Source organism: Notamacropus eugenii, chromosome 2, assembly GCF_028372415.1.
Source record: "Notamacropus eugenii isolate mMacEug1 chromosome 2, mMacEug1.pri_v2, whole genome shotgun sequence".
Taxonomy (NCBI): domain Eukaryota; kingdom Metazoa; phylum Chordata; class Mammalia; order Diprotodontia; family Macropodidae; genus Notamacropus; species Notamacropus eugenii.
In genome coordinates, this window is record NC_092873.1 from 58,400,258 (window position 1) to 58,471,650 (window position 71,393).

Sequence of the window (71,393 nt, forward strand, 5' to 3'; positions counted from 1 at the left end):
TGTTTCCCACCATCAGTGACTTGGAAGAAGATGGCTTGTCAAATTTATGAATGAGAGCAAGGGGGAAGAATGCCCAATATACCAAATGACAGAAGGGAGATCCAGAAAAATTTCATCAGGAGGAATGAGGGGTTGATGCTCTCCAGATGAAACATAAACAAGAGTATAGGATTGGAGATGGACAGTTGGCAGGGATCTCAGTAGTCATGGAATCCAATTCTCCCATTTTTCAGATGAACAAATGAAGGCCCAGAGAGGTCAAGGCCTTGTCCCATGGTCACACAGCCAGATGCAATGAAAATCTCCTTGAAGGAGAGCTATGCTTGGGCTTTGGGGGTAGGGAAGGTAAAATCATGGAAGTCTTCATGGATGAGGTGGCATTTTATCTGGGCTCCAGAGGATGAGTACAATTTCAAGTAGAAAGGGGTGAGAGGTGGCACTCTAGGCACAAGCATGTGAATGGGAGAGCATAGGCTCTGTTCAGGCCAGAATTTGACCAAAGCATAGAGTCTATGAAGGGACAGACTGTGAGATAAGGTTAAAAGAAGTCAAAACCCGCTTGTAAAGGGCCTTGAATGCCAGCCTATTGGGATCTGGACCTTCCTTAGGCAATAGACGTTCTAAGAAGTTGGTCTGAAGCCACCACAATTTCTGAATTGTACTAGACTTCAGCTTGATGAAATTTGTGCTGTGAAGGAAATGGTGTTCGATGTACCAGCACAATATAAGAAAGAAACAAGAAATGAATATTAATGTAGCACTCCCTCCAGGAATTATGTTCCTAACTCAGCACTCACAGGTTTGCCTTTGCATTGGATCCCCAGGGAAGTAACTAAAACTCGTGGTCCTAGGGTACTTTGTGGATCCAGCTTCCTAAAACTATAGTCTGTGAGCCCCTACCAGTGAGCTTACCTTTAATAGTCAGCCAGTAGACACAACTAACTCAAAGCAAAGGCATTTACTGAAATGGCCCAGTAAAAGAAGCACCTCCAAACATTCCCTTCCCCATAAACCTTAGGTGTGCTTACTATAAATATACCTAGAGTCAATGGACAGAGCAGACACAAACTTAGAGTCCACTGATAACGAGGAAATAATAAATAAGGAACTTATGTAGCCAAGCCAGCTCCTTACTTCCAGTACTGTAGGGCTCCAATGTTCTTTCTTTTTATTTCTTAAAATGACTTCCTACCACACATAGAGTCTCTGCTGGGTGAGTTGGCCAACTGGGATCTTTGGGTCTTTTCCTTTCTGCACCTTGACTTTCAATTGCTTTGACTAGTCTCTTGGATCCACCACTGACTTTCTTCTCTGTTACCATAGGTCACACTCTTAGGAGCTGCTTCCTGTCCCAAATGCTGTTCCTCTATCTACCTGGGTCTGCTCCCTGCTGATTACCCCTCAGCTGTGTGGCCATTGAAGAAGGGGTACAGAGAAGACAAGGTCTTATGGTACTTGTTTGTAGACTGTGAAAAGCATTTTATTCAATAGAGAGGCTAGCGTAAGGGCTTGTCTCCAATGAGGTGTTTCCCAGGAATCTGTTAAAACACTGAGAGTTGTAACCATAGGGATAACTTTGCTTAATGATTCTTTGATATGAATGTCAAGTGAGGCATAAAACATAGACAGATGCTCACCAAAGGTGTGGGCCATTGTCATGGTAGATGCCAGTGCTTAGTCCAAACAGAAGAAGAGAGCTCCTATTTGTGGATGATGCTGTGCTGACTATACCAAGTTGAACTTGGAATCAGGAAGACTCATCTTTGTGAGTTCCAATCCAGTCTCAGACACTAACTATGTGACCCTGGGTAAGTCACTTCACCCTGTTTGCCTCAGTTTCCTTATCTGTAAATGAGCTGGAGAAGAAAAGGCAAACCACTCTAGTCTCTTTGCCTTTGGGGTGGTAAAGAGTCAGATACAACTGAAAAATGACTAGACAACAATATACACACAGGAAAAAAACCAAGTGGATGAAAAATACCTATTGGTCAGACTGTGTTGGACAACTCATACAACTATTGCACTGGTCTTGAGCAGACATTTCTGATGAAGAGTTGGGTGCAGAATTGAGCAGGATGGGCTGAATTGCCTTTGGGAAATTGTCTAGTGTGCTCAAAGGCGACAACTTTCTTCCTGCAACAAAGGCCATGCTTTTAACATCAGTATTTTTGTAGTAATGCAATATGCCTACAAATGATGGGGTGCCCCAAACTCCAAGAAATGAAAGCTATATGAAGATCCACAAAAGGCAAGAGAGAAATGTATAGTGCAAGTAAATAGGCTTCCACTTACTGATCAAGGTTGGGACCAGAGAGGCTATCACCAGAGTGATGTCACAGAAAAGGACCTGGGTCAGTTATGTAGTGAGTCTGAGGAATAACTTAGAGTCTCCATTGGGAGCCAGTGTCAAGGCGTCTAGCACAAAGGTTCCTAAGCTTTTTAACGTCCAGGACCCTTTGGTTGTCTGGGGCAGCCTATGGAGCTCTTCTCAGAATAATTATTTTAATCCACAAAATAAAGTAAATAGGGCTACAAAGGAATTTTGTATTATATTGTATATAATATATATTATATGTTATATTGTACATAATTCCATGGAAATCCAGCTACCCAAATATTTAAAAATAATAATAAGATTACAGACCCCACATTAACAACCCCTCTGGCCTAGACATAGGCTCCAGCATGTTGGCATGATGATACATTTAAATGCACTTAGGACAGGTTGAACGATGACCCAAAGAGTATTCTTTAATGGGATATCACTAGTGGAGTGACTCAGGGATCTCTTGATGGCCGTGTTGTTAACCAATGTCATCACAGACCTGTGAAATTTGCAAATGACACTAAGCCAGTCAGTCCATTGGTCAACACTCATAACTATGTGCCAGACATTGTGCTAAGCCCTGAAGAGCTCTTTAGCAGGGTCAAAGCCCCTGCCTCCAAGAAGATAGAGTCTAATGAGGGAGACCCCGTTGGACATGACTACCTACAAACCAGATACATGAAGGACAACTTGGAGACATTCAATAGAGGAAAGGCATGAGGATTGAGAGAAGTTCAGAAAGCCCAAGAGGAATTGTTAGCATGTTGGACAACAGAACCCAGAAGGTTCTCCTTCCACAAGCTAGAAAGATTGGCTAAGTCTAATGAGAGGGAATTTAAGAGGCAAATGGCAAGTCTTATACCCAGGACTAAAGAAATCAATGTCATAAGGCCAAGATGGCACAGTGATGGCTGGACTGTAGTTCATGTGAAAATGATCCAGGATTCTGAGTGGCCTGTGAGCTATACTGAGGTCATACTTGGGCCAAAGTTAATGTGACCCCAGACTGCTAGAAATGAGGCCTAGTGTCCAGGACTAGGGAGGTGACAGTTGCCTTGCTGTCTTCTGCCCTGGTCAGGCCATTCAACAGTGGAGGCCACTACATGTCCATTGGTGGACATGCTACTGGGAATCCAGAAGAGCTCCAGGATGAGGGTCCTGGAGATGAGGTAAAATGAAGTAGGGATGGTTGGTCTGTCAAAGAAGGATGTAGGGGATCCTAAGGGTCTTAAGGCATTTGTGGGGTTGCTGGGGGCGTGGCTCTGGGCGGTACCACTAGGAATAATCAGAGAGCTAGATTTAGGCTAAATGTCAGGATGGACATCCCACCATTGGAGCCATCTAAGAGTAGAATGGGATGGTGATGACTTCCCTGTAACTAGAGGACTTTAAGAAGAGGCTGGCAGGCCACATGCTATAGGGCAGTTCCTACTCAGATAGAGTCTGGGGTCTCTCCAGACTTTGAGATCCTCCCCGGAGATCCTCTGACCCCTTCCCACCCTGACCCGGTGAATGGCCTCATGGTCTCCATGGCAGCAAATGAACCAAAGGCCTGGAAAGCAGCTAATAAAAGCTTCCAGTCCCTGCTGTGGCCCCCACCCCCCCAACCCCCAAAGCACTTCATCCTCTCCCTCCTGGCTCCTGCCCCTACCTCCTCCCCCCACCAGCCTGGAGTCCTCTCTGAACAGCTGTGGAAGGCAGGGGCCTGTGAACAGCCCTTGTAACAGACGGTGGAGGAGACCAATGGGCCAGACCTGGCCCTGGCCTTGGTTATGGCTCCTGCCAAGGACCACGCCACTGGGCCGGCCCACAGGTAGCTGTCTGCCCTGGCTTCCTCAAGCCAGGCTGGGTGGGCAAGGGGCAAACTGATTCCTTTCCATTACATACCATTCATTTACGGGCCAGCTAGGGATGGGGACTAGACCCCTGATTTCATTAGTGTTCTAAACTCCCCCCTTCAGTGCAGGTTCAGGGGCCTATCCAGGGTCACATAATATGTGTGGATCAGACCTCTGGCAGCAAGGTCAGCTCTCTATCCACTGTAAACTCCAACAGTCCTTCTCCCGGGATTTGTTATTCAGTTCTTGCGTTGTATCCAACTCCTCACAACCTCATGGACCATACTGTTCAATGGAGTTTTCTTGGCAAAGACATTGGAGTGGTTTGCCCCTCTGGTGCATATGGAAAAGGAAATGGGACCTTGAGTCATGAGAAACCTGGATTCGAGTGCTGCTGGAAATATGCGGCATTAGTTGGTAGTTGCATGGAGAATGAATGAACATGACTATTAGAGAGGTCCAGGGGAGACAGGAATGGAGAGAAGGGGGCAGAAATGGGAAACATTTTGGAAGTTGGATGGGTGAACCTTGGAGATAGAAGATCTAGGTGAGGGAGAGGAAAGGTCTGGCTGACCTCGAGGGTCCCAATGGCCTACAGAGGAAGAAGGAAGTTTGGGAAAGGGATGGGAGAGGGGAGGGAAGCTAATGGGTTCCATTTTGGACATGATGAGATTGAGATGCCTACAAGTTATCCAGGTAGAAATGGCCACTGGACAATGGGTGGAGCCCAGGAGAAATGCTAAGCTGGATGGAGACAGTGATGCCATGGGGAGAGAAGAAAATGGGGCCCAGGAGAGAGTCTGGAGGGAGACACCTCCATTGTGAGGGTGGGTAATGAGTCTGCAAAGGACTGAGGAGGAACAGTCAGAGGGAGGGGAAGAGGACCAGAAGGCAGGAGAGTTGGGCCTGGAGCAGGGCTGGTAGCCAGTGTCAAAACCTACCTCTGAGTTAAAGTAGAATGAGAATCTAGAAAACACATGTGGGTAGAGGCTGAAGACATCCTTCTTCTCTTGAACAGAGCAGTTCAGTCAAGTACTGGGGGCAGAGTCAGACCGCAAGAGTTGAGAAGTGAGTGGAAGGTAGGGATTGGGAGCAAAAACTCGGGATTTTGTCCATGGAGAAAAAGGAGACAGAAGACAAAAGCCCACCAGGTGGAACAAGGTCAAAGAAAGGGTTTTTGGCCAGGGTGATAGTGTGTTTACCAGTAGCCAAGAAGGAGGATATGAAGAGGAGGTTGGGGGTGGATGGATCGGGGAAGAGACAGGAAGGAAGGGGATCCAAGGCACCAGTAGAGGGAATACCTTTGGCCAGAAAAAAGGACGTCCTTTTCTCAGAAACGAAAGCAAAGGAGGAGGAAATAGGGGCTGATGTCAACAAGCTTGGAGATTTCCAGAAAGCAAGAAGTGAGAGTTCATGCTGACAGCTCCTGTTTTCTCAGCAAAGTATCAGATATGGTTTTCCTCTGAGAAGGGAAGGGAGCAAGAAGGGGAATGAAGGCTTGAGGAAAGAAAAAAACAATTGAAATAGCTACGGTGAGGATTTGGTCCAGGCAGATCAAAGGCTTGCTGGGTGGCAGTGAGAGTCCAACTGAGGTGATCTCACACAGCTCTGTAGTACAGGATTCAGCCTCTATGAGAAGGAGCAGGGAAGCTAATTCAGGGCTGGGGTTTGGTAAGGTATGAATGGTTATAGCACACAAAGGTCAAGAATTCAGGGGTAGAAGATGTCATATAGAACTCCAAAGAGAGGATCCGAGAAGATCCATGAGGGCTAGGGGGAAGGGAGGCATATGGGGTGCTAGAGCTATGATGTGAGTGACCAACTAGATCTTGAAAGGTGTGTGGCTCTGGCTAAGGTGGCTTTCCTTAACTTCCTGGGCCTTCGGTTTTCTCGCCAGTAAAATGAGAGGCCTCTGAGGTCCCTTCCAGCTGTCAAGCTATGAGCTTCTCATTTTAAGTTAGGCCTCAGTTTCCTTGTCTGTTAAAAAAAGGGGTTAAACTGACTGGCTGTTGAGGTCCCTTCCAAGTCTGTCTCATCCCTGTTGGAATCAGAAATCAGGCTCAGATCCTGAAGGTACAGAATAGGGCAGGACCCGGATTCCAGGGGGAATATTCCAGCAACTTGTCTCCACTAAGACCTAGTAAGTAGATCCCAAGGGCTTTGGGACCAGGTGGCTGGAGAGAGAGGTCAGAGTAGTGATCCCTGTGATGTGGATGTTTGTGCTCCTGGGAGGTCTCAGAATGGAACAAAGACAAGACCAGATGAAGACCGAGGCAGAGAGAAAACAGCACACAAAGAGAGACAGAGAAAGGAGAAAGAGAAACGGAGAAGGGAGGGAGGGAGAGGGGAAGAGAGGAAGAGAAGAAAAAAGAGAGACAGATTGAAGAACCAGCGAGGTGACTGAAAACAGATGGAGGAGGACAGATGGATGATGGATGGATGATGGATGGGTGATGGATAGATGGATGGGTGATGGATGGATGGACAGACAGATAAATACAGCAAGGTGAGATGGATGGATGGATGGATGGAGAGTGGGCTAGACAGCAGGCAGATAACTAGGCTGATGGGGGATAGGCGCATGATTGTGTCTGTCTGCCTCCCCCACCCAGCTCCAGGGTGTTGGGTGCTGGGATTCCAGCCCTGCCCGCGGCCTCTGGCAATGCCATGTGAAATAAATCATGGGCCAAAGCTAAGGGCTGCACACGGCCTTGCAGCCTAATTCCCCTGATGGTGGCTGCTAATTCACTCAGAGCAGAGCAGAGCAGAGCGGAGCAGAGCAGAGGGGAGGAGGCCAGCAGTCCTAATAGCTGTTTCTGATAAGAGCAGGCAGACGCAGATGAACTAGTGGCTGCCCCAGCCATGGTCCGGACTCTTGGGTAGGGGGGAAGCTACCATCCCTGTGGGAGAGGGGTGTACATCCTCCTGGGGATGGGGGAAGCAGAAGTGGGAGAACAAAGAGAAACATGAAACGAGAGGAGAATCAGTCAATCAATAAACATTTGCTAAGCACCTACTGTGTGCTGGGGATTAAAGATAAAAAGAGAATTAGTCCCTGCCTTCCCCAGACCTACATTCTTCCAGAGAAGGAGTGTGTGAATTTGCGCAGAGCTTTAAAAAGGTGATGTCATTGGAGGCTCCTGTAACTCCATGCTCCTCTTTTTCAGGTGAGGAAACAGAGTCACAGGGAGCCGAGGTGACTTGTCTTCTATCACATGGCTAGTAAGTGTCAGAGGCAGGATTGGAACCCAGGTCTTCCTAATCCAAATCTAGCATCTTTGCCACTCTGTACCTGGACACCTCCAGAAGGAAGAGGAAGAGGAGGAATAGAGAGGCCCTGCCTTTAGGTTCCATATGCAGGAGAGGAGATTCTGGAGCTGCCCAGGCAGTTCTCCTGGAGGGAGACCCCCTCTAGCAGAGCAGAGAGAAGAGGGAGGGGCTAGAGAGGGGTCACACAATCCGGAGGAGATGAGGCAGGTAGACAGGACCTGAGGCCAGCTGGGGAGGGAGCAGGGCAGGACAGCAGGAAGTGAGTGGTCACCCCCCACCCTGCAACACACCCTCAGTCTTATGAGGAACAGAAAGAAATTACAGCCCTGAGAAACCAGCTCCAAACCCACTTTCAGTTTTGCACCATGAACAGAAACACAAAACTATCACGGAAGAACACATTGTCTGCTGATGAGACAGTCCTGGTTCTAAAACCAGCGCATGGGACACTGAGACACGGGTCCAGGCTCTCCTGAGCCCTGGGTCCTTTCGTGCCTCCAGAGGGCACTGTCTGGGGGAAAGGCTCAATGAATACTGGCTGATTGATTGGCTGAGTGGGAAAAACATCCTGAACAGGCAGCATCCCTCCCCTCCCCTCTCAGTGCTCACCTGGAGCCTGCTGGGAATGAAGGGGCTGGGAGCCAGGGCAAGTCCTCCAGAGGAAAGGGCAGATGTGGACTGACCAATGCTGAAGGAATTAGAACCAAAACTGAGGACCATGTGGGTCACTTGTTCAAGGTCACGTGGGTGGGATGGGGCAGAGGGATGATTTGGACTCAAGCTCTCTGGCTCTCTCCTTCCCCCTTGGCTGGACAGTCCAGATATGGGGAATCATGAGATGGTAGGTGATCATCTACTGTGCCTCCTTGGAAGCTTCAACCTGTTGGCTCTGCCTGTGGGAGTGTGACACGGGGTGGGGCTGTGTATGTGCGGTCATGGTCATTACATGTTAGAACATGAGCATGGGAGGGTGTGGACATCACAGCTCTAGAAAGATAAGGGACTTGCCCAAGGTATCCCAGGTTACAGATGGCAGTCAGGATGCTACCAAGCTGGCCTGCCCCTAGAAACAGTCTCTTGATCCGGTGAGTTGAGGACAGGCCATTCTTGGAGAGTTCCTTCTCCTTTGACTTCTGTTCTCAGGTCAGTGGTGCGGGAAGAGGCCTGGGAAGGGTTGGGTGATCCTTGATCCCACATCTGCATGGGGATCCCTGTGAGGGTCAGCCAGAAGATATTTGATATTCAAGCACAATGATTCCTGGGAGAGGGTCTCTTGGAATCAGATGCCCTGAATCCTAGCCCTAGACTTCCCCCTGCCCACCTGCCAGTGCCCTGAACATCCCCCTGGCCAGTCACAGTGTGCCCATTGGGCTGCCTGGAAGGTAGGAGAAGGAGTTGGCAGAGTTCTCTGGGGGATGTGGGCAACAGCCAGCAGGAGTCAGACCTTCCTTATTGCTGATTCAGAAAAGAGCCCGCAATGATCAATCTCCATCCACTTGTTATGGAAACCAAAGAGACAAGATCCATGGGCTGACCAGAGTCCTCTACCAGCCCTGTTGGGGTCAGGGGCTCTTCACATACCCCGTGGGAAGGAGTATACCTCCCCTGCCATAGTCCTGGGGATGCACAGGCAATGAGATGGAAGAGACTGAGCCAGAAATAATGAGATGTAAGAGATCATACTAGTTTTGGTGGCCAGTGGAGACCACCATTTAGCCAGAGAGTCTCTCCTTCACCCTCATTGCCAGCTTTCACTGTTAGGGCCATCAGGATGGGCATGCCCATCCCCCTCACCCTCAAGATGGAGAAACTGAGGTCCAGAGAGAAAAACTGACATACAGATCAGATCATCGATTTCAAACTGAGAAGAACCCTTGGAGGTCACCTAGGACAACCCCTAGTTTTACAGATGAGGAAACTGAGGCCCAGACAGGTGGAGGGATTGGCCCAAGGTCTCCTAAGGAGCAAATGGTCAAGATGGCATTTGAACCTGAGTGCCCTCTCTCTGAGTTTGAGGCTTTACCAACTTCTGCTTCCCAGCCCCCTTAATTTAACAAAGGAGGAAACCAAAACTCAAAGGGATGGGACTTGTCGGGCTATACAGAAAGGTCATGAGAGTGTCAGCATTTGAATCCAGGCCTCCCAACCCCAGAACACACACACGCACACACACACACACACCTTCTGCTGCTTCCTATTTTGTGCCTGCACAGTCTTGTTCTGGATCTTGGAGAGACCCCTGACTCTTAGGATCGTTGACTGGCAGGTAGGAAGGCAGGCAGGGCTCTCTGAGTGATTTATCTAGTGCCTTTCCCTGAGAATAATAAATTTGGAAGGCAGGCAAAACCCTCTCCAGCAATCCTCTTGTGTTATGGGTAACATATGTTGGGGCTTCCTGGTATGGAAAGTCCCTGTACCAATCCTGAGTGTGCAGTCCTGGGACATGATCTTAGAGACTTCTGTGAGAACCATGAGATGAAGAAACGTCACATGTCTAGAATCTGTTAGCAGTGGGACTGGAATCCACGTCCTTCTGACCCAGGAGTTCTGTGCCAGGCTTCCTCTGTTGGTACAAGTATTATCACCTCCATTTTACAGAAGGGGAAGGGGAGACTCAGAGGGATTCTGTGAGAAATGTGTGTACACATGTGCACACGTGTACATAGACACATGTAGGCGTGTCTACAGACACAACACATACAGCAGACAGACGAGGTTCAGAGGTCACCAGCCTCTCCCAGCACAGCGGCTCCTATCCCTACTTTGTGAAAGCTTGGGGAAGTTCATGGACTTGTCCACAGGTGGCCTCTTGTAGTATGGATATTGTTAGGCCCATTTGACAGGGGGAGGAAATCAAGGCTCTAGGAGCCAGTGTTGCTTGGAAAAAGGACACAAGGGTATTTTCATGGGGAGACCCTTCAGTGAGCTTGTCCTCGCTGCCCTAATTGTAGGATATTTGTGGACATGCTGTGTGGACATGCCACACATTTGTGGCATGTGTGACCCAAGGGCGTGTGCTAAGGGAGAAAGGGCAGGTGCCTTCCTGTCTTTCTCCCTTGCTCCTCCCTGATACAGTCATCCTTATACTGTTGGCTACTAGAAAAGGGATGAGAAAATCCACCTCCCTCCTTTCTTTGCAGAGGCAGGGGACTATGGGTATAGAACACTGCATGTGCTCTTAGACTCGATTGATGGGTTATTTTGCTGAAACTATCTTCTCTCTGTCTGTCTGTCTCTCTGTGTCTCTTTCTTTTTAGTCTATGTTACTAGGGATGGCTCTCTGGGTGGAGGAAAGGCAGGGGATGTGTTCAGGGATCTTTGGCCTAAAGAAAACACTGTAGAGAGGAAGAATTTGAAAATGATCTTCATGTCCCAGGAAGGCTGCCCTGTGGAAGAGCACACACTCTCTAGTCCAGCCAAACTGACCTTCTCACACATAACACCCCATCTCCCACCTTTATGCCTTTGCCTTGGCTGTGCCCCATGCCTGAAATGCTCTCCCTTCTCACCTCTCATTAAAATCCTTCATTTCCTTCAAGATTCAGCTCAGGCTTCTATTGAGGCCTTTCCTGACCGCTCTCCCTGCCAGCTGCCATTGCCGTCCCTTTCCCTCTCCAATAACCTTTATTGTGTATACACCATGCATGTGCTTGTCTATGTATACATATGTACAGTTATGTATGCAGACACATAAAAGTGTAGAAGAGAGATGTAGTAGGAGTTTCTGGTATCATAGATCAATATGCCTTCATGCTGTCTCCCCTGATGGGCAGGAGGGCTTTTATTTTTGGCATTGTAATCCCTGTGCCCAGGTTCATAATTGGTGCTTAATAAATGCTTATAGATTGATTGAAGAGGCAGTGGGAAGGATGCTGGGCTCTCTCTGCTGAGATAATATTGTTAAAAGCACTTAGCCCAGGACCTGGCACATAGTAGGCCCTCTATACATGCTTATTCCCTGCCCCTTTCCTTCCCTCCTACCACCCATGTGACTTTGTCATCCTGGGCCTCACCTTCCTCAGTTGTAAAAGGAGAGGGTTGGACCAGACAGCACCTGAGTGTCCCCCACCTCCAGCTCTAAAGGTAGGATCCCACAACCCAAAGACCTAAGTTCAAATCCTGGCTATTCAACTTATTGTCTGACTCTAGGTAAGTGACTTCTTCTCTCTGAGCCCCAGTTTGCTCATCTGTGAAAATGAAAGTTTGGTTCCTTCCAGCTCAGATTCTATGATTCTGTTAAAGAGCTGTCAACCAGCACTTATCAATCACCCACTGTGTACCAGGCACTAATCAGAGTGTTGAGGATGAAGGCAAAAGCCACTGACCTCAGAGACCTCCCAGTCTAATAGGGGAGACAATGGGCACAGAGCTGGACACCAGCTCCAGGCAGGATGAGTTGGACAGAACACAGAAGGAAGGCAGTGACAGGAAGGAGCAGAAAGCACTTTTGGAAGAAGACAGGATTTTGGAGGAGATGTGAAGGAAGCCAGACAGGTAGGGGAAGACCTTTCGCTTGTGTCAGCATGCTCCACTCCTTATATGAATGCTCCAGGAGGGTCTCGAGCCAAAAGCAGCATCCTCTTGTATCTTGGTGGTAGATCTTGGTAGATCTATGGTGGCCCTGTACTTCCCCCACCTGGGGGGTGTTGGGTGGCAGACCCAGAACTCAGCCACTCTTCTGGTCACCATGGCTCAGAGCAGGAGAAGTCTGCCACCACCTTGGCTAACAGTATGGGAGCTCCCACTCTTGGGCCATCCTCCCAGGACATCCTGTACCTTCTCCCCAGCCCTCCCCACAAAAACCCTGCCCCCAGGACCACTCAGATGTTAACAGGGGTCTGCTTCTGACTGGGTTTTTAGCCTGCTAATTAATTCACAAGTATTCATTAATTGACTACTACACTGGCATACGGAGATCAGAGGGAGATAGCCCTTGTCCTCAAGGAGTCCAGGACAGACAACTTGGGCCCAAAGAGGTACATAAAAATAGATAATAATAATGATGCAATGCTTTAGAATATATACCATTTTAAAGTTTGCAAAGTACTTTATATGTAATCTAATTTCATTCTCACAGCAACCCTCTGTATTATTATCCTTATTTTAAAGATGAGAAAACTGAGGTAGACAGCGGGAAGTGACTTACCCAGGGTCACACAACTAGCATCTAAGACAGGGTTGGAAATTGGATCTTCCTGACTCCAAGTCTAATCCCTTCTATTCACTATGTCACTTAGTTGACAAAAATACATATAAAACAGATACAATGGATATATATAAATATATAAATAGATATAGATATAAAATGGATACAAGGTGAGGGAGAAGGCTCTGGAATCTGGGGAGATCTGGATGTAGGAACTGAGCTGAGACTAATTGGACTGTAGGGGTGGGGGTGGGGTGGGGGGATATACAAGTCACCTTGGCTATAACAAGAATAAGGAGGACCCATGATGCCAGATTAGGCCAATCAGCTCAGAGGTATCCCCGTGGTTTCTTACAGGTTTACAAACTCTGTTTCTTGAGACTCACTAGATCATGAGGGTGGGATTGATCTCAACAACTGACTTTTCTCCTGGGACCCTGCCCAACATGCCAAATTCATCTGGGCCCATCTCCAGTGCCTATGCCAATGCTGGCTGTTTGCCAAGTTGGAGATGTGCCTGTTCAAGTAGGAGATGGCACTCCTCCAGGGCCAAATAAAAGATCGTTGAGAAGTGAGTAGGTAAAGCAGAGGCCATACTATCCCAGAATCAGAAGTGATTGAGGAAGCCCAGTGAACAGATCTCAGCACTGAGTTAAAATTTCACCTCAGGCACTAGCTATGTGACCCTGGGTGAGGCAGGCAGGTAGGCATTCAGCATGGATGAAGTCCTACTCTGTGTCAGGCACTGCTCTGAGCACTGGAGACTCAATTTCCAGCAAGAATGCCCTGCCTTCAAGGACCTTAGGGGTCTTACAGGGGAAGACAACTCAAAGAAGGAAGCTGGAGGTGGGGGAAAGGGAGGAGAAGGTGCCCATGCTGGGCACAGAGGATTCATTTTGTACTCTGCTCTTTTACTAAAGCTATTATTTCAACTGGTTTCTTTGTTGATTCTCTGGGGTTTTCTATGGACCCATTATAACATCTGCACATAGGGAGAGCTTCAACAACTGTGAATGATGGACAAGAGAAATAGGAATGAAAGGAGCTCACGTGAAAGAAGACCTAATGAAGGAGGCTGATCACAGGCTAAAAAGAGACAACTACTAAGGGGAAAGCTAATAGCCTCTAAGTGTACCCTGATAAGAGCATCAAAGGTGATTTTCCCATTGTGCTCTGCACTAATGGGACCCCAACTGGAGACTAAGCTTATTGTTCACACATTTCAGTTGTGTCTGAATTTCCATGGCCCCATTTGGGGTTTTCTTGGCAGGGACACCAGAGTGGTTTGCCATTTCATTCTCCAGCTCATTTGACAGATGAGGAGACTGAGGCAAACAGGTTAAGTGACTTGCCCAGGGTCACACAGCTAGTAGGTGTCTGAGGGTGGATTTGAACTCAGGTTTTCCTGACTCCAGGCCTAGTGCTCTATTTGCCAAGCCAACACCATGTTTTAAATGAACCACTAGACATATTGGAATGCCTAGAGAGAGCTGATCAGGAGGCAGGCATGGCACAGTGGAAAGACTGTTGAATTTGGAATAAGATCTCAGGACGAATATTGATTCTGTAACCTTGTGCAAATCCCCTAACCTGTCTGAACCTCAGTTACCTCCACTGTAAAATGCTGGATCTGACCAATGCCAATTCAGGTCATTTCCAGGGCTCATCCTACAACCGTCTGAGAGATCCTGAGCTCAACAGAGTCTAGTACCTGGTGACCTGGGAGCGCCCTCAGGAACCTCCGTGCCACATGAATGCCTCTGGACAACTGCAGCCTTCTGCCAATGGTGCCCCATCATGCCCCAGCCTCCAGGCTCAGGCAGGCATTCCGACAGGGAGGATGGTGTCTGGGCTGGCAGCCACATGGCAGCAGCTTAGCTAGGAGGGGGCCTGGTAAGCACACAGCCATGAAAAAAGGACACTGTCTCTGGCTGATTTCCTTCATGAGACTCTCTGGCAGTGGCTGACACTTCACAGTCGATGCATCTGTTGTGTTTCTCTGACCTTGCCCTTGCTCTGTGCACATATCCCTTAGGTTTCGGATCTTCAGGGCCCCTCTGGGACCCTTCCTTTTCTGAGTCCAAGTGTTTGACCTTGGCCTATTTGATTGTGTGAATTTCATTTGAATCCCCCACTCCCAGCCCCCCTGATACCTTCCCTCCACCCCCCAACCCCCATAGAACCATCTTCCAAAGTCAGTCATGTTTTGGTAAACACCTTTTGATCTGCACATGTGTGAATGTCTATGAGAACATAGACATGCCTGGAGGTCAGACATGCCCGCCTGGGTGAGAGCAAAGGTCTAAGGCCCCAAACAATCCTTCCCAGGTTTCCTCCTCTCTTTCCCCTTTGGTTCTCTGGTCTCCCCTCTCAGCCCCAAACCTTGGAAATCATCCGAGCTCTGTCCAGTCTGCCTTATTTCCACCAGCCCAGTTTTTGGACAGCTCTTCTGCCTCCAGTTGATATCTCTCTTTGACTAAAGGGGCTGGGGGGGAACATGGATAACAGAGAGCCGAATCCCTAGATGGGTGAGATGGTGAGGGGGCACATTTCTGTCCTCACCAAAATCTAGTCTCCCAGTCTGGATGAGCATCTCCATGTAGCAAAAGAACAAACAGATTAAAAACAGAAGCTGCTAAATGCCCCACTTGTCATTGTGGAAATCGGTGCTCTATCCCTGCAGATGGGTAATTTCCACCCTCACTTTGGGGTAGAAGGCCTCCTCTACAATTCTGAAGACAGCAATTACATGGTTGGTTTTGAGGTCTTAGGACAGACCATGGGATGGAGGGCAGTGGTGGCTCTAGTCTTGGAGGTCATCTCATCCCACTCCTACCTGTCCAAGGGTCTGAGCATCATAGACTGATCTGAGGGGGACTTAGAGTCATCCCACCCAATGTCTTCATTTTATAGATGAGGAAAGTGAGGCCCAGGGGGGTTTACTGAAAGCCTTTGATTGGGCAGTAGGCGAGGTTGATCAGAGAGCTGATAGAGCTTACCCAAATCCCAGAAAGGCCTTTGTTAGTTTGCAGGGGGATTGGCTACAGTTAGAATTTTGAGTCCAGTGGAAGGTGAGTTGAGAGTGGTTCAGTGGTCACTCAGTATAACCCGTCCTTGAGAAAACATCCCCCTCCCAACACACTCACCAAATGGTCACCCAGTCTTTTCTTGAAGGTCTCTGGGGAGGGGGTGGGGGGAATCTATGCTGGGTTGTGACCTGTTTGTGCTCCCCAGGAACCTCCCCATCCCTCATGGAGCAGCACAGAAGGATGCTAACCCTCAGTTCTTCAGAAACTCTTGTGCTCCATGACTCATATATCACAAGTGGGTTCTGGTGGGTTAGACCTTGAAGGTCTTTTCAGAAGGTTCAGTTGGGGATAGGCAGCATGGTGAAATGGATAGAGTGCTCTGCTTGGACTTAGAAAGTCCTGAGTTCAAATCATACTTACTACCCAGGGAAAGCCACTTCACCTTTATGTTCCTCAGTTTCCACATCTGTAAAACAAGTGGATTAGACTCTATGACTGCCTCACAGTACTCAGAGGGAGGAGGCCAGCCTTCTAGGAAGGGATTGGTCTTTCCTGGTCCTCTGACCCAGTCTCCATCCCACTCCAGGGGTGGTGGGAGGGGAGTACCTTCTGCTGCCCCTTTCTCCATCCCGAAGCCTCTCCCCCAAAACACAAACACATCTATGTGTACTCTTGCTCCTGTCCCCAGAATATACTGAGGTGATACAGAAAGGCAAATACCAGAGGAGATAAGTACCCAGGGATTTATTTTGGTGTCTGGTTCAGGCCAGATTCGCTCTAGGAACCTGAGAATCTTTGGCAGGGGATGCGGCTTGAAAACTGAGCTCAGTGTCAAGAGTCCCTCAGCAACCAACCTCATGGCCTGGAGAAGGCCCCACTTGCTCCCTCCCAATTTCACGGGAAGTGGGCTGACTGAAGCTGAATGACCCCTCAAGTGGATTAGGTAACCTCCAAACCCAGATGGAGGATCCCATCATCCTCCCGGGTCTCAGTTTCCTCATGAGGGTGCCAGGCTAGATGTCCTCCAAGGCCCCTTTCAGCTCTGCCCGAGGATCTTTGGTCTTCTCGCAGTCCCTCCAAGGACCATCTCTCCAGTTGGCTGAGGACCTTTCACAAATCGCTTATTACTCCTTGACTAACCACCAAGGCAATACCCGGCCTACTTCGCTGGTCTGTCTGTTCTGGCCTCAGTGCCCATCCACCTCCCTTCGGATCCTCGATCTCCTTAGCAATGTCTCTCAGGCCACTCTTGTGCCAGAGTCACCCTGGCTGTCAGCCCCACCTCCTGTCCAGCCTTCCCCTTGATTGGGTTCCCTGAATTCCTGATTCCTTAGAGCCTGAGGCTTCTCCCTCTTTGTGGCCCTCTAGCATCACTAGAAAAGACTTCCTGCTGAAAACAACAACAAAGCAGTGGGTTTGGGCAGAGAGGAGAGCAGCATCTTGAGACTCGGGGGAAAGGCTGACAGAATGCACCTCCTTTCATTGACTGCATCAAGGAACCACAAGGGCTGAATACTGCACACTTACAGACCGAGTTGTGGGGCCAGACTGTAGGGCCTCTCTCTTTGGAAAAATCTTTGTTACGAGGCAGGGTTTGCTGAAGGGGAAAGGACGTTTTCATAACTAAATGGGACATAAAAACCAAAGGTAGTCATAAAAATAAAATGAAATTTTCCCAAATAGAAAGGCCTGTGTAATTCACCAGATGTGATCCAACCTGCTTTCCTGGCAGCCCCACCCACTAAAGCAGCTAGAGAGAGATTGAAGCCACCAGCAGGAGAAAGCCACATTGCTCTTACCCAATATCTGGAAGGTGACTGCACATAGTCTTAAGGCATTGTCTGACTGTGGTCCCTCAGCTGCTCAAGGAACACCAATGGCTCCCTATGGCCTTTAGCATCAAAAGCACTCTCCTGTTTGGCCTTGAAGGTCCTTCACAATCTGGCTTTCCCTTCCTTTTCCAGGGTTATTTCATATTTCCTCTCCTCCCCTATGTTTCACCTAAACCAACCTTCTTGCTGTACAGGATGAATCTATCCTACCTCCAAGGTGAATTACGAGCTCCAGCAGCAAGTGGAAGACATCCAAGCTTTCTCCTTCCATCTCTCTGTAGTTAAATAAGTTGGGGCCAAGGCTAGAACAGGGAACTTTCTTTCCTTCTCCTGTTCTTATTTTTTTCTCTGCAGTCACTGGGTGTATGAGTGTGTTGGGGGAGGGTCCCCATTGTCTTTCTCCCTGAACCATTAATTTTAGAACAAGACAGGGCCCCTTAGACTCACACATTTGCCAAGATCATTCATTCTATTCTTGTGAACAGGAAGCAGTGGGGGGGAAGGTTTTTGAGTGAGTCAAGAAGACCTGAGTTCAAGTCCAGACCCTGCCCCCACTTGGCCATGTGATCCTGGGCTAGTCATTCCACTTTTCCATGCCCCAGGTAATGCTCTACGATTATTCTAAGCTACAAGAGAGCTGCTGAATTGCATCGGTGAAGGGAGGCTGGTCACCAGAAGTCTCCTACAGCTCCAGACCTCCCTTCCCCCATCCCCTTAAAAAAAAAAAATCCTTGGGCATAGAACAGGACAATATGAGCTGGGTACTAGTAGTAGTTGGGTGAACTCATAACTAGCCAGATAACTAAACCCAAGAAATATTGATTCATTAATGGATGATTATAACCCATGGCTTGATAAGGAAGGGGGTGGGGTTTACAATTTTCTTCTCTAGCTCATTTTACAGAAGAGGAAAGTGAGGCAAACAGAGTGAAATGACTCGTCCAGGGTCATACAGCTAGGAAGTGTCTAAGGCAAGATTTGACCTCAGGAAAATGAGTCTTGCTGGCTCCAGGCCCACTGTACTACCTAGCTTCCCTACGTAGCCTCTAAGATGTTTGCAAATATCACACTCCCATGAATGTGCCAAAGGTAGAATTATTTTTTGGGGTAATCATGTTCCACTGTTGACTAACATTAGACTTGTTGCCAAATATAAAACCTCACTTTTCTTCTCTGTCTAGCTGAGTCTCTCCATCTTAAATTTGTGCAATTGATAGTTTGACCCCTGATGCTCGACTTTACGTTTAGTCCTCTGAAATTCCATCCGGTGAGTTTCAGCTCATCCTCCCAGCCTATTGGCATCTTTCTAGATCATACCAGTGCCACCTAATACATTATCTCTCCCCCTCACTTCCCATTATTCACCAATTCTCCACCCTTCTTCAACCCTGTCAACTGTCACTTCTTATGGATTCTACTCATCCCTTCCTTCCCAGTTCTACTACAATTATCCTGGTCTAGTCCCATTTAGATTCTGACCTGTACTATTAGAAAAGTCTCCTAATTTAGATTCTCTGTGTACACTCTCTTCTGGCCTCTCTTTCACTCAGTTGTGATAATAATCTTCCTAAACACCGAGTTGAGTGTGCCACTCTGCTCAAAAATATTCCATTGTTTCCCACTAGGGAAACACTAGGATAAAATACAAGGTCATCACCCTAACATGTACAGACCTTTATATTATGACTCTAGCTCACCTTTCCAGAATTATTTCACACTATTTCCTAGCAGTTTGAGGCAAACCAGCCTATTTACTTTTCTCTGAACTTTCTTTTCTCTCACCTCTGTGACTTTGCCCTGGCTGTCCCCCATGCCTGGAATGTCTTCCCTCCTCACCTGCCCTTTTTTCAATCTTTAGCTTCCTTCAAGGTTCCAATCAAGTTTCACATCTTCTGTTTCTTTCCTAATTCTCAGAGTCAGTACTCTCTTCCTCCTCAAATTATCTTCCATTTACATATCTTTACTCCATCCTCTACTAGAAAGGAAGCAAGTTTCTTGAAAGAAGGGGCTGGTTTTCATTTGTGTTTTTGGACTCCTAGGGCCTAGCACAGTGTATGTGTGTATAAATGAATGAATGAAAAATGTATTATGAGGTTATTTAAGAAATATCTTAGGGTAACTTTGCCCTTCTATAGCCCCTTCTGATTGCTCCGTGGTATTTTTTAAATGTTTCTCTTGACTCCTATGTTTATATTTTAGCGTTTTTACTCAGCTCTGGCCTTTTCATCAGGAATGCTTGGAAGTCCTCTATTTCATTCATTCTTTCAGGATCAAATAAAAACTAGAGTATTGTGGATTTAAATCCTCTCAAAACATGGCCCCATCTACCTACCAGCCTTATTTAAATTCACTCCAATTTAGGGTTCTATCCACAAGTTTCCCAAGGCCAGGAACTGTTTCAAGGTATCCAGGCATCGCCTGGAGGGAGACCAGGGCTTATTGCTGGAATTTAGTAAGTATTCCACCAAATGCTAAGATTGACATTCAGAGTCTGCCCCAAACCCCACCCTGCCCTCCTGGCCAATAAACCTCCAATGGTTCATTAAACATTCTCTGGTCTCAGATTAGATGTAAAACTCCCAGCAAGAGATTAGATAAGGAATCTTTCCTGCCTCTCGGGGTTTACAGTTTACTGTAGGGAAAAGACCCAAACGCTGATAACTCGAATACTCCACAGTAGGATTAATGCCTAAGGGTAGGATCTAACTCTGAACTGGAAGAGAAAGGGGGAGGGAGAGGAAATGGATCCAGGGAGGCTCCAGTGAGGATGGGCACATATTTAACCTTTAGCATGGGAGTTATTTGGGGGCAAGAAGGGCTTTTGTCTTTCTTTACATCCCCTTGGTGCTGGAGAAGGCACAGAGCCAGGAGAGTGGATACCCACTCAGGACCCACAGATGAGACAGGCTGGTGCCTAGAACTTGAGAAAGGCAATCAGTGGGAAGGGACTGGGGCCACCAATCTTGTATCCCCTTTCCCTCCCTTTGGACCCCTTGGGTCTCCCTTTCCTCCCTTCTCAGTAGAATGAAAAGAACACATCCAATCCAATCTGATCCACATTTATTAAGTATCCACAGCTAGGTGGCAAAGTGGACAGAGCACTGGGCTTGGAACCAGGAAGACTCATCTTCACTAGCTCAAATCCGACCTCAAATACTTACTAGCTGTGTGACCCTGGGCATGTCACTTAATTTCTATTTGCCTTAATATACTGGAGAAGGTAATGGCAAACCACTCCAGTATCTTTGCCAAGAAAACTTCAGTAGAAATCTGCATGGACAGTATGGTCCATGGGGTCATGAAGAACCAGACAGAACTGAATATCTAGACAATTGTGCTCAGTCCTGGGGATGTAATTAATAAAAAGAAAGCCTGTCCCAGTCCTCAGGGAGCTTACAATCTAAAGTGGTAGACAGCACACAAAGGGAGACAGGGAAGGCGCAGAAGGGGAAGGGCTGAGCTGCTTGAAGGTGCATAGTCCATAGGTGCCACTCATGGGGAAGTGATCAAGAGATCAGAGAGGAGCAAGGGGGCACCTAGGAGCTCAGGGGGCACCCAGGGCTCAGAGGGTATCTCCAGCTTTTAGCCCATTGGCTTCTCTCTCTTTATGTCAATCAACAAGCAATCATCAGACACCTACTGTGTCCATCCTATGTTATGTGCTAACCTTAAGCAGCAGAGAAATTCACCACCTTGGTCCCCAGTTCTAACTAGGAGCAGCAGAGATTGCAAAAAGATGAAGGTAGCGGCTTGACACCTGGAAAATCTTCTGCCCTTGACAATTGTCCCAAGCCTAGAGAAGAATCCAGGTGAGTTGTGAAAGGGATTTCTGATGAGGGGTTCTGGGCTCTAATGTGATGCCTAATGAGGTCCCTTCCAGTGTTGAGATTTGGAGTCTGTAACCCAGGGATAGGGAGAGGCCCTGGAGCAGGGAACTGAAGGTGAGGAAAGTCTTTTTACCCTGTACTTTATAACCATGGAGGGAGACCCAGGGGCACAGAGATATCAAGTGACTTGCCCAGTGTCACCCAGCTAGTATGTGTCAGAGGCTGCAATTGAACTCGGCTCTTTCTGACTCCAAGGCAAGCTCTCTGCCCAGCACCGTCCTGCTGGACTTCTCATGCCCCTCTTTGGTTTCCCCAAGAAACCCTTATCCAAGAAGATGATGCCCTGTCTTTTCTTTAGACTCAATACAGTTTCATTTTTCCAATTTATTGTCTAGGCCTTTGAGGGGGGTGTCCCAAAATTCTATCAGCTCCTACCTCCCTCTGGCTCCATGGCATAGAGATCAGCCAAAGACTTCCGTGGTCACCAACCAAAGCTGTCACTAGGGTGAGGGGGATGATGCCCTTATCAAGGGCCCACAGAGTATGAAGAGTAGAGGGTACAGGGTCCTCCCTCCAAGTGTGGCAGTTCAGAGACCGCCATTTTTCTGTACCCTTTTGGTGATTGGAGGCAAGGGATGGTGAGCCCCAGTAGAGGGTAGAAATGTCTGGTAGACCTCTGAGAAGTCAGAGGGTGGGGCAGACTATTACCTTTCCTGGAGAGTCTAGTCCTGAAACTGGACAGTTCTCTCTCCCTGCTGCTGTCCCATCAATTCTTAGGCTTAAGAGTTGGGAGGGATCTCAGAGATGATCTAGTCCAATCCCCTCATTTTACAAAGGAGGAAATTGAGGTCCAGAGACATTAGATGATTTGGGTAGGTCTTTATGGGTCTGTCCTCTCTGGTTGCTTACCACCCACGCTGCCTAGGTTTCATCTGTCCTGGAGATTCAGAAGGTGGATGAAGAGAGTGGGTGGTCCCTGCACCTTCATCCCTGGCTCCAAAAGTACATAACCTCCTCAAGACTTAGCAGTTTACAATTCATCCTTTTCTTTCATCCCCTTCTTTCCCTTTGAATACGTTACACACACACAGCCTTGTTCACTGCGGGGCCCTAGTCGCCCTAAACAAACAAGGAGATAACAGGAATTTTCCTCCCCCCTCAAACTTTCTTTTTTTTAAGAAGACCAAGAAACTGAGGCCCAGGCAGGGGCAGGGAACAGCCCCACCTATGCAGTCAGGGAGGAAAGCCAGGGTAAAGTCCGGTCCTCCTGCTCACAGTCTATCAGATAGGCTTTGCCAGCCTTTGACTCTCAGTTATGGGGGGAACATGGGGGAGGATGGCCATCCGCTGGAGGCCATGGTCTGGCTGAGGGCTCCTGGAGGAGGCCCTATTTCTATGGGGGACCCAAGGACTCAGGCAGAAATGGGCATCTCATCACTACTGGTGGTGGAAAAGGGAAGAAACCTCTCAAAAAGCAGGGCCCAAAGACCCCTTGGGCTTTGTCTAGAATAGCAAGTGCCCTTCTGGGGGATGGGAGAAGGTGCTGTTGAGAAGCCAATTTTGACTTGATTTCCAGAAAAACTTCCTGCTCCTTAGGGCTGTCCTGAATTGTAAGGTACTATCCCAAGAGATGGTTATACCCAAGACAAGGTCAAGGAAACGCCTTTGAGCAGAGTCTGGGGATCCTTTGTCAGGTATATGGAAGGACCACAGGACAACCAGAAGAGACCTCAGACACCATTTTACAGATGGGGAAACTGAGACCAAGAGACATCTGAGGATCCTAGATCTAGAGCTGGGAGGGGTCTTAGAAACCATCTGGGCCTACCCCCTCATTTTCCAAATGAGGAAGAAGAGGCTCGCTGACTCACCAAGCCCCCACAGGTACTAAGTATTGGAGTCCAGATTTGAATCCAAGCCCTCACACTCTAATTGCTCCTGTTCAGACTGGGCCTGCAGAGCCCTCCTGCTCTGGGATGATAACATTCTGGGTCTGGGGACTCTGGGAGCTGAATTCAGAACTGTGATGACTCCCTGGGCTGGATCACAAGATGCTGGGGTTGTCTGTCCCTGCTGCTCCCAGAACCTTGGGAGCAGGCTTCTCTGGGCTCAGACTGGCCAGAACCTCTAGGATGCTTCTTCCCTTCAGCCCCAGGGGCCAAGGCCTTTCAGTCACAGGCATCCACCAGTCCACCACTGGCCATTGGGTATCCTGCAGGTGCTGCCCAGCAAACACCAGTAGGCTCTGAGGTTTCTTTGGTAGTGGGGAAGGAAATAGCCTGAGATCAGAGAAAGTCAAGGGTTCCAGAGGCATCCATCCCCTCCCTGCCACCTCAGGTGGTACCCAGCAGCTGGCAAGGCTCTAGCTGGCAAGGCCTAAATCCTGGGCACCCCTTCACCAGCCAGGCAACCTGACTCCAGCTTGGAAGCTGCAGGATGGCCAAGCTGGGGGTGGGGAGAAGAAAGGCAAGGCTCAGGCCCAAGCTTAGACACCTGGGAACAAAGAGGGGAGCAGGCCTGGCCCCAAGGAGATTCAAAGGCAGAGCAGCCTCTCTGATTGGTGGCTGCCCCTGGTGGGGGCCCCCTCTAGGCTCACATCTGTCCCAGCCCCTCCCTCCCTTCCCTTCCCCTGTAACCAGAGCCCAAGGCCCCTCAGGACCCTCCTCCTTCCCCTGCCATCTGGGGTGGGGGAGGGGCTTCCCCTTCCTTTCCCCAGGGTGAAGGGGGGGGAGGTGGGGAGCCAGGGCTACAGAATGGAGTTCCTGTTCAGACAGAGCCACCCTCTTCTCCTACCCAGATACCAGCAACCTGTGGACTGAAATTTCACCTCCTGCAGCAGCCTTGCTCCTGCCTTCCTCCCCACAACTGTCACAGTCAAACAGACCCCAGCTGCACCCTTGGGTCCCTGGGGCTGGGGTGGGGAGAAGCTGTGCTCTACACATAGGGAGGAGGAAGAGGAGGGAGAGGAGGAAGAAAAAAGGAAAGGCTGTGGATGAGTGGACCACCAGGCCCCTCAAACAATGGGGAGTATTTACATGGACCCCTGAGACTTAAGGAGGTTCAGGCCTACACTCCTGCCCAGAAGTCTGGGGGACTTGGGAATACTGTAGGACTGAGGAAGTTAATTAGTCCATCCCCCTGCCTTGAGGTAGAGCACCCCTAAACCGTCCCTATGCTGGGGGATGAGAACTCATCTTATTCTCAGATCTGTCCAGGTTTCCCGGGTGGCCCAGAGCTTAAAGGGAGCCGAGGCAGGCTCAGCTGCATTCCTGGCAGATGAGGGGGATCCCCAGGAGGCCTGCTCCACTTTGGGGCCAACTGTCTGAAGGCCCAAGGCAGCATCTTCCCCCTGAATTTCCCTGACATCCGGGAGGGACTTTGCCCCTATCTGTGGCCAGCCAAGCTATGGGCTGACCAGGCCAGGGAGGGACTGAGGAGGAAGGGAGGGTGGGCCAGATGTGGGTCTAAAGGCAGCCACCAATCAGAGCATCTGCTTTGCTTTTGAATCTCCTCTGGGCCAGGACTGTTGACCTCTTTGTTTCCAGGGGCCTAAGGCGCGACCCCAGGCTTTCTCTTTTTCTTTTTCTTCCTCTTCCATTTTGGCTCCCACCCCAACTCAGAGATTAAGAGCTCACCCCAACCTGGTCTACTGAAGGCCAGACAAGCAAGACCATTTGCCCAAGGACACAGCTAACAAGTGTCTCTCCATTCCAGGTCCAGCCAGTTTCCCACTCTGACCACCCTCCCTCTCAGAGAGGTTTAAGGAACTTACTGGCAAGCAGTGAAACCAGGATGTGAACTCAAGTCCTCCCAGACACCATGTTAGCCCAAAAACACACCCACTGCACCCACCTTAGGGATCCCAAGGGATCCTCCCTAAGGAGGTGGGGAGCCCACCTCCACCATTCATAAGCTAGCCAGCCCGGGTCGTTCAGGCCTCAGTTTGCCTTCCCTGAGGGACCATGAGCTGCCTTCTTTCCCTTCTCCCTCTTCAGTCCTCCGTGGGGTCATGGATATTCTTGGAAGAAGGCTGGGTTCTCAGCAAGTCTCTTCTGGGCTGTAAAACGAGGGACTGGCTCTGCTGCCCTGGGAGGTCCCTTCTGACTAAACCTCAGATCGCTTTCTCTCCCCTTCTTCCCCTTCCTTGATCCAAACAGAAGCTTCTTGAGGGTAGAGACTGTTCCATATTGTTTCTTATTCTCAGCACCTAACATCGAGCCTGGTACAGTCAGAACTCAACATTTGCTCATTATGTTGAAATGAATTTTTCTTTCTCCCTGTCTTTCTCCACACTGGCGTCCCACAAGAAAGGGGAATTACCTGAAAGGAAGAGAAGGAAGGATGAAGGAGAGAGGGAAGAGAGGGACTCCTCGGTCATCTCGGTCATCTCACTTTTCTGGAGGGCTCCCGTGTGTCCCTAGATTGTTGGACAATACCCTCAGGGACGGGAGTTGGGAGAGGGGAAGACTGGAGGGTCCCAGGAGAGAAAGGGAGACCTCCAATCCTTTGGAAGCTTGGACAGCTAGGACCCGGCTGTGGTGGAGCCACAGAACCAGGGTCCAAACCCTGCCTCTGACAGTAAAGAGCCCAGTGACCTTGGGCAAGTCACTTCCCCCACCATTTCCTCTTGTAAAATGAAGGCTTTGGACTAGAGTCTCTGAGGTTCCTTCTGGGGCTAAGTCTATGATTCTGTAATACTATGGACCTCAGTTTCCTTTTCTGTAGAAGTGGGGTAGCCTAGCTGACTCTGAGGTCCCCTGTGACTCTCTGGAGGAGCTCTGGGAGTCCTGGGAGGCAGCTGGGGAGTGGGGCTGAAAGAAGCCCTTTGGTTCAGTCCTCCAGACAGGGGCTCATGAGAGACACCAGGGACCAGGAAGACACTGGGAGGGGGAGAGAACTGGGATCTCTTCTCCCAGGTTTGCCTGACTTCCTTGGGTCCTGCCGTCTCCCACCTCATCCGACACAGACACGTGGCAGATGACAACATGGGGTGGGGGCTCCCCAAGAGAGGGGAGAGTCCCCCTCCCCATTTTGCCGCAGGGGCCGGGGTGGGGGCGGGCTGGACTACTGTCTGTGGAAGGAGATGGCAGGAGGGAGGCAGAGGGATGAGCCGCCAGAGGATGGAAAGATTGGAGATTCCTCGGTGCTGAAGCACCCCCTGCTGGCCATTTCTGGGCTGTGTTTGAGCCTTTGGTTTGGAGTGGAAGGAGGGAGGAGACACAGAGACAGACAGACTGTGAGACACAGAGACAGACAGACGGTGAAACACAGAGACAGAGAGATAGAGACAGCAACACAGAGTAACATAAAGACACACAGAGACATAGATATGGAGAGAGTGACACAGAGAGACAGAGATAGAGAGAGAAAGACAGAGAGACAAAAACAGAGACAGACAGAAACAGAGACAGAAACATAGAGAAATGAAAAGACAAAGACAGAGAGATAAAGAGTGATGGACACAGAGACAGTAAGACACAGAAAGCAACAAGACACACAGAGAGACAGAGACAGAAGCAGAGGTAGACATGGAAACCTAGGTGAATAAGTCTGAGTCCGGGGTGGAGACAGGGAGGTTGAAGGGGCTCAGGTGGAGGAAAGGCAGACAAGCCCCTTCCCTGCTTGCCAGTTCAAGATCAGGGGCTGTTTTTGATTCTCTTTAATGAAAAAGAGGAGCGAATGAATGAATGAATGAACGAATGAATGAAATTAAAGCAGAGCTCACCTTTCCCTCCTCCCCATCATCTGCAGCTCACCAGGTGTTCTGGGTGGCCCAGGATGGAGAGGCTGATCTGAAGGGGGTGTCTCTTTCCTGCCTGGAGGCATTGGCCCCTTCAGGAATGGTTTGGCCCCTCCCTGCTGGAGGCCTCTGTGTGTGTGTGTTTGGGCAGGGGGAGACACCTTGGCCTTGGACCCGGAGGAGTCAGTCTGTGTGTGACCACCTTTGCGGGTCTGCCTCTCTATATGTCACTGTCCCTTCCATGCATTTGCATATGTGAGAGACAGACAGAGGCAGAGAAAGTGGAGAGAGAGACAGAGACAGAGACAGGGAGGGAAGGAGAGGGAGGGAGAGGGAGAGAGAGGGAGAAGGATGAATGAGAAAGGGAGGAAGAGAGAAAAAGAAAAAGAAGAGGATGGAAGGAGACTGAGGAGGAGGAAGAGGGAGAGATGGGGAGGGACAAAGATACTGAGTCTTGTCCTATGTGTGTTTTTGGCCCATTCCTCTCCATTTGTTTTTCCGTTTATCCAGGGAATAGAGGCAATTTCCTGGAAGGGGGTGGGGGGAATCATCCATGACCTGGGAAGTCAATCCTAAGAATTGCCTGGAGCTTGGTTAAGAGACTTGTCCAGGGTCACACAGCTGATCAGACTGGAAACTCAGTTTCTTCCACTGTCTCACAACACATACAAACAGATTTGTGTTTGTTCTCTCTCTCTCTCTCTCTCTCTCTCTCTCTCTCTCTCTCTCTCTCTCTCTCTCTCTCTCTCTCACACACACACACACACACACACACACACACACACACACACATGCGCGCGCGTGTGCGCGCGCACAGGTTTGGTCCAAGGCTCCCTCCAACCAAAGCTCTCTACCCTAGAGGCTGGGATGTATCCCAGGCAGGGCTTGGCTTAGGTCCCTTGACTCCAAGGTCTTCTCACTCCAATGTCCTCCTTCCAGCTCCACTGCACTGGTAAAAGTTTAACAACTGGCTCTCTAGGAAAAAAAAAAGTACACAGGACACACCTATATTGAATCTGCATTTTAACGTTTGCCCCATCATCTTCCCAAATCTAGACAATCAACAAAACCACCAACCAAGCCCTGGTCTGTAGCATCTGCCACTTTCTGAGGTGTCCGTGATTATATTGAACGTTTAAGCATCAGCTTGCAGAGCAAAGTGAGCTCCACCACTAAGCAGGGAGTCTACACCTCTCTGTCCTCCTAGAGAATAAAGGGAGGGAATTTGATTACCTATGGAAACTAATATTTATCTATTTAGTTGAAGGGATGAATGGAAAGAGATGTGTGTGAGAGAGACAGAGCCATGGAGAGGAAAGAGAGTAGGGGGAAAGAGACAAAGAAAGGAGGGGAAGAGAGAGAGAAGAGGGAGTAAGGGGAAAGAGGATGGGAAGGGAGGGGAGAGGAGGGAAAGAGAGGAAAAGAGAGGGGAGGAGAAGGAAGGGGAGAGGGATAGAAGGGGAGGAGAGGGGAAAGGAGGGGAGGGGACTGGATGGGAGAGGAGAGCAGGTGAGTGGAAAAGAAGGGAGGGGAAAGGGGAGGGGAGGGGAGGGGAGGGGAGGAGAATGAAGTGGGTAAGAGAGACTTCGGTGTGGATACACACCAGCACAGAGAGAGAGAGACAGAGAGACAGAGAGAGACAGAGACAGAGAGAGAGACAGAGAGAGAGAGATACTGATACGTAGTTGGCCCTTTGAAGGAACACTCTGGTCGGGAGAACGGGGTAGTGGGTTCTGGAAAGAGTGGCCTCTCTCCCTGGCCCCCCCCACTTGGACCTGAGGACAGGGGAGAAGCCACCCAGGGAAGGCTGTGTCCCCATTAGTCAAGTCCACCCCCAGCCACCTCCCAGTTGAGCCCCAGGGCCAGTCCTAGCTTTGGGGAGGGGATGCAGGAAGGCTCAGCTTGGAATGGCCCTGCAGCTATGAGCTGTCTCCCTCGGGTCAGTAGAGGTAAAGGGGAGAAAACTTGTTTCCCTTGAAGTTTGGGAAAGAGTGGTCTTATTGCAACATGAACCTAGGTCCCAAGAAGCCCTCATTTTGCGGAAAGCCGGAGACCCAGAGGCCCCTAGATGGAGAGCTGGAAAAGACTTTAGACATTATCTACTTTGACCCCTGTAGTTTATAGATGGGGAAACTGAGACCCCGAGACATGCCATGACTTATCTAAGATCACACAGCTCCAGCCTGTGCTTCACTGTCGACTGTGGCCTCTCCACGCTGTGTTTTCTCTTCCTTTCTGGACTAGAAGGGGAGGGGAACTATCTTTTGGGGGCACCCATCTCTAGGTTGGGGGCCAGGCAGTGGGCACAGATCAATGATTTCCTGGTCGACTGATTCTTAGCAATCACTCCCCCATCCCTCCCAGCATATCCCAGTTCATGGGAGAGGCTGGTCTCCCTAGTCCATCCATCTGTCCACCAATCAGCATTTATTAATCACCTACTGTGTGCCAGCTTTGCCCGCCCTCCAGGAGTTTCCAATCTATTTGAGGAGAATAGATTCTCCAGTGATGACAATACATTTCTATGGTGCTTTTAGGTTTACAAAGTATTTTTCCTCTCTTCAAGGGCACAACCTATTTTATTTTCTCTGTCCCCTTTGATTGAATCTAGTAAGCACTTCTTAAGCACCCACTGTGTGTTAGGAAATGCAGCTGCTAAGGAATGGGCCTTACAAGATGACTGGTCCAGGGAGAGCATGCTGAACCCGGGGGGCAGGAGGAATCGGACAGATTTCCCAGGAAGAGGCCACCTAAGCCAAGCCTATCTCCTCATTAATCTCTATCCAAAGCTCTCAATATCTGTCCCTGGCTTACTCCCAGAAGCCAAAAGGAATCGTTCCTGACTGACGTCCAGAATCTGGCCTTTTGTCCTTGGGATGTACTTTCTCTACTCCACAGCTCTCACCTTTTTTAGGCAACACCTCCTCCTTGAGGCCTTCCCAGATTTTCCCACCTTCCTTGAATCTTGGCCTGGCCTCTCTCCCTCCACAGAAGCATCAGAATTAAAACTAGAAAGGACCTTTAACATCATTCTGTGTAGGATGAAGCCCAGGCACAGAGAGTCTGAGTCAAGATCGTACAACTAGCACAGGGCAAAACAGAAACTTGAACACAGAACCTCTGACTCAATCCATGGTTCTTTGGACTGAATCACCATTGCCTGCTGCAGTGGGCAAAGTCCTTAAGGTTCGATTCAGAAGACATGGGATCAAAATCCAGCCCTGCCACTCATGAACTGTGCAAGTTCATTGCCCCATCACTGGTCTCAGTATCCCTATCTGTAAAAAAGAGTGGGGGTCAGACTGAATGGCCTCTGAGGTCCCTTCCAAGTCGACCTAAGATCCTTGCTCAGATCCTGGGTCTCTGACTCCCAGACTAGACTATAAGTTTCCAGGGTAGGAGCTGAATTTGGCCGGGTCTCACATTCCTCAAAGTGCCCAGGGCAGTCTGGCTCAATTGAATAGAACTGGGGAGAATTGAATTGAACCTAATGAGCAGAGCCAGGCCCAGGCCCTGGTAAGTGGAAAAAGTCTTGGGGTCACAGACTGAAGGGCTGGGAAGCAGCTCTAGTCTCAGACCCTCTCTTTTAACAGAGGAGGAATCTGGCTCAGAGAAGACCTCAGAGAGGGGAGGAGGGGCCTTATAGGTCATCTAGTCCAACCCCTCACTTTACCGAGAAGGTAACTGAGGCAGATAGGATTTAGGAAATTGTTCTCATTAATAAAGACAATTGCCACTTGCCTCCTTCTGACTCACCCAAGAAATGTTGCTGGTGGAGCCAGGTCCGGAGTGCTTCCTCCCTTTGTGCTGCACTCAGGCTGGGCTGGGAATGGGAACTAGGGGAAGGGGCACTTCGGAGTGATGGGACCCACCCCTTCTGCAGCTACACCATTCTCCTCACCTCCCCTCTTGGAATCCCCCCATTCTACAGATGAGGAAGGACCTACTGTCTGCATCTCGGATGTGGTATCCAGATCTGGAGTCCCCAACTCCAAGCCTAGCTGTCCTTCTGGGCACCAGGAGGGGCAGCTTGAGGGCCTGAATTGAAGGGTGGAACCCTGAGCCATCCCCCACCCCCAGCCTGGCCCTGCCCCTGAGGAGGCCTGGCTGACAGATGCTGGGCCTTTTCTGCCAGGGCCAGGAGCTGGGCTAGCCAATGAACCGTGGGCTAAGCCAGCCAGGAAGACCTACTTCCCAGCCCCAGCCTCTCACCAGCTGTGGGTTCTCACAAGCTGAAGTAAGTAGGAGCAGTGTGGGACAGTGAGCAGAGCCCTGGAGTCAGAGACCTGCTTCAGTTGCCTGGGCTGCCCCTCTCTGTGGTAAAATAAAGGGGCTGGACTCAATGATCCCTGGGGTCCAGCTCCAGGCCTGGCAGCCAACTCTCATGGCCCCAGCAAGTAAAGGAACATGAAACTCTGTGAGAGCTTCCTTATCTATAAAATGGGTGTAGGAATGACTACTTAAGTCTTGACTATCTTTGGAGGAAGAAGAAATGTTCATTAGTTCAAAGGGCAGGACCACTGAGTGCCTGGAGACAGAAGAGGACTTGGATTTAGAGAATGAGTGCTCACTCTCACTCACTGTGTCACCCTGGGCAAGTCACTTCCCTAACCGCCCAACTTGTCCAAGGTTCCCTCCCCAGTCCCCCTAACTTATTCAGGGTTCCCCCGGTCTCAACCCTCTTTGGGCCTGCGGGGCTGCAGACAGAACAGGTTCTGAGTCCATAGGCTTGTAGGAACCTGTCCCTCCCCCTGGCCCCAGTCTGTCTGTGGCAGAGAGCACAGGGCTTCCTCTTAGCTGGGGAACAGATGGCCCCCTCTCTCCCCCTCCCCCACAAACAGGCAGAAAGGAGGATTCCCAGGAGCCTCCAGCCCCGCCCCTGCGCTGCTCTTTGAGGCCTCCCAGGATCCCCCTCCCCTCCCCTCTGCCTCCCTCCCTCACATCTGGGCCACCCCTGGGTCTCCCCAGGGAGCCCGGAGACCTCAGCTGCACTTCTGGGCTCAGCCTCCCTTCCCTGAGCCCCACTCCAGCTAGAACTGGCTCTTTGAAGTAGTGGGATAACTGATGGAAAAGATACAGCCTGGGGCCAGCCTTGAGCCCCCTCCCCAACCCCAGCCCAGCCCCTCTGCTGCACAGCTCCTGGCCAGTACCCCTGGGGCACACTCCAGCTTTGAGAGCCCCATTCTCTGCCTGGGAGGAGAATGTAGATCCTGAGGCAATGGGGGCCAGACTAGCCCTGGGTTCAAGCCTTAGGCTCCCTGGATCACCCTGGGTCAGCCTAGTCCCCAAACATGCCCAAGTTCTCACCTGTGTAAAATGAAGCCCTTTCCATTCTGCCCCTCACCCCGCCAGCGGAGTGGAGAGACTGTGGAGAACCGAATTCCAATCCTACCTTCGGCACTTACTAGCTCAGTGACCTTGGACAAGTAATTTAACCTCTGTCTCCTGTAATGGGGGTCATAATGACACCTACCTACCAGAGCTGGCAGAGAAGCTCAGTAAATTAGTTATGACACATACATCATCTCTGAAGATACGTAGGCCCTGACCCCAAGTATCTGACACTCCAAGGGAGTGGATTAGAAAGGATGATTAAAATAGGTGTGAAATCGGGCTTATAGGGTACACAGAATGAATACCTGACCTAGGTGGGTCTAATCTCCTGTTCACTGCTATCAGGGAACCAGCCTCGGCCCCTGGGGCATGAAGGACCCACGCCCCTTGGCTATGGTAAGAAATCTGCCAAAGGCTTCCCTCGCCCTCAGACAGGGATGGCCCTAAAATCAGCCTCCAAGGTCCAAGGGTCTCCTTTGTAGCCCTACTGTGCACATTTGAATGTAAGATTGGGAGAAGGCTTTCAGAGGCTTGTCCACCTGCCTGCCTTGCAACCCAAGGGCCCCAGACACACAAAAGGTGAAGAGCTCCACACCAGGGAATCCTCTGGCCTCTGAGTAGCCTCCTCCCAGTGGAGGCACATACTGGTCAGCTTGACCCTGGACACTTATTGAAAAGAATGTTGTCTCTCAAATCAAAGATCCTGGGTGAAATTCTCTGGCACACGCCTACCTGGGTGACCTTGGCCATGGCATTCAATGTCTCCAAGCCTCAGTTTCCTTATGCATAAAATGAGAAGGTGGGGCTAGAAAGTGTCTGAATCTATGGTCTTCTCTGGGTTTCAGTCTCCTCTTCTGTGTAAAGACAGGACTGACTTCGATGATCTCTAAAGTTCCTTCCGATTTGGGTCCAAATCTTGGCTTTCTTCTAACTAACCTAGGTCATCTAGGGCAATTCCTGCCCCATCTCTCACCTCAGTTTCTTCATCTGTAAAACAAGAGCCATGACCTAGCTGACCTCCAGTGGCCCTTTCAGGTCCAAATCCACTGTCTAGGCTTTGGCTTCTTCAGCTATCATGTGGCCTCTGAGATGGTGATTCTGCCATGGACCTCAAGAGCCCAGGCCCACATCAGAAGCAGCCAGAAAGAGGATGCTGTCTAGAAGGAAGTGACTGTGAATTGAGTCTGGGTTGTGGGTTTGGGGTCACTCTGTCCATGGAGCCTTCTCGCCCCTGCCCCTTGCCCACTTCCTTGGCCCCTGTTCTCTTGCTTCTGCTAGGTCCCCTAGGTCCTGGACCGTGGTCCAGGGGTGACTGACTATCCTAGAATCATAGAGCATCCGAGCAGAAGGCTGCTCCAGGGTCACCTCAGCCAACCCTCCCATTTAAAGTGGGGGAAGCCAGGGCCCAAAGAGGGGCAGTGACTTGCTTCAGGTCACACAGCAGGGGCATGCCAAAGGTTGAACTTGAACCCTCCTCTCTCTTCTCTGAAAGCTGCCCAGCTGATAGATGGAGGGTTTGCAGTACACCTGGAGCCACTGTGTAGTCATGCATGGTGAATGAGGCCAGTTGGGGCTCTGGTTTCTGCAAAGACCCTGGTACTTTAACAAGGACTCAGTCAAAAGAAACTGAAGACTACGTAGGAGGCCCTCCCCAGGGAAGTCCAGGCACCTACTGGTAAGGGACACAAGGAAGAAGGTAGGTTGCATTTGTGGTGATGCACACATGCATGTGTGTACATGCTAGAAACATGCATGTGAACATGCAGGCATTGTGAGTAGCATCCTCTGACAGTGGGGATTCTCAGGGGTCAGGAAGCTGCCCCCCTGTACCTGTGCTGGCCTCTGAGGTTGGACACAGATGTAAAATGGACAGGTGTGTGGTATACAGGGCATCATGGGATGAGGGGCTCAAGTGTGGTGGAGGTTCCAAATGGGTCTGGGGGCAGGATCAAAGATTGAGGGTCGGGAGAGATATTAGTGGTCACCTCATTTAACTGCCTCATTTTACAATGGGGGAAACTGAGTCTGAAAAAGGAGGAGGCACTCCAGGATCAGAGATTGAGAGCTGAAAGGGACCTTAGGGGTCTTCAGTCCACGGAAGGAAGAAACTGAGACCTAGAGGGAGAAAGAAACTTCAAGATCATAAATTGAGACCTTGAAGGTCACTTAGCCCAGCCCCTTCACTTTATAGACTCTGAGAGGGCAAGCCACTGGCCCAAAGTCACACAGCTAAGTGGAAAAGTCAAGCCTCAGCCCCAAGACCTCTGGTTCCAGACACAGCCCTGGAACAATTCCCACACAGAGGGGCTGGGGAGTAGATAGAAATGGTTGTACTTTTAAAAGAATCTCATGACATCAGACTGCTGACCTTAATACCTTAATCCTCCCAGTGCCCCCCTCCCCTCCACTGCCTCTAAGTTAAAATTAAAACTCCACTGTTTGGTCCTTAAAAGTCCTCCCTAATCTGACTGCACCCAACCTTTCTAGCCTTATTACACATCCCTCTCCTTTCTGCAATCGATGTTGTAGCCAAACTGGCCTCCAGGCTGTACAGCAGCACGACATGCCCTCTCCCACTGCCGTGTCTTTGCACAGGCTGTGCTTCATGCCTGGAATTCACTCCCTTCTCCCTTATAAGTCTTAGAGTCCTTAGCTTTCTTCCAAATTCAGTGTAAAGTTTTCTTCCTACCTGAGTCCTATTCAAGTCCCTGAAGCTGTCTTATTGCAAACTCTACTTGCCTATTGCTAAAGCTAGAGGGGTCAGGTCAGGCCAGGCTAGACTTTGGGTTTCATCTGGAAGCACAGCCTTCGACCCACTGGATAAAGCTGTTGTTCATCCAAGCTCCACTGCTGGGACATCCTGGGGTGGGGGGCAGGCTAGGTCTCTAAGCTTCCATCCAGGTCCCCCTCCTTTTTTCTGTTTGATCCCTGGTCTAATCCTGTGTGGCCCCTCCCAGCAGAGGAGGTGCTCAGTCAGTGTTGTGGGGGGGAAGGAAGGAAGGAAGGAAGGGAGGAAGGGAGGAAGGAAGGGAGGAAGGGAAGGAGGGAGGAAGAGAGGGAGGGAGGAAGGAGTTTCTATCCTGAGTTGCAACATCTACTGGGAATCACTGTTTCCTGGGGATGCCGAGGTCTTCCGCCCTCAGAGGAAGCCCACTGGGGATCCTCCCTTCCCTTCCTCCCATCCTTGTGTCCATTCTTCAGATTTCCTGATCCTCCTGCCCTCTAATACATGCTCCTCCACTTGCCCCATTTCCCCCAATATGGTGAATGTCCTTGGAGCCTAGGTCCCAGAGAGATATTGATGGCTGGGCCCATGGTGGTGACGTCCTGCCCCTTCAGCTCGAACAGCTCAGGATGTGGGTGTCAGTAGGAGCAGGGATCCTGGGGCAAGGCTGAGGCCAGGAGCCTGGACCAGGCAGGGAAGTACCTGACACTGGGGTTAGGGACTGGGGTTTGGGGCTGGGAGTTTGGAGAATGGGCATGGAAATTAGGGATTGAGGGAGGGGGGGAGCAGTCTCTGCCCCACCTGGGAGGCTGGCCAAATCCCCTCCTCTTCCAGAGGTCAAGGATGGCCAGAGTTTCCCTGGTAGGGCCCCTTACTTCATCCCTGCGACCTCCCCATCAGGAAGCTAGGTGACCTCGACCAGTTGTTTGTCCTTCACAGTCTGATAGCTATGGTTATCAGGCGCCAGGGGCCAGGGCACTTTGGGGAAAGTAAGGCCTTAAGTCTTCTCTGAGGAGGAGGGGCTGATTCCAGTCAACAAGGGTCAATGAAATGCTAGCCTCCAACAACCACCAGCTGTGTGACCCTGAGAAATCCCTCTTACTGCTCTGGGCCTCGGTTTCCCCATCTGTAAAATGGGGATACTAAGAGCAACTACTTGGCAGGATTTTTGGTAAGATGGAAAGAAGCAAACCGTAAAGGGTTAAATAAAGGTGATCATTATCGATGCAAACTCCCCGGGAGCAGGGATGGCTGCATTCTTTGTTTTTCTGTCCCTAGTGCTCAGCGCATAGTAGGCACCTAGTAAATACTTGGTTAATAGCGATGATTAATCTGCCTTTAATGTAGTATTAAATATTAATAAACAATCATCTCTGTAGATATTCTGATTCCCAACCCTGGCATCGCCAGGCTGAGCAAGGGGCAGGGGAGTTCCTACTCAGCCGTGGAGAGGGAGGAGGAAGGAAGAAGGAGGAGGAGAGGGTGGGTAGGGAGGGAACACTAGGAAGGAGAAGAGGAGGAGGCTGGGAAATGGAGCCCAGAGAACCACCAGGAAGAGAGATTGGCTGACCCAAGTCCCATTGGTGGGAGGTGAAAATTCTACCCCAAGGACATGTCTGAGCCTACAAGCTGGGCAGGGAATTAGGAACCAACTCCTTTCTCCTCCTCCACAAAGTCTGCTGCCTGCTTTTTGTTTCAGCATCACCACCTTTCCTGGAATGCCGCTGCCCTTCACCCTTCTTGGGAATACAGTCCAAAACTGCCGAGGCTTTGTCCCCAGGCTCCTCTAGGAAGGACCAGGAGGAGTGTTTCCTTTTCTCTGCTCTAGAACCCTTGGGGGGTGGGGGGGCTTCCTGTCATTGATCTTTCCATGTATATTGTGGTATGACATTCTCCTGGTTCTTCGCGTTTTCCTTAGCATCAGTTCACACAAACCTTCTACAATTCTTTGAAATTCTCTAATTTGTCTTTTATTACTACACAATAATTTGTTCCCACATGGGTCCTTCCTCATCACTGATGGGAGAAGAGGGTAGGGGGCACCAAGATGTTCCTGAGCTGCAGAGCATTCCAGGAAATGGAGCAGTCTGGGCAAAAGCAGAGGCGGCCAATGGCGGACACAGCAGGGAGGTCCCTTGGGTCAGAAGATAAAGCCAAGGAAAAGAGGGGTGAAGGGCACTAAGCTCGGAAAGCATCCTGGAATCAAACTGTGGAGGGGTTATATTTGACCATGAAGAAAACAAGAATGCATTCAAGATTCTTGAGGGAAGGAGCAACACGGCCTCTTTGGATCTTCCTACTGTCATCCAGCTCCTGGGAGATGACCGGGGCAGTGCAGAGAACATTGGATTTAGAGATGTAGGATCAGGCTCTGAGTCTTAATCCTACCATCAGTAAAGCCTTGATGACATGGGGCTAATCACTTAACCTTTTTGGGTCCCAGTGAATTCACTTGTTCAGTCATTTTCAGTTGTGTCCGACTCACTGTGACCCCAATTGGGGTTTTCTGGGCAGAGGTATTGGAGTGGTTTGTCATTTCCTTCTCCAGCTGATTTTACAGATGAGGAAACTGAAGGAGGCAAGCAGGGTGAAGTGACTTGCCCAGAGTCACACAACTAGGAAGTGTCTGAGGTTGGATTTGAACTCAGGGAGATGAGCCTTCCTGACTCCAGGTTCAGCACTCTGTGGACTCTGGCTCCCCCTGGCTGCTCAGTTAACTCATCTATATAATGAGAGGGTGGGAGTCATCAGTCTCTAAGGTCCTTTTCAGTTCTAGATAGAGGATCTTATGATTTAATTCTCCCCAGATTCATGCACTTCGCACATTTTATAAGCGTAACATGATAATTTAATAATAATAAATCTCTGACTTTACTGCTGTCACTTTTTCCCTCTGTTAACTCAGTAGATGGTCTTCAAGAGTTATTGTGGCTGAAAGATTCATCTCCTACTGGTCCATGTAGTAATGAGGTGCTCTGAATTTAGAGTATAGCCTTGCTGGTCTTGAAGCAACAGATATATGTGTGCACACAGATACATAAAATACATTCATAGAGACACATATATATACTCCCATGTACATATATCACATATATGTCACATATATATACCACATACACACACGCACATATATACATATATATATATTGTTTATCCTTCATTGCTGAAGATCATGCTGTCAGAGAAATGATGACATGGCTTGCACTTGACTTTGAGTATATATATATATATATATATGCATATATATGTATACGGTTTTGAACATATATACATACATACATACATACACACACACACACACACACACACACACACACACACACACACACACACACACACACACACATATATATATATACTTCTATACACAGAGTCCATAAGTCATCCAGTTTGCCAGGACTGGTCAGAGGTAATTCTCCATAAGCATCGCCTTTGGAACCCAGGACCACCCCCAAATGGAGTCAGAACCAGATGTTAGAGGTGCTTCCTGTGGGTTCCCTTCCCTGTGCTCACAAGCCCTCAACTTAATCATGCATTCTAGCATCTTCCTGTGAGTGGGTGGGCAGGAAGGGCCACCACTTGGCCAGAATTCCTCTAAGGTCATCAGTAGTGTTTCTGCAGTCACTGTCATGGATCTTTTCGAGGAAATGGGATGGAATTCACTTAGACCAGATCATTTCACTCATCAAAGTACTGTTTGGGGAGGAAGAATGGATAGGGACCAGTCTCTGAGCCTAGAAGATCTTGTGTCAAGGCCCACATCTGATGCTGGCTAACACCAAGCAGGTCACGATCTCCCAATGCCCAGGTCAATCCTCTTGGACTGTAAGTCACAGAGAAGGTACCAGTCTGTATTGGTAAAGGAAGTTTCTTCACAGAGAGTTCCTTATACCCAAGGATATCTGGAAGAGCCTCATTGCTGAGATGGACTGGAAGGGATCTTTGAAGCCACCTGATCCAATCCCTTCATTTCAGAGACAAAGAACCTGAGGCCCAGGGAGGTAGACTGATTGGTCTGGAGTCACCCAGCAAGTGTCTGAAAGCAAGATTTGAATTCAAGTCTATCCTCTCAATGGGTCATCTAGTCCCACCCACACTTAACTTGGCTTTCAATTCCTTGTTAATCTATCCTTGGTCTGAAGAACATTCTCTGCAATAAAGATAGGGAAAACTAAAAAATAAAGCAAAATTCAGAAGGTGAGTGGTTCACTTTCTCTCTCTTGTCTGTTAAAATTTCACAACTCTTTCCTCAACAGTTAAAAAAACCCTTACATTATGAAACTTCTCCTTAGCTTCTTCAGTGACCTTTCACTTTCTGAGGACTATTCTTAGAGGACTATTCCTATTCTTACATTTGAATGCATCTGTCCTGGGTTACAAGTCTGAATTCACTAGAGAGTACCCTATGAAGCCACATCACATCAGTCTCTTTAGACATACTGACCCCAATTCTTCTTCATGATGGTATCATCACACCTGGAGCCTCTCATTCCTCTTTTCTGGTTTAATTTTCATTTGGCAATTCCATAAGGGATATAATTTGACACCACGGGCTGCTGACAGATGTCTTATGGAGTGTCAAATGCCAATGAAAGAATGAATTCCAAAGCCTATTCAATATAGCCCCCAGGGAACAGTTCCAGTTTGGGAGAGTCTGGAGGACCTGCCCAGTTCTGGAGCAGTCCTGGGACCATCCCTAGATCAGAGAATTCCCCAAGAAACCAAGAAAACCCAAAGCAAGAAGTTGGTTTGGAGTTTAGGTTGTTATCAGTTATTCGTTGGTGGTCTCCTTTATTTTTTTTTTAATGTTTAGAGAAGATGTTACCCAGCAACAAAAAATATAAGAACTATGCAAACATAGCATAGGTGGAGGAATTACAAGGGCCATACTGTGATAGAAAGAAGGAAGGAAGAAAGGAAGGAAGGAAGGAAGGGAGGTAGGGAAAGAAAGAAAGAAAGAGAGAAAGAAAGAAAGAAAGAAAGAAAGAAAGAAAGAAAGGAAGGAAGGAAGGAAGGAAGGAAGGAAGGAAGGAAGGAAGGAAGGAAGGAAGGAAGGAAGAAAGAAAAAGAGAGAAAGAAAGAAAGAAAGAAAGAAAGAAAGAAAGAAAGAAAGAAAGAAAGAAAGAAAATAAAGGATAAGAGCACAAAGGCCTTCTTGGTCTTGGGCTGCTACATTTGCAGTACAGCGTCCATCTCGTGGGAAGACCCCCTCCCTCCCTTGCTCCTGTCAAATCACACCTAGAATATTGGGTTCAGTTTGGGGCTCCACAGTTTTAGCCATGGGGAAATCTCTACCCATCTCTGCACCTCAGTTTCTTCCCCTGTAAAATGGGGGGCTGAACCAGAAAGCCCTCAAGATCCCATTCTGCTCTCCATCACAGATCCCAATGACAGGAGCTGACATTTCAATGGCACCTTAAGATGTGTAATCCCATCTCCTCACAACAACCTTGTGAGGTAAATGCTGTCTTTAAGTCCATTTTGCAGAGGAGGAAAACAGTCTCAGAAGTAAAACGACTTGCCGGGGAGTCAGCGACAAAGGCTGAAGTCTTGACTCCAAGGCCAGTGACTCTTTTTGCTCCAACACACTGCCTCTGAGCAGGTGTTACCGATGAAGAAACCTCCTTACCTTAGGTCCTGCAGCTGGTTACCCAAGGTAGGATTTGACAGGCTCGTTCTGACACCGTAATTAATACAGAGGAGGGGGAGGGGGATGATTCAGGGCAGTCCAAACAATGGTGGAAGGCCCTGGTGACATTCAGCCTGTAAGAGAAGAGCTGGGGAAGACCTCATCATTGACTCCCACTCTGAAGGGCTCTCTTAGGCAAAAGGGTCGGACTTATGCTTTTTGCACCCAGAAAGTGGAAGTTGCAGAGATAGACTTCCCTTCCCTGGAAGGAAGAATTTCCTAACAATCATATAGTGATAGGGACAGGACCTGTGATTTTATTGGCACAAAGAACTCCCAGGTGAGGAGACCCCTCTACTGATGCAAGGTAGCACCTCCTTACAGAGAGCTAGTTTTCTGGGGCACTTGCCTCTGGTCACACAAAGACAAGACTTCAGCTCATCACAGCTTTGGGGGCAGCTCTCACCCTCTGCGGGGCCACGCCACCTCAGACAGGGTCAGTCCCAAATGGACTGGGATATTTACAAAGCAGTGAGTTCCCTGTCGCTTAAAGTTTTTCTGCCTGTGCCCAAGTGGAGACTGGGTGGCCATCTGTCAGGGAAGCTGTGCAGGGATTCCTCCAGGGTCTGGGAGTTGGGCCTGGACAGACTTCCAAGTTCCTGCCAACTCTGAGCATCTGTGATGCTGTGAGCAGAGCTGAGTTAGTGGTTTGAGAAGGGATAAGCTGCAGCCTAGGCCATCTCATCCCAAGGCAGCTCAAAGCCCCAGGAGTTCAGCTGGAATCCACCTAGGACTGCCCTGAACTGGTCCAGAACAGTATGAGCTCTCTGAGGTCGGGGATGGGCTGGTCATATGGGGAGCTTCCCTCAGCACCCAACAAGGCACTTAAGAAATGCTTCTTTCCTTCCCTCCTTCCGGGCACTGTAGTAATCCTGGGGATACTACGAGGCCAAAGCTAGTCCTTGTCCCCCACCAGGAGCTTACAACCTAATGGGAAGACCAAGTGAGTTATACACAGAACAAATAGGAAATGATTAGCTGTGGGTAGGCTGGAATTAAGACCGTTGCGGAGGCTTTCAGTGGGAGGTGGGGTTTCGTTCCGGTCCTCAAAGAGACCAGGAAAACCGGCAGGTGGAAATGAGGAGGAGCCAGAAATAATGTCCAGAGCCAGGGATGGAGGGTCCTATTCCTAGACCAGCCGGAGACCGGCGTCACTAGATCAAAGAGGACCGTCAGGGAGGCGGAGTAAGAAGGCTGGAAAGATGAGAGGAACCAGATTAGAGAGGGCTTTGAGTTCCAAACAGCATTTTGTACTTGATCCTGGAGTCCCTAGGGAGCCACGGCAGTTTCTTGAGCAGGGCTGGTCAGACTTGGTCAGACCTTCGCTTTAGGAAAATCATTTTAGTGACTGAAAGGAGGATAGGCTGGAGTGGGGAGAGACTTGAGACACGGGTACCCCCCAGGAACTACTGCGTTGTCCAGGCGGGAGGTGATGAGCACCAAAGGGGTGGTAGCAGCAAAGAAGAGAAGGGACTGTATTGGAGCGATGTTGCTGGGGTGAAATTAACTGACCTTGGCAACAACTTGGGAGTGAGAGGTCGTGAGTAATCCGGGATGACTCCTGGGTTGTGAGCCTGAAGAACTGTATGAGAATGCCCTTCCCTATAATAGAGGTGGTGGGGTCAAGGGAGGGGGGAGCTAGATAATGATGAGGGAAAGCACCGGGTCTGGAGTCTGGAAGACTCAACTTCCTAGGTTCAAATCTGGCCTCAGACACTTCCTAGCTGGGTGACCCTGGGCAACTCACTTCACCCTATTTGCCTCAGTTTCCTCATCTGCCAAATGAGCTGGAGAAGGAAATTGCAAACTACTCCAGTATTTTGGCCAAGAAAACCCCAAATGGGGTCATGAATAATTACTGAGCCCCACCAACACTGGGAGAAAAAAAAGGTAGAAAGCCTGGGAGGGGCCCGCAGGAACTGAGGGGGGAGTTGGTCACCCAGGTAGGTACACGAATACTTGAGGAAGGTCTGCTCCCTCTTGCTAGTCCAAAAGGCGGTATTCACAGCTCCAGCTGGTCTGGAGTCCAGCCCCGGGGTGGATTTGGGCTGAGAGCAGGCAGGCACCTCCCCTCAGGCTGGGAGAACTTAATTGAAAAGGAAGTCAGTGAGGGACTTGGCCTCAGGCTCCCCAGGGAAAACTGGAGGGAAAGTAGGGAGAGACCGTGGAGCCCAAGCTCAGGTCTCCTGGTGGACGAGCCCAGGTTGGAAACCACAAGGGTTCCCAGGGGCAAGGACTCGGTGGTGGTAAAGAGATGTGCTTAAGGGGGGCTCCCCAGGGAAAAGGCTCTCCCCATGTTGCCGGAAATCTGTCAATTGGTCATCTGTCTGAAATTTCACCAATCAGAGACTCATTTGACTCCGTAAGCCTCCTTGAAAATGCGCCGCCCTGCCCTCCCTCTCCGGTGGTGGAGATCAGTCATTCGCCCCTTGCTGTGAATTAGTCCATTCGGATGACTTTTCTCCTAATACCCAGCTGAGATCAACCAGAACTGAGGGGCGAGAGTGGGAAAAAAGAGGATGTGAGGGAGGGGAGGCACATCTGGAGTGGGGGCAGCTGGGCTGGGCCGGACCCTGCATGGGTGAGCTTGGCAGTGAGAGGGCACTGCGGAGGAGCCGCACTAGGGGTGCGTGTGCCCGAGGTGAGGGGGAGGAGCCTGGGGCAGGAAAGGAGGCAGTAAGACTGGAAAAGGGAAAGACTGCGCTTTGGAAACGTGGCCTAGATGCGGACCCCCACTGTCCCCCTCGTTCCTGCCCCATCCGGGTGGGAACGGGAGGCTGGGAGAGCGTGGGGCTGCTGCTCATGTTCCCCGAACCCCTTCACTCAGATGGCCGTGTCGGCCCTGCATCCTCCCGGGGTGCGTGACCACGCGTGGGGAGGGGTGCCTGTGGTGCTGTCCACGCGTGGGAGGGTTGCGTGAACATGTGTGGGGAGGGTGTGCCCGGCGTGCTGTGCACGCGTGGGAAGTGGGCACATATGAAACCTAGCCCCATCCTTTATGAATCCTCTCCTTCAACAAACATTGTGTCAGGCACTTCACTGGACCCTGAAAATACAAAGATAAAACGACAATTTTTTAAATAAAAGCTTCCATTCGGGGCTGTCCGGGGAGGACCTAGGATGAGGAGAGAGACATTCTAGACTCGTGATTCCCAGCCCAGCGCGGTTGGAAAGTGGCTGAATTGAAGCCACAAGTCCTGGGTTCAGATCCCGCCTTGGTCAGCATGTGTGAGACCTTGGGCAAGGCACTCAATTATCCCTCTGTCTTCTCCTCTGTGAAAAGAGAGGATTGGACACGATCCCCTTCGAGCTGTGCTTTTGAGACCCACCCTCCCCCGGGAGCCTCCTCTTTGACCCTTAAAGACTGTGGTTTGAATCCCAGCCAGATCATTCCCCTGGGCTATACTCTTGAACTTGGCCTTTTAAAGGAGAGACCGAAAGTAGAGAGGAGAGAGAAACAAACAGGGGAGTTGGGGGGGAGAAAGGGGCGGGGGGGAGACAGAGACAGAGAGAGGCAGATCGGAAGCCCCCTGTCTCTAAGATCTTGCAAGGAGAAGTTCCTCGTTTGATCCCCCTGGTCGGCTGTTTCTCTCCAATAAAACGAGGAGGTGGCCCCATGGCCTCCTGTGTCCAACTCTAAAGCTAAGATCTTCCGCCCACAGGAAAAATTCCCTTCTCTTTCTCCTCAGCGGCTCTCCTCTTTGGCCCCTTTAAGCCTGCTCCAAGATGAAAGACTCGGAGTAAACAGATGCCCTGGGGGAAGCTTAGCGGGGAAATAATAATGAACAACCACTACCTTTTCTAGCGAGTTACGGATTACAAAACACTTCCTCACTACCACCCCCAGAGGTGCGAGCATCTTTGCTATTTTACAGGTGTGGAAACTGAGGCTTAAAAGAAAGAAAGGAGAAAAAAAGAGACCAGATTGTCGAACAGGTCTCCTGCTGCCAAGACCCGGCGATGCCTCCAGAAGGCTGTGAAACAAACGGGAGGCAGAGGAGGGACTGACTTCCAAGTCGTGCGGAGCTTCAGTTCACACAGCTGAGGGGAATTTAGGGGACTAAAACTCCTTAGGACCCCCTTTAGAACTGGTAGGTGCGGTGTTAGGTTAGGCACGGGGGAGGATGACCTTCGCTTTGAGGGGAGGAATGGCATTCTTTTACACACACACCCTCCAAGTGGGTCTTTGTCCAAAGACCAAGCAAGGGGAGTTGGGGAGCTCCAACTGGCTTCGATTCATCCCAAATCACAAATGTATTTGTTGTGAAAAAGAGGATGAAACGAGAAGACTTGGAAGCAAAAGGATCTGTGTTCAAATGCTGCCCTGACCGCTTGCTAGCGGGGTGATCCTGGTCAAGTTGCTCTCATGTCTGGTTTCCTCATCTGCACAATGGTGATGATGAACCTGCCTCACTGAGCCATGGAGATGCCCAAATAGGAGGATGGGAATAGTTCAAAGCTCTATGCAAATGTCTGGTATTAGGATCAGGGGAACCTAGACCTAGGACTGAGAGGATCCTCTGAGGCCATGCAGTCCAATCTCCTTCCTCCCTTTACCAGACAAGGGAAATAGCTTCCTCAAGGCCAGAGGAATCAGTTACAGACTCAGTATTTCCACCTAGGTCTTCTGTCTTCTAATTCAGTCCATCTTTCCACTGTACTGAACATCAACATCCTAGTGGGTGAAAAGTAGCTGAAGGGGCCAGGGTTGAGTGGGGGTAGGGGAAGGGGTCTTTTGTGGACCAGTCAGGCTCTGGGTAGGCTGAGATACCATGGTAACTAGCTCCACACACCAGGCAATAGGACCCTGGAGAGACTTCCCTTGGGGTGGGATGGGAAACACCCACACCTGCTCCACATTTGGGTGTTTACTGCTCAGCCAACCCTTCTGGATGGTGAAGTAGAAACAAACCAAAAAGAGTTAGCCTGATATCCCCCACCCCAAATGTGCAGGAAGTTCTGCCCATCCACATCTCACTGTTTGCTACCCCTGGGACCCAGCCTCTTCTTTTCTCTTCAGTTTCCTTCTCTGTAAAATGGGGGCATTAGAATGGATGACACTCTCAGCTCTTAATACTGTTTATGGCCAGATCCTCTGAATCTCCTCAAGCAAACCCCTCCCCTTTCCTGATCCTCGGTTTCTCCATTGGTAAAATCCGGGGATGGATTCAATGACCTCTAAGGGGCCTTCTAGCTCTCTGGTCATCCCAAACAATCTCTGGGCACTGAGAGCTCTCAGCTAGACATAGACTCTAAGCAGACATGGCCAGACAAGCACAGCAGCAGCAGAGAGGCCCATGATGGTACCAGTCAAGGTGGAAGAACGTCTTTCTGGGCCTCCTGGTTCCTCCTTGTCTTTTTTTGTTATGACTGAGGCCCTCTGGGTAGAGAAGACAACTTGTTTGGGAAAGTGCCTGGGAGTGCCAGCATCTCTCATTCATTCATTCATTCATTCATTCAACAAGCAATTTGTTAAGCTCCTTCTCTGTGCATTCCATGGAGGGTAAAAAACAAATACAGGCTCTGACCTCAAGGAGCTTCTATTCTATTAGGGAGAAACCAGGTGGCTTACCTGATTCCCTTTGATAGTCACTTGAAGCCTGCCAAATCCTTCTCAAGTAACATCTTTAAGTCCATAAAATAAAATAAGTCTGGATAAAAAAGAGTCCAATTACACTGAAATACAGCTACCAAAATATTTTTTAAAACAAATTCATGGACCCTTGGGTTTCTGGCCCTTGACACAGATAGGGCAACATTTAAATACAGATGAGATACAGAGCAGATACAAAGGAATTTCCAGGGAAAAGGCTACAACAATTGGGGAAATCACATATGTATGCACACACACTCACACAGATACCTACCACACCCACAGATACCCACCTACCACACAGACATCCATACACACTCACTCATACAACACACCCATACATACACATCATACAACACAGACATCCATACATGTTGGGGGTGTAAGCTCAGTTTCATGTGGACAGTCTCCGGCAGGTAAAAGTGAGGACTTCTAACCTCAGAGTTCTCATGAGGCCCCCCAGGGAACAGCTGGGAATTGAGGCGAGAGATACGGGCTATCTCGTGCATCTCCGCCTCTTCTCCAGGGGATACGTGCTGGGGAGAGCATCCCACCCTTGAGCTTGGCTCGGGGTCTGAGCTCACCTGTTGTTTACTAGCTAAAGGCTGAGAGCATGCCCGGTATTCACATGCAAACTATGCGGCGGGAGAGCTTAAGTAGGGTCAGGAAAGCCTGTAGGCGCTCTTATAGCTGAGGCGCCCTTAGAGGACAGAAGGCCTCTCTCCCCTCTCCCACTCCCACTTCCATTCTCTTACTGTAAGATCTTTGCCTCCTTGGGAAGAGGATTCCTCTCTCCTGAGGAAGAATTCCCCCTGCACATGTAACCAAGACCCTGAATAAAGCCTAACCCTTGTTCGACTCTGGAAAGTCTCTTCTCTCATACGTTTATCCCGTTTGGCCAGCCGAAGACCTGCGACAGGTAAGGAAAAACTCCGGTAGCCCTTAGGCCTCTAGGCCTGACACATACACACTCACAGACATCCATACACTCCCACAAACCACACCCATACTCATATACACACAGAAACACACATACACATATCCACACATCACACCCATATACACAGACACGTACACACATCCCACAGAGCGAAGGCTCCTCTGGCTTTCAGCCTCACAGAGGCACTACATAAAGAGATGTTTGGGGAAGTGAGGGTCATTATTTCCACCACCTTCCCACTTCTCAGCAGCCTGAGGCCCTGGCACACATGTACATGCACACCCACATACACACTTTCAGGTCCTGTTTGGCAGACCTATGGGAAGCACTGCTTGGGGGTCCCTGGAAGGCTGAACCAGAGGGGCTTGGGATGCTACTGAATGTCACTGAGGTAATGGTGACATGTCACTGAAAGGGTTCTGAGAATGCTGGGCACCCGCCTGGTGGTGGGCACATGCCTACCCCAAGTGGCAGAATCTGCTGTGGAGAATCTTGGGGATCCTTGGAGATTGGAGCTGGCCAGGGGCAGCTGCCACCTTGTCTCATCACAGAGGATGACACTGAGGCAAACTGCCTGTGGGAATCCCACAGCAAGGGAAGCCAGGATTAGAATCCAGGACTTCAGATTCCAGAGCACAGCCCCGCTTTTATTGCTTTTATGGTTGAACAAAACTGCTTGTTCCTTGGTAATTGTTCACTCCCCCAACACACACACACACACACACATACATACACACGCACACACAGCAGCTTATCTCCCTTCTCCACAGACATAAGAAGACAAGAGGTGTTGGGGGGGCAGGCAGCCCCAGGGCCTCTGAGCCTGGAGGAGGGAGGGAAGGGTGGCCCTGGGCCAGCTTTGTAGGAGACAAGGCTCTCCATTGCTTCCCTTATCGCCCTGGCACAATCTTTCATTTCCCCAGGTGGAAAAGGAGAGGAGGGGGCAGTGGATTCTGATCTGGCCAGCACCCAGGTGCCAGCAGGCTCCACTTCGGGGGCATCTCTCTCCCCCAGCTGGTGACAGGGTGTGCTCCTGGGGCTCTTGGGCAGATGCCAGGGCTGATGAAGATGGGATGGGGGCCAAGATGAAAAATGCCCATGCACAAAGGAACTGTCCACATGGGGACACACAGACAGAAGGCTCTTTCCCACATCTCCTGGACACAAAGAAACCCCATTCTGGACAGGGGGTGGCCCTGCTTGCAAAGTCCCCTATCTACCAGATGATAATTTTCCTTATGGAATCTTCCTTAAACAAACCAACCCAGGCAAACTTAGCCTGTCTTGCTCCTGGTTGTTTTCCCTGTGAACAGGAAAATGTTCACAAGTACAGACTTTTTTCAAAGATCAGCTACCCCCTCACTATGTGCAAAGCAGCCTCAGAGTCCCCTCTGCAATTGTGAGTGTTGCCAGAACGCCTTTTCTCTCTGGTGCACAATGGACACCCTTTCTGCCTCCTTCGATTCCTTGGATGGGCTGGGTTCCTCAAGGGGTGAGCTGCTTCCTGCCCATATGGGATCTGCCGCTAGTAGAGGCTACAAGAACGAATTCTCTGGACCATTTATTGAGCACCTTCTGTGTGCTCAGTGATGCACCAGGCCAGCCTTCATTCTTCCCAGACCCAGTCCGGCCACATGTGTGTTGAATGGGTGAAAGAGGGAAGGAAGGAAGGGCAGGGGGCCCTGAATCTCTGCTGAGAATGTAGAGGGTGGTGGGAAAACTGATCTGGGGGACACTGTATTTCAGGAAGCAGGGAGAATAAGAAGACTTCCTTGGGCATTTTTGGAAAATGTAAATCGCTAAAGAAAAAAAACTGGCTCCGGAGAGGGGTGGGACGGCCACGCCCACCTCACCTCCGACTCAGACACCTTTGGTTTCGGTCACACGGGGCTGCGCACGCGCACACACACTCTCTCACCGTCCAGGGGAGTGGGATGGGCACAAAGACAGCCCTTTGTGTCCCCGCACCTCAGTCTAGGCACACGGAGACCTGAGGGACTGCCTGACCAAGGCTTTCTCTGGGAAAGGCTCAGGGCAGCGTGAGCTGAAGGAGCCTTAGAGACCAACACCCTCCCCACTTTACGAGCCCCATCCCCTCATTTTTCAGGCGAGGAAACTGATCCCTGGACAGGTGAAATGACCGGGCTAGATGTGACCGCAAGCCCTCTGGGAGGGCCAGGCTTTGTTTAGGAGGGAAGAATTCCCCGGCCTGGTACCCAGCCTCCCACCTGGCTCCTTCCCTTCCTGTGGGACCCTCCCTCCGGGCTTCCAGCTGTCTCCTTCCTGGCAGTTACTCAAGGGTTCGTTCAGGGTGGTCTGCAAAATGGGCACCCACTCTGGATGGCAAAAGGCTCAGTTCTCACTGGACCCCACCCCCCATGCAGCCATGTTACACAGCCTGGGCGGGCGGGCAGAGGTCTTCACCCACGCTGCCCAGGCTGGGCACGGACACAGGTGCCTGAGGGCAGAGAAGCCTGGAGCTGCTGCAGACCCCTCCCCCCAGGCACGGGCCAGGGTCCGGTCCTGGCTTCAGCCCCGCCTGTGGGGCTGAGGATCCTGCCCAGGGCCTCCTTGGGCCAAGGGGGGGGCCGGGGTACCCACCGATGGCCCCCGGTTTGAGAGTGGACACCGGGGCCCTGCCCAATGGTCAGGCCAGGCCAGAGCTGGGGGCTTTGTGGGTGTAACAGGGCACCGTCCACGCCCATGTGCCGTGCCGCGGAGCCCGGCCTCAGTTTCCCCGTCTGTATGAGGGGGAGCAGCCAGTCCTGCCACCTCTCTTTGTGCCTCCCCGGCCCCTTGGTGCCCTTGACCCTGAGCCATCGGGAGCGTGCGCAGCACCCACGACGGGGCGCGCGAAGCTCACGGACAAAACATACACCCACCTGGTGCGCGGCACGCCCCACAGGTACCCCCACACCCACGCACAAAACGTGTACACACGGGCCCGGCCCGTCCTCACACACAAAAGCCACGATGGGCACAAGCAGCTACGCAGGAGGCCCCTACGCACAACCACCGCAAAGTCCACGCGAGAACAATCTCAGGCCCCGAACCCCCCCACGCATACACAGAGATACACGGAGCGCACGCAGCAGCACTGCGCAGGCGCACAACCAGGGCCAGAAGGACACAAAACTGACAAATCACACGTGCACACTGCACGTCCTCAAGCGCACGGCGCGCGCGCTCCCGCGGAGCCTCCCCGCGCGCGCACACGCACGCAGGCCGCACCGCCCCCGGCCGCCCTTTGTCGGGCCCCAGTTCCGGGCCGGGCGTCCATGATGTGGACACCACGCGGCCGGCGCCGAGCCCAGCCGAGCCACGAAATGGCGGACGGGGGGGCGGGGCCCTGAGGGGAGGGGCTAGGACTGGAGGGCGGAGTCTGAGGGGGCTGAGGGAGAGACCGAAACCCGACACCCGGGGCTGAGCTCACCACCCTGCCTCCCCCACTCCCGCCCGCGCGCCTCCACCCTCTCCCTCACGCATGCGCACATAGACCCTTACACAAAGGGCTGGGGGAAAAACACGGAGTGCGCCACGAGGCGAGGAGAGCGGCTGCGCAAGACGGAGCGAACTGTAGCGGCTGCGCGCGCACATGCGGGGGCGGGGCGGGGCTCTTTCTCGCTCCCTCCCTCCCCACTCCCCACCCCCGTCCTCCAACGGTCGTAACGGCTCCTGCTGAGCGCGCGCCCCGCGGAGTGGGGGAGGGGAGGGAAAGGGCGGGAAACGGGAGCCCGTGACGTAAGGCAGCCGTCTTCTGTTCCCCCCCCCCGCAGGATTCGGAGGGGGGGACTCCAGAGGAGCCGGATGCCCCCCCTTCACATGGGAAACTGTGGTCCGAGGAGGTTCTGGAGCATGGAGCTGGGGGGCGGGGAGTCGTAGGAGCTGGAGATCCTCTCCATTGTACAAATGAGGAAACCGAGGCACCAGGAAGTCATAGCCTCAGGCCCCCCCTTATATTACGGAAGGGGAAACTGAGGCCCAGCGAACACCCAGGAGCTTAAATCAAGAACTGGAGTGGATGCCGGAGACCAGCCGGCCCCTCCCCCTCCTTACAGATGGGGAAACTGAGGCCCGCCCCCTCCGTGGCCTCCCCAGCCCCGCTTGTGCCGTGTCCGGCGGACGTTCCCCGAGGATAAGCCCGGGCCAGGTCGCCGCCCACAGCACGGGCTGACTTCTGTGGAATGGGAACCCCAGGCTCAGGAGCGGCCCATGAGCCCCCCTCGGCCTGACGTGCGAGGCCCGACCCCAGGAGACCGGGAGACCAGAGCGGGGCCCCCCGCTTCCCACGGGGAGGGCTGCGGAGCCCCGTGTTCCCTTGGCTGGACTGGGATCTGGTGTTCCTCTTACACCAGGAGAAGGCAGTCCTTCTCTAATTAGGATGCACCGGAAGCTGCACGTCCCGCAGCTCCGGAAGAGGAAGTCAGGAGCCGAGCCGGAGCCTCCAAGACACGTGGGCAGGCAGGAGGCTAGGCCTCCGTCCTCCCGTTTCTCCTCTCATTGAATTCCATGAACCCCTCCTTTCACATCGGCTGTAGACCATTCGGAGCCCCGCCAGAAGAACGCGGATGCCGCGTGGAATTCCCCAGATTGGCTTCCTGAGGCCCGGTTGCTCGGGGCCGAGGCCCTGCCGCCAGCCTCAGGCCCAGGCCCAGGACGGCGTTATGTCGGAGTGCCAGCTGGGCCTGCTCCCATGAGCTTGTTCTTTATTGGAGGAATCATGACGCAGGCCGCGATGTGGGCCGTGAAAGGCAAACAGACACGCAACGGATTCCAGGACTCTGCCGGGGCCCATTTCCGTGGCTCCGGGGGCCCTGCCACGCTGGGTACCAGCCATGCTCTAGGGCAGCCATCTGCTGGCCTCAGAGGCCTGCTGTTTCTGGGGCAACGTGGGGCACCGGATTGAGTTTCCTGCTGCATGATGTGCAGTGGTGAGCCGGTGGTGATGGCGGCTCTCTGACAGGAGCATTAGAGAGGACAGAGGAGGGAGGCTGAGTTCCCATTGCCCTCTCGGGCTCTATGCTGTGGGTAGGAGGAAACAGAGGAGATAATGCCCCATCATTTCCTTTAGAGGCGTGTGACCTGCTGCATGGCCCAAAGACTCAGCTCACAGCACCCGGATGGGGCAAAAAGACTTGTTGGATCACTGGCACCCCCTTTCCAAAGGGTAGTTTCAGGTTTGCATGAAGAACTGGAGATTAGAGAAAAGCATTGTTAGAAACCGTCATGTTTTTGGATGGCTCCTTTATCCTTGTGAGAAACATGAACTTCTCTAGCCCTTATGATCTGCAAGACCCAGCATTTGGTTATCAGCTGCCTCATATTCATTAGTTTCTTATTTGTAAGTCTTACCTCCCCAACAAGCAAGTTATTTTTCATTTCAACATTTATTAAATTGCACTAGTATCTGGGAATTCAAAGATACTATCTGTAGGATCTTTCATTATCACCAAAATACAAGGTACTCTAGAGTCCAAAATGCTTCAGAGATGACACATCCTGCTCTCATAAAGCTAACAGCCTAAGGCGAGGGGCAGACAACCCATATGCAAATAATTGTTACAAGAGAGGGTCTGATCACTACAAAAGAGAGATGGGACAAAGTAGAGAGAACACTTTGATACAGATGTGGTTAGGGAATGAGGAAAGTCACAGGAAATGGTACTGAATTTGGATCTTGAAGGAAGAAAGGCTGGTATTGCAACAGTTGATGAAGGTGGAGGAGTCCCAACCACCAGAATCAGGATTCTTTCCTCTGTTTAGTAAACAATGAAGAATCATTGAAGAGAATCCTGGTCAGAGAAATTGGTTAGGACAATTCCTTGGCGACTGGTGTGAAGGCTGGATCACAGACAGGAGAGACTGGCTGGAAAGCTGGTCCAGCTTCACTCCAGGTGAGAAGGTAAGGATCTGAACCAAGGTGATTACTGGAGCAGAACAGACCCAAGAAGATTGCTAAGGTAGAATCTACATTGCTTGGCCATTGATTGGATGTAGCAGGAAGAGAAATGGCAGAATTTACAGAATTTTAGAGCTGGAAAGGACCTCAGTGACCAACCACTCCAACTCATACCTCAAAGAAAAACTTCCTGTGACATACTTGATAAGCAGACACCATCTGTTTGAACAAGTCTAGTGAGGAAGGCTTCGCTACCTCCTGAGGCATTCAATTCCCCCTTTGAAATGCTTTAATTGTTAAGAAAATAATTTCTTCTGATATCAAGGTTGAATATACTTTGCTATAACTTATCCACCTTCTCCTCCCCACACAAACTGCTTCCAGTTCTGCTTTCTGGAGTCAAACAAAACTCTTGTGACCCTTCCCCCATAAAACTGTCCTCTTGACCCTTCCTGTCCTACTCACCGTCCTGTAGGCTCTAGTTTATCACAGTCTATGATCTTATTCAGTGATGATAGATTTTAGTAAAATGTATATTCTAGCTTAGGCATTTGCCTGCCCAGAAGGCCCTAATTTAGACTCAAGGGATTAGGGGCACTTTGCCAAGATCATATAGATCAGAGTCATTCATTCAACTTGAGATTCTCCGATTCTAGAATGGCACCGGCCATTAGATTAGACTATTGTTGCTCAGTTAGTTTTCAAATGTATCTGACTCTTCATGACCAAATTTGGGATTTTCTTGGCAAAGATCCTGGAATGGTTTGCCAATTCCTTCTCCAGCTTATTTTATAGTGGAGGAAACTAAAGCAAACAGGGTGAAGTGACTCATCGAGGGTCACACAGCCAGATTTGAACTCAGGGAGATGAGTCTTTCTGACTCCAGGCCCAGCACTCTGTGCACTATGGCACCACCTAGCTGCCCCTGAGGTATCTGCAATGACTCATTCCATGAGAATTCTAGGTAACTAACTAGTGTATAGGTGAGCATGGAAATTCGGTTCAACAAATGTTATACGAAATGTTCAGAAGTGGGAATGGCTTCTTCTAATGAGGGTGATTAAGGACAGCCTCATGGAGGAAATAGGATTTGAGGTGGCCTGGAAGAATTAGGAAGACTTTAGATAGGTAGGTGGACTTGTTAGACCACTTAGGGAAAGGAGAGATAAAGCTCAGAAAGAAGTGGGGAATGCTAAATGTCAGGTTCAGGATGTTGGCCTTTGTTCAACAGACAACAAGCTGCTAGAACAGTGAGGATTTTTAGATGCCTTCACCTTCTGATGCCAACTGTGGTACTCTCTGGAACAGCCCCCACCTTCTGCCAGAAGACCTATTCATAAAACCAACACAGGGGGATTATCTGGCTAAGGTCCAGAAAGGACCTTAGAGCCCAAGCCTGACATAAAGCACAAATACCCCTTTATAACTTCCCCAGCCTATACTTTAACACCTCAGTGACAAGAAACTCATTACCTAATTTTTTTTTCATTCGAATTACTTGGAAGTCCTTCCTTATGTTGAGTTATAATTTAATCCAGCCATTTTCACCATTAAACCTCCAGACCTACTTCTGGGAGCCAAGCAAAGTGAATCTGACGTGCCCTCTGTTTCCCTTCTTCCCCTCCCATGACAACCCTTTAGCTTTTCAGATATAGCATCAGGCAAGTCTAACTCCCTCTAAGGGCCACCTCTACCTAGACCAATCTCAAAATCAATCTGTCCAAAACTGAATTTACTCCTGCCAAGTCTATTCCCTTACCCCCATCCCAATGCTGACCAAGTCGGTCCTTGCTTCTTTCTGTCTTCACTGCTTCTGGAATGGGTGCCATTGTTCTCCTAAAGTGTGTTCAAACCCTTGGCACTGTCTTTGATTTTTTTCTTTGACTATGCAGTCAATGACCAAATCCCATTGATTCTATCTCCATCACATTCTTCCCGTTCCTTTCTTCTTCTCTTCCCACTGCTGCCATGTTGGTAGAGGCCCTCATTACTAGCCATCTTGATCATGCTAATAGCCTCCTAACAGGTCTTCTTACCTCCACTCCCTTCTCTGCAGACCACCCTTCCCACTGCTGCCAGGCTTTTCTTTCTTAGGCATGTATCCGATCATGTTTCTCCTCCTCTCAAAATTCTTCTGTAGCTCCCCATTTCCCATGGAGACAAAGTTCACATTCTTTAACTTGGCATTTATTGACCTTTACAATTACCCAAGGTTATTATCACATTATTATTGTCAGTCAGTCAACAAGTACCTACTATGTGCCTGTCATTGTGCCTGGAACTAGGCACACAAATACAAAAGCAACGTAGTTCCTGCCCTCAAGGAACTGCATTCTCTTAGAGGAATGTAACATGTTCAGAGAAAATTAAATACAGGATAGACACACTGCACAGAGATGAGGATGCTGACAATAGGGGGATCAGAAAGGAAAAAAAAAAAGCATGTGAACTCAGCCTTGAGCACAGCTAGGAGATCCAGCTTGTACAAAGGCAGGAGATGAAATGTCTTGTCAGGGCAACAGTGAATAGGTTGGTTCTCTGACCTCAGAGCTGAAGGGATGGGAAGTAAAGTACAACCAGCCTGGAAAGATGGCCTAGAGCCCACTTTTAAAGGACTTCAAATGCCAAACAAGAATTTGTGCTTCATCCTGAGGGCAATGGGGAGCCACTGAAGCTTCATGACCAAAGAAGTGGCAGGGTCAGACCTTAATTTTAAGACGACCCCTTTGGCAACCGTTCAAAGGATAATTGGAAAGGGAGGAAGATGGGAAGTAGTGAGATCATGTAGGAGACTGCTGCAGTGATCCAGGCCAGAGGGAATGAAGCCTGGACGAGGGTGTTTGTGACATGACTGGACAGAAGAGGATGGATACTAAAGATGCTGCAAAGGGGAAAACTGACAAGATGTGGCAACTGATTGGCTCTAGGGGTTATGAGAGTGAGGAAGCAAGGGTGACTCCTATCCTGAACCTAGATGACTGGAAGAAAGTCAGTAATCTCTCCAAGGGGATGCCTTTGACAGAAATGGGAAAGTTAGAAGGAAAGGCAGATTTAAGGCAAAAGACATTCAGTCTGGACTTGCTGAATTTGAGATGCCTCTGTGACTTCCAGGTGATGTCAAACAAGCAGTTAGGAATTTGAGAACAGAGGTCTAGCAAGAGAGGTGAGCTGGATATTTAGATTTAGGAGTTATTTCCATGGAGATAATCACTGAATGCATAGGAACCAAAACGATCGCCAAGAGAGACTTTAAATCTAGAAGAAGAGAGGGTCCAGGAAAGCACTCTAGGATAATACCTATCCATAATGAATGTGAATTAGAATGGGGATGATTAGCCTTTAAAAGAGACTGAGAAGGATCCATCCAACAGCAAGAGAACTGTGGAAGCACAGTCTCCAAGACCAGGGAAGAGAGTATGCAGGAGGAAGGAGTTGCCAGTATTGTCAGATGTCCAAGGGAGGTGAAAAAGGATGAGTACTGAGAAAAGGCCTTTGAATTTAGCAATAAAGAGATTGCTGAAGACCTTGGAAATAGCACTTTCATCTGAGTGGTGGGAGAGAAGCCAGATTTCAAAGGGATGAGAAATAAGGGAGAAGTGCCGAAGTAAAGTGAAGGAGGAGAGACAGTTTTTTTTTTTTTCTCTAGAAGTTAGGCTATGAAAGGGAGGAGAGATATAGGACAATAGCTTGAAGGTACGATAAGGTCAAGGGAAGATATAAATTTTTTTAATGGATGTATTTGTAGGAGTTGGGAAGAAGCCAGTGAATAAGGAGAGGTTGAAAATTAAGTAGATGGGAAAGAGTTGAAGGGACAAGCTAATCTGGAAGAGATGGGAAGGCAAGGGATCAAGAATACAAGTAGATGCTTGGCACTGGCAAGAAGACCCCTCATCCCCCAGACTGAGCAAAGGAGGAGATCTGAGGGTCAGAAGGAGCTTGTGACAGATGATTGCAATTTTTAAGAAAAGTATGAGGTGATGTGGCTTGAGGAAAGTTTTGGATGTGCTGCTGTGGGGCATATGATGGAGAGCTGCTTTGGATCCCAGGGAAAGTGAATAATATAAATTTGTAGTAAACCTAGTCAACATGGTTATATGACTCTCCAGTTGGCATTCATCAGCACTTAAGTAAGATCAGAGAAAGCAGATGTTGGGGAGTGATTCAGGATTGGTGGTCTAGAGATGGGATGAGTTCATCCAGAGATGGGATGAGTTTATCCATCCATCCATTTATTCATAAGACAATTAGATGAGGAATTTAAGGGTCAAGGACTCTGTAAACTCTGAACTGGCTAACAAAAGGATTGAGATTCTGAAGGGAGGAGAGTGAAATCAGAGCAGGGTGACAGCCTAGGAAAGTAGGGAGGGGTACAGGGACTCCAGGTTGTGATGAATGTAGAGAATAGGTTTCAGAGGGATGAGGAATAGGGAGATGTGGAAGGACAGGAGGTTACAGCCAGATTCAGGAATCTCAGAGTTATAGGTGGTGGAGGCAGAGCATTTGTGTGTGATAAGGTCAAAGGTATGGCCGTTCCTGTGTGTAGCTGAGGTGGCTGATCATGAGAGTTGAGGATGCTCAATACACATGAGCACCTTTCTTTGAAAGTTTCCCTGACACATGAGTTGGAGTTCCCAAGGATAAGGGCAGGATTTAGAGTGGACAGAAAGGCTATGAGCCAGGTACTAAACTACTTGAGAAGGAAGGGAGATTGACCTAGGAGCCTGGAGATAATAGTCACCCATCCAATTCTTAAAAAATTGAAGATACTCACTTTGATAAGGTCATATATTGGGATAGAGTGTAGTTGAAAGTGGTATCAAGAAACCATCCTTCTGTCTCCCTTTGCCCTAGGTTTGGGGTGGAGCAAGAGAAGGTATACCCAGCCCAAGTGGAGAAATTGTCCCAAGACATAGTATCTTCAGTAAAGGGACAGGTTTCCATCAAGAAGATGGAAAGGGTGTGAAAAGACAAGGTCTGATATGAAAGGTGGTTATTAAAAATAATCTGAAGCTTCTGTTGAGTACAATGAGAGAGGAGAGTAAAGATGAACAGGGACCCCAGGGGCAGGGCTGGCTTGGACTATGGGGTAGCCAAGGAAGGGAGCGCTCCTGAATGCAGCCCAAGGGCAGTAGATTGTCTAGGTTGATTTGATTAGTAGTCCCTAAGCAAGAGAGGGGAAAGGGGTTGGCTATATGTAGGAGGGCTGTGGAAGAACACATGGCAAGCTGCCTCCTCTCCACTAAGGAGGAGAAAGGTTTCACTTACCCTTCAATCAGGAGTGGGACCAGCGCTGCCCTGGGGGGTCCCCAAGGTCAGTGCACTAGGCTCCATGCAGCCCCAAAGCCAAATCCAGCCCTTGCTGTCCTCGGGTCGGCCCCATATTTCCTCTCCATTTCTGCTTCTACTTAGGCTCTTCTGTACCAGGGATAAATTCTTTCCCCCATTCCTTCATGTTGGATTCCTACCCATTGTTTAGAGTCCAGGTCAAATGCCATCTCTTCTAGAAAGTGCCTTTCTGTGTCCCCTCCCCTTCAGAACCCAATGCCCAGTCAGAAAGTGCCCAACCTGGAGTCAGGAAGACTCATCTTCTTGAGTTTAAATCTGGCCTCAGATACTTACTAGCTATGTGACCCTGGGCAACTCACTTAACCTTGTTTGCCTCAGTTTCCTCATCTGTAAAGAGCTGAGAAGGAAATGACACACCACTGGAGTATCTTTACCAAGAAAATTCCAAATGGGGTCATAAAGCCATAGAGGACTGAAAGAACCAAACAACAATTTTGGCATATTGCCATATCCTCAACCCCAAACCTCCTAGAGTAAAGGCTTTCTGACTGATGACAGAGACCTGTTTTATCCAAACTTTGTATCTCTCTGAGAACCTGGGCCCTTAATAGATCTTTACTGAATGGAATGGAATTCCCTCTATATTTTCCCAGGCAAAACATCCCCAGTGCTGAATAGATTAACTGAAATTTGAGATTTCAAGTCTTTTTCCATTCCCAGAGGGTCAGTTAGGTAAAGCACTGGGCTTGGAGTCAGGAAGGCCTGAGTTCAAATCCAGCCTCAGGCAGGTCCTAACTGTGTGACCCTGAGCAAGTCATTTAACCCTTTTTGCCTCAGTTTCTTCATCTGTAAAATGAGGATAGTAACAGCACCTCTGTCACCAGATTGTTGTGAGGATCAGATAAGATATCTGTAAAGCTCAATGCCGGCCCCATTGCAGGTGCTATATTAATGCTTACTCCCCCTCTTTCCTCTTCCTGATTCCCTCAAGACCATGGTTCGCCTCCTCAGTACTCAGCCTCTAGAAGGAGTGCAACTTTCTCAGGGTGTGCGGGCTCTCACTTTCCTTGTGCTCTCCAAGCTACACGCATGAGCCATATCCTGCCATCAACTCAGACTCAGCGAGTGATCGACTAAAAGACTAAAAGTCTTTTTTTACATCAACTACTGTCTTGGCACACAACCCTCTCCTGCATTTCCGAATGTGATTTTGGAGCACTGAGTGCTGAGGTCCTCTCCTTCCTCCTACTAGATCCTACATTCCTTGGGGTCAGGGACAATTTCAATACTTGTTCAAGCTCTCTACTGTTCCTAGCACCATACTTTACACAAAGTATTCAATAAACAGTTCTTAAATGAATGTTCAAAGTGAATGAGAGCACCTGGCCCCTGTGTGAGGATCCCCAGCTGTGCCTGTTCTTGTGTCCCGGAATCCAGTGGACATTCCTGCCTGATGCTAGACTCTTTTAAGTCTGAACTCTATTTCCTCATGATCAGCATTGAACCCTGAACCCCAACAAGCTCTGATCTGTGCTGGTCTTGATTTTTGGGTACTGAGTCCCGAATCATATACTTATAGCACCCTCCAGTCCAGCTTCAACCACTATAGCGATGACCAGTATGGAGACATCAACCATGCCCTGCCTGTGTGTCCTGTTCCTCATTGACCTAACTGCTTCCTTGGACTTGGCACCTCACCCACATCCTTTCCTTAGGCTTAGCAGCACATATCCTGGCCTAGTTTTCCCCTCGAGGCCTCCCAGGCAACAATTCTAGCAGGCTTGCTACATGGACACCTGGGACTTAAGGGAAAAAATCTTTATTGATGCATTTTGTTTTTAGTTCTGTACTCTCCTCCCTTCTCTCTTGCCTCTGCAACTTTAAAAAGTTCAACAAAACCAAGCCACGGTAACCTCATCTGACCAGATGTGCAACATTCTATACCCCTAGTTCCTCACCTCTCCAAGGACAGAGGGGAGGTGCCTGTGATCTGTTACTGACTGCATTCCAGAGCAATTGACCAGGTTCCAAAATCCAATTGCTAGGAGTTTGTAGACCCAGCTTGAGATTTCTGTCTTGGTAACTTAGATGGGGAGACTCTCCAATCCTCATCTTTTGAGTTAGGGGATGTTAAAGTTCAATTGGACAAACATTCATTAAATACCCACTCGTATGCCCAGTATTGTGCAAAGGGCTGGGAATTCAAAATAGCCTTGCAAACAGTCCCTGCCCCTGCCATTTACATTCTGGGTGTGATCCATGTTGGCTTTCTTGGCCCTTGCTTAGAGGCCTGTGGAATTCTAGCCAATTGGACAGAGGGTTTCCTTTCAGGTAGGATGTTAAAGCCTGTTAGCTGTGGCCTTGCTCTATCAATCATCCTCCCACAGGACGTCTCTTTCCCTTTGGCAAACTTAAGAAGCAACATTAATGGTGACCCCTTCCCCTTTCTACTTCTCTCCCTCCATAGCTTGCATATGGATATGTGTGTATGTATGAAACATGTATCTTTCAAATATATGCATATTCCTTGTTTCCTATGGATCCCTTCCCTGTCAAAGTTCTTCAAAGAGTCATCTATATTTTTACTTCCTTATCATCCATTCACTCCTTCATCCCCCATAGCTTGCTTTCATCCTCTGTCTCCATTAGAAAAGATTTCTCCTTATTGCCTCTTCTGAATACTCATCCTTCTTGGCAAATGCTTGACAGCATTTGGCACTGTTGACAACCTCTTTCTTCCTGGTACTAGTCTGTACCATGCAGGCCCATTCCACTGCTACTGATCTGTCTTCTGCATTGGAGGTGATGTGTGTTCGTCCTTCGTTGCCAAAGAAGACTATGCCATCAGAGAAATAATGACATGACTTGCATGGGAGGGAGGGCTGTGCAGGTCTCCAGCCTCACTTCTCCTCCAGAGCCATCTGAATCCAGTGACCAGATATTCATCAGGATGACTGGAGATGACCCAGGATGAGGCAATTGGGGTTCAGTGACTTGCCCAAGGTCACACAGCTAGTGAGTGTCAAGTGTCTGAGGTGAGATTTGAACTCAGGTTCCCCTGACTCCGGCACTGGTGCTCTATCCACTGCACCACCTAGCTGCCCCACTGGAGCTGAAAAAGATGTCCAAAAGAAGGTGAATTGGTTCATCCATTGAATTTTCAAGACCATGGACAGGGGAGCATCCTTCAATAAGAGAGTGGTCCTGAGACCCAGCCAGCCAGCCATCATGGAGGCATCTTCCATTACTGGGAACTAGAATTATTGCCAGTGGGGGTGCTCCTAATCTTCATGAAGAGTGCCTGTCTGATACTTCCCAACAAAAGCTCATGCCCTCTAATCTCATCAAAATGACTCCAGGGAGTCTTGCCCATGATCCCAGAGCAATTCTGAATCTCCAGCTGCCTACTCTACATGTGTGCCCCAATGTCTTTGCAGAACTCCATACTCCATAGTACCTAAATGGAATTCATTTTCTTGCCTCTTCCCTATTTGCCTTCTGCCTGATTTCCCCATCTCTACTGTTGGTGCCACCATCTTCCCAGTTACTCAGCCTTGAAACTTCAGGGTTCTTTCTCCCTTCCCTCTGCTAACCATCCATATCCAATCAGCTGCCAAATAGCTTTATTTCTACCTCCACAACAGCAATGACCAGCTCCTCCTAGACATTCTCTTTTTCCTTCCTGGGTTCTCTGACTTCTCATTCTTAGCCATGTCATTCCTTCTCTTGTCACTGGACTTCAGTGACTCTGGAGGAGAGAGTGAAGTTGACAATTTTTCTTTTCAAAACTCTTCCTCACTTAAATCCAATTCACTAAAATTCACTTTCTCTCCTAAAACTCTTGACTTCTGGGAAGCCTTTCCTGACCCCCATCATTATCAGAATTCTCTCCCTCATTCTTTTTTCCCCCCAATTCTTATATAGAATCATGTCTAATCTTGAAGACAGAGACTTGTTTGTTTTGTCTTTTTAACCCCAGAACCTAGTACAGTGCCCTGCACACAGTAGGTGCTTAATAAATGCTTGTTGGGTTGGACTGCATGTAAAAAGCAGAAGGTTAAAGCCACTTCTACTAATCAATAACTGGTTGGCTCTTGCCATTGGTTGAGAAGAAAGATCTCAGGTATAAAACAGCTTAAAAGTTGAATCCTATGGGGTGCATTTGGCCAGTTGAACCTACACTGCAAAAAGAAATGATCTTGCTTCACCTTTGTGAGGGAGGTGAACCCTCATCAGGGCTGTCTTCCCCATTCACTGTTTAGTTTACTAAGGGAACATGTTTACAAAGGGGAAACTCTAACTCTTGAACTAGGATATTTGTGAACTGAGGAGTTCCATTCCCAGGGATGGGATGCTATCTTCAACTGGCACTTTATGTGGGTTGATGTATCTCTCCCTGAGCTCAGACATGGGCCCAAAAGAGATGTGTGCTGTCCTTCTGTTCCTAGAAGAGCAGGGATCCTGGAGGTGGGGGTGGGGAACACTAGGCTATGTTTATCTGTGAGTGGCCGGAGCTGGAGTTGGGGGGGTAGATGTGTCAGTTACCAGGAGTAGTGACCACTTAGCCGAATGATTTTGAGATCAGTTGATCATCTGCTCTTCTCTGGCATCTCTTCTATCAAGGAAGAGGATTTGGGAAAGAAAATGGGAGCCTCTTACTTTCACAATAACTGGCTATGAGTATTCCCTCAACCATTGCATCTTCTGCCTAAACAACACCCTGGTTTTTTGACTTCTAGATAGTGCAGGCAAACCATGCGCCAGAGTCTGGCTGTCTCAGGAAAACATCCCAGATGCCCTTTCATCACATTAGACTGTGGGGTTTCCTGCAGGCCAGCTTCCTCTTCTGTTCTCCTTAGGTGAGGCCTCAGATGAGCTCCATCTCTAAAGTAGCCATCACAGATGCCCCCAAAGTACCACTGGACTCTAGGATAAGGAAGGCTTCCCCGTTCCCCACCCCCACCCTGCATAACCACTAGCAAGGCTTTGCAGTGAAACCCTGGGGAACAAAGATGGGACATGCCCATCCTAGACCAGTGAATAAAGCCCTTGTCCCCCAGGCACAAGACCCACACAAAGGGAGGCGGGAGGGTGGAACACGGAACAGCTGCAAAGATTGGCTCTAGAGGCTTCTGTGCCTGGGGCAGCCAGAGACTCAGTGCATCCCGTGGGAAATCTCCCTTCTGGAAACGTTGTTCTTTCAGGGGGCTCAGTTGGGCCTCCTTCCTTTCCTGATTTTCCCCAACTAATTGTGAGTGCAATTCCCCTCCCCCCTCAAATGATCTAATATTTCCCTTGTGCATTTATTTTAGATACTTTTATGTGTACATGACATCTCATTCTATGGAGTATAAGCTCCTTGAGGGCAGAGATTATTTCATTTTTCTCTTTGTATCTCCAGTGCCTAGAACAGTGGCACACAGGGTTTGTTGATAGATTGATACATTAACCAAGCCTTGGGAGTCCTACTTGGGAAGTAGCTGTGTGTGCTTTGTCTGATGCTTTTACCCAGCTAGCCTCTTGATCAGACTGGCAAAGACTGGGGTGCAGGATGCAGGTTACAGGAGTTAAGGAGAAGGAGATGGCAGCATTAGATTGGGTCTTCAGAATTAGATTCAGTAGGACTTGGCACAGTAAGCAAGAGGGAGGAAGCAAAGATCCTGAGTGAATGAGAGAATGCCTTGACAGGGAAATTAACAGGAAGGGCACATTATATGCCTAGCACCAGCCTTGCCCGCAGTGGTGATCGTGAGTGTGTGTTGAATAGCAAGCATGTGTTTGTGACACTAAATCTCGGGTACTATCTTGGGACTTGGAGCAGGTGGTAGATGGACAACCAGGGGCCAAAGGACAGAGTCTAGTGCATTGGACTAGTTACCTGGAGAACAGGCACCACTTTGTGCTCTGAGAAAACTGAAGGAAGGATTTGGATGAGTTTGGGGTTCACCGAGACAAAATGAGGGTACTGACTGAAGAGACTAATGGAGAGAGAGTGGAGATCATGTAACCCATTAGGCACGATCACGGATGACTGGCGATGGTGGCAGAGGACCTGAGTTCAAATCCTGCCTCTATCACTTTTCCTCTGTGTGACACTGGCCAAATCACATCCCTTCTCTGCATCTCAGTTTCCTTACCTGTAAAGCAACAGGGTGAAGACTTAAATAAACTCTAAGGTCTCTTCCAGGTTGAATATTTATCATTCATTATTCCTACAAAGACCTTTCCCTTGGCCTCATCTCTCCCATGGTATAGCCATGGCCTACTTGTTAATACTATGAATCCCTTTCTGGAGGATATGGGAGCACAGGGAGCCTAAATGTGCTATTTCCATGTTTCCCTTAAAATATATCCAAGTATTTTTCATCTCCAGTGAAACAGAATGGGTCAGTGTGGGAAAATGGAGAAGTCTGGGGCTGTTGGTGCATGTCACTGGTTCATGTATGAGGAATTGGCAGTTAGAAAGCAGAGTGGCACAGATCCACAGCCTCGGCTTTCTCTATGACAAGAGTTTCTAGGCAGCAGCATCCACATTGGCCCTGTAAGCTCCCTTGGCTTCCCTTCTCGGAAGGCCTGGGAATCTTCACCGACTTGGAATTTCCAGAATTGGGTAGTAGAGCTGGAAGGGGCCCTTGGTGTTATTCAGCAAACATTGTGAAAGCCTTGGATGATTGTGTAGCCAGCACTGGACTGGGGTCTGAGGATTCAGACAAAAAAAAAAGAAACAGCCCTTGTCCTGGAAAGGAGAGAGACCACATGTCCCTCTACATATATATAGGATGACTCCAAGGTAGCTTTGGGGAGGTGGCACCAGCCACTGCTGGGGGGTGGCTTCATGGAGAAGCTAGTGCTTGAACTGAATCTTGAAGGAAGTAAGGGATCCTGTAAGGTGGAAGGAAGGAGGGAGAGCACTCCAGGCCTAGGGAACAACCAGTGCAAAGACTCAGAGATGAGAGATGAAGTGCTGGATGGGAGGGAGTCATGTATAATGAGGTTGGAAAGGTAGGTTGAGGCCAGGATGTAAAGAGTTTTAAAAGTCAAACAAAGGAGCTTCTATTTGCTCACAGAGGAACTAGGGAGCCACTAGAAATTGTGGAGGAACTACTTTTAAGGAAAATCCCTTTGGCATCTGCGTGGAGGGGAACCGGGTTGGAGACAGGCGAGATTTGAGGCAGAGATCAATTAGGAAGCTGTGGAAACTAGCCAATCGGGAGGCCATGAGAGCCTGAAATAAGGAGGCAGATGTGTGGGGAACGAGAAGGGGACAGATTGGCAGATGCCTTGATAGAAACACAAGGTTGAGCAAATGACTGTTTTTGTGGGACCAGTAAGAATGAGGAGTGTGGAATTACAGGAAGCTTGCTAGCAGGGAGGGATTGGAAGGATGGTAGTGCCCTCCACAGGCATGGGGGATTTGGGAAGAGGATGAGTTTGGGGAAAGGCTGATGGGTGGTGTTTGGACACGTTGAGTTTAAACGTCCGTGGCATCTCCAGGTTGGTGTTTTCAGCAGGCAGCTAGTGATGCCAGGGCAAAGCTCAGGAAAGAGGTTGCCTTTGTATATCCAGGACTCATCTGCAGAGAGATGATAATTAAACCCATGGGAGCCGACAAAGTCACCGAGAGAGTGAGGAGAGAGAGGAGCCCAAAATAGAGCGACAGAGCCCTGGGGAGCCCCGGCACTAAGGGGCACAAGAGGGAGCAAGGAGTGATGGGGCAGGTAGGAGGGGAGCACAGCCCCAGAGAGGACTGAGGCCATGGCCGGGGACATGGGTGGGCAGCACAGTCATTGCTGGAGAGAGGTCAAGGGTGAAAACTAGGAAGAGATGGGGAAGATTGCCAGGTCTGGCCATGGAGAGAGCACCAGTCACTGGGAAGAGAGGACCAAGGGAGGAAGCCTGGTCTCAGAGGGATGAGGGGACAGAGGAGAGGAAGTGGAACTCAGAGGGCAGAAGCTGTGTTGAGACATCAGGCAGAGAGAAGGAGGAAAAATCCAGCACCAGCTCTTGAGGGGCAGCAGCATCGAGGGAGGGGGGCACTCAGCTGTGTCTGTCGGCAGCAGGGAAGGAACCAGAGCAGAGGGAGAGACTGAAGAGGTTTCTGGAGATAGAGCCGCAGTCTTGTTGGGAAAGGGAACCAGCGCTGTCCAGTGATTTGGCCAAGATCACATCCGTTAGGTCACGTACCAGATCTGAACCCACGTCTTCTGGCTGCAGATAGAGTGTTCTTCCCAAGGTGTGGGCCAAGGTTTGGGCTCTGTCCTCTCTGGGTGTCCCAGCTGCCTGCCCACCCAAGGCCCAGGCACAGGGGTGCAAGTTCTCATCTCCTGCTGGTGCCCTAGGATGCCTACCACCCAAGATGCAGCCGCTGGTCTAGGTCAGTGCCAGAGGCAAGAGCCCTTAGGAACATGAACCAAATGTAACTAGACACTGCCATCTGCTGCCTTTGGCTGGGATTACGCTCGGGGTGTGCTCCTGGCCAGCTCCCATCCATCTCTAAACTACCGTGTACAAGACTGGAGCAATGGCCCCAGTCTGATCCAGCCATCCATTACTTATCCCTGCTAGTACAGCCACCAACAACACAGTCACTTCTGCACATAATCCAGATAAAACACAAACTGATGGTTCTATACTACTTTGCCGACATTATCTCATCTGAGCCCCACAACAGCTTACAAAGGAGGTACTGAGGGTGTTACTCCTATTTTACAATGGGGATACAGAAGCTGAGACACCACAAGTGACCTGCAGTAAGTGCCCAAGGTGAGATCGGGCCCCAGACTATGCTGACTCCAAGTCTTTCCCTACCCGATGCTTTTTTTCACGTGTGTACTGAACAGACAACAGAGATACAAGGTCAACACCAGGCAATCATATCTTGATCTACCTGTTTCACAGCCACATAGAAGGCCTTCAGCATTCAGTGTCTCCACCTCTGACATATCCTGCCTGTGTCGCCCTAAGCAAGTCCTGTAACCACTTTGAGGTCAAGTCAGCTCCTAAAGAATGTAATTTTTGGAGAAGATACCAACCTGCTTTGGTAGAGGGAGTTTTCTCACCTCTAGATACTAATGAAATCACACATCTAGTCACCATCCTTATCTCCCTAGAGATAGGAAGCCTTCAGTATCCATCATTTAGGTTGGAACACTATTTGATTGGCCAGCTCACAACACTCTTCCTGGGCCATGACTCTTGGGAGCCAGCACAACTGGACAAGGGGAGGAGGTTCCACTCGATTCCTGAAGAATCCACCGATCACAGTGTACTGTTTCTCTTTCGTTTTATTTTTTCTTTCTCGTGGTTTTCCCCTTTTCTGGTTGTTCTTTTACAACATGATGAATATGGAAATCTTTTTAATATGATCATACATGTAGAGCCCGTATCAGATTGCATACCATCCTGGGGAGGGGGAGTGGAGAGAGGGAGAAATTTGAGAATTCAAAAATCTTGTAAAAGTGAATACTGAAAACTAAAAATTAATTAATTAATGAAAATAATCCTGACTACAGGCATTTCTGCTCTCAGCCTGGCGCAGTTTGGGGGACAGCGGCGCTGCAGTCCTCAGGAGCAGGCCCAGACCAGCAGGTGAGCCCCTCCTCCAAGATCTCCAGTTGGAGAATTTTGGGGATTAAAAATTGCTCTTCTGGGATGTAGAGACCTTGCCATGTAGTGTGCCAAAAATGAGTTCTCAGTGAAGATCAGTGTCCCCTCTTGTCTCTCCGAGACTGAATCATGGAGGGAGGGTGGAAGGTCCTTATGCTTATGATCCCTTCTCCCTAGAGCTTTTCTGGCTTTGGGCCTCATGTTTCCCCCACCTCCCTCCCCTAAGGCACTGTCTTTGTCCTGAATCCTTCATGTAACTTAGGCCTCCAGTCACTTACAGCCCTCCTTCTGTCTCACCTGACTGGGACAGAATGCCTAGGAGGCGATGCCCCACTTCACAGAAGACAGGCCTCTACCCACATACATCATCTTTGGTCCAAAGGGTGACCCTGGGGAACCAGGTGGGAGGGAGACGTTTACCTTCAATCCATCACTGTTCCTGGCAAGTCAGCTAAGGACTCAGGAATGTTGTCCTTGTACATCAAAGACATCTCATTACTCTCTCCTCCCTGACTGGCCACTCAATGAGTGGACTGCCGTGAAGACTGGCAAACAAACAGCTCCCTGTCTGTCTCCTCCTCAGCCCCAAGGTCAGTTTGGTTGGTTTTGGAGGATGGGATGAATAGGCTTGAACCTGCGACCCTAATAGGGCCCCCCCCTGCCTCCTCTTTGGGGATGGGGGTGAACCAAGGCCAGAGGACAGAGGAGGTGTCCTTGCTGGAGAGGGCTGTAGGAGAGGGGAGGGAAGCCCAGCTCTGGGCTTGTCCTGGCAGATTGGCACAGAGATATAAAGAATGATCCCAAGATTGCTCCACAGACCTGGGCTAGTCCAGTGGGGGAATCCCTCCTTTCTTGCCTTTCTCCTCCTCCTCCCAATCCCACCCCCAGTAGTTCTGACCATCTGGACCTAACCATTCAGCAGCCCCTTTCCTACCCATTTCTGGAAACTGAAAGGCGATTTAGGAACTCAAAGGCCCTCCTATTCCACCCGTCAGGGACTGGAAGGACTGGAAATACTTCTCCCAAGAAGGCTCAGAATAATCACTGGCACCCATTTCTAAAGTCTCCCTCCTTCCTCCCAGGCGCACATCTTCCTTGGGCATCGGCTCTTAGATTCTGCTCTTTCCTGGATGCTCTGGGTGTCAATAAGCAGCTTATGGCAGTCACGGCCCAGTGGAAGTGCTGGTCGAGGCATGAGGCCCTTCTCTTAGCTCGAGCCCCACCCAACTTTGTCTGTTCCCCATGACCTAACTTCCTCCAGTCTTCCCACAGCTCACTGCCGCTCTCCCAAGTTGGCAGACGAATGTGTTGTGAAGGAGGCCTGTAACATTTATAGAACTTTCCAGGAAGTTTGGTTGTTTTGTGTGTCTTTAACTGGATTGGTCCCTTTGGAGATCAAAAAGTGTTTAAAGCTTCAGTGACCTTCTCTGAAGTTAGCCACGAGCTTTCAGTGGGGGAAGGGAAGAGGTCTGGATCAGTAGAGACCTGAGGTAGGGGGTCTGAATCAGCAGAGATCTAGAGGGAGAGAGTCTGAATCATCAAAGATCTGAGGTGGGGGGGGTCTGGATCAGCAGAGATCTGAGGTGGGGGAATTGGATCACCAGAGATCTGGAGTCGGTCAGCTAGAGAGTTTTGGCTTTGATCTCTCTTCCATTTCTCCTTCAGTGTCTCCCAAAACAGCAGTGGGAGTGTTAGGATAGGATTCGAATACACACCAGGAAAAGGTTAATGAGAGTTTCCTGTAATCCTGAAGGGTGGGGGTGGGGGGGTGAGAGAGGCACAGTCCCTGGAGTCCTACCCCACTGCTCCACTTGCTTACCAGAGGCTGGGCTTGGGCAGCTGAGCCTAGGAGACAAGCCTCGCTGAGGAGATATGGAAAGGGTGAGGCACCAGCAGCACGAGCCCAAAATAGAAGGTCTAAAATTAAACTGTTTGTCTGGAGGCTGCAGGGAACCAGGGGCCTGGGCTCTTGTCTCTGGGCGGTCCCCTGGAGCCTCCGCTTCTGTGGACACACCTCCTCAAACTATCCTCCCAGCTCTTCTGCACAGGCTGGAAACAGTCGACTTTTTGGCTGTTAGCCTGTTTAATCAGAAGGAAACTGGGTCTGAAACGGAACAAAGGTGGGCTCTGGCCCCACTGGAGCTTCCCTCTGGGAGAGATAGAAAAACATTCAGAGGCTCCATCATGGCTCCACCCAAACATATGGGGAAATAAACCTGGATAAGTTAAAAAAATGCAAATCATGTTCAGACACATAGAAACACACAGAGAGACATGTTGGAGTAAACTCATTTGTGCCCAGAGGGAGATCTGGAGATGTGGTAGGGTTATGAAAAGCTAGAGTATCTTATTAAGGAGATGGATTGCAATCTGCTGTCCTGGAGGGAATGGACAGATCAAGGAGCACTCAGAGCCCCTGAAGTTATTAAAGAATAATTCTGGGAGGACTTAGAAAGGAAAGTGTGCCTCTCTTCAGAAGCCAGCATGGGTTCACTGAGAATAAATCAAGCTAGATTAAGCTTGCTTCATTTCTTGAAAGGGACTAACCAGCCTGGTCCAGTGGAGGAAATGCAAGAGTCATGGTTTGTTTAGACTTCAGTGATCTGCTTGACACAGTCTCCCCTCTTATCCTTTTGACCCAGATGGAAAGATATGGGCTAGAAGATAGTGAGTACAGAGATCAGAATGGAGGAGAGGAGCCAGGGCCACAGGGGCCTGAAAGAGCCCCTATGCCTCATCCTCCAGCTCAAAGGGGAGCCTGCACTTACCTTCTGACCATGTGCAGCAACTATACTGACCCAGAGGAATCCTTGCTTCTGATCTTGTGCTCTGAGTGTTCCCTGCTCTCACCCTCACCTGTGACTTCCAGCAAACTCTGATCTGGCCCAAAGCTTCCTATGACTTGTAGTTGGACCTTGGCCCATCTCTCCCTTGACCCATGATGGGCGACTAAGGCCTTCTAGAAAGCTGTTTGCTACCTCAAGATCCCAGTCACCACTGGCACCATGCACAGGCCTCTCAGGCCTTCTCTGCCCATTGGCTGACCTCTCAGACAGAGCTTCTATTGCTGTTTTAGCCCTCCCTCTTCCTGATTCCTCCAGTGGTCAGTGATCTTTCACCCTGTAGTAACTTCATAGCTATACATATGTTGTTCCCTATAGAATGCAAAATCCTTGAGGAAAAGAACTGTTTTTGTCTTTGTATCCCCCATGCCTAGCACAGGGCCCTGGACTATGGACCCTTGGCAGTACCTGTTAAGGTGAATTGATTGGGCACTCTTGATGAATGACCTGTCCTTGCTCATACTCCCTAA

At 49.7% G+C, this 71,393-nt stretch overlaps 2 long non-coding RNA genes across 2 annotated transcripts in view; one reads left to right on the forward strand and one right to left on the reverse strand.

Moving 5' to 3' along the window:
• Window positions 1-22,132: 22,132 nt before the first annotated feature.
• Window positions 22,133-31,041, reverse strand: LOC140525271 (uncharacterized). The gene is made up of 3 exons (XR_011973990.1): window positions 30,956-31,041; window positions 27,863-27,983; window positions 22,133-25,588 (listed from the first exon to the last, which is right to left on the reverse strand). It is a non-coding gene; the product is annotated as an uncharacterized lncRNA (long non-coding RNA).
• A 36,621-nt stretch (window positions 31,042-67,662) lies between these two features.
• Window positions 67,663-71,393, forward strand: part of LOC140522235 (uncharacterized) — a 14,324-nt gene continuing 10,593 nt past the window's right edge. Inside the window, exons 1-2 of the long non-coding RNA XR_011973258.1 lie at window positions 67,663-67,739; window positions 67,987-71,393. The exon at window positions 67,987-71,393 is cut by the window's right edge and continues 10,593 nt beyond it. This is a non-coding gene — a long non-coding RNA (uncharacterized lncRNA). The remainder of the gene's footprint in view (window positions 67,740-67,986) is intronic.